This window comes from Ornithorhynchus anatinus, chromosome 2 (genome assembly GCF_004115215.2).
Source record: "Ornithorhynchus anatinus isolate Pmale09 chromosome 2, mOrnAna1.pri.v4, whole genome shotgun sequence".
Classification (NCBI taxonomy): Eukaryota; Metazoa; Chordata; class Mammalia; order Monotremata; family Ornithorhynchidae; genus Ornithorhynchus; species Ornithorhynchus anatinus.
The window spans coordinates 158,982,309-159,054,397 of record NC_041729.1 but is presented as its reverse complement, the minus strand read 5'-3'; the positions used below and the strand labels follow the sequence as shown (position 1 = coordinate 159,054,397).

General features: G+C 44.0%; 2 non-coding genes across 2 annotated transcripts; both read right to left on the bottom strand.

The window, feature by feature from the left end:
• Nucleotides 1-20,164: 20,164 nt before the first annotated feature.
• LOC114809658 lies at nucleotides 20,165-20,302 on the bottom strand. Its single transcript, XR_003757435.1, has one exon. It is a non-coding gene; the product is annotated as a small nucleolar RNA SNORA7 (small nucleolar RNA).
• Nucleotides 20,303-58,057: 37,755 nt separating this feature from the next.
• On the bottom strand, nucleotides 58,058-58,195 carry LOC114809660. Its single transcript, XR_003757437.1, has one exon. It is a non-coding gene; the product is annotated as a small nucleolar RNA SNORA7 (small nucleolar RNA).
• Nucleotides 58,196-72,089: the final 13,894 nt, after the last annotated feature.

Below are 72,089 nucleotides of genomic sequence, written 5' to 3'. Positions count from 1 at the left end.
GTGGGTTCTAGTTCCAGTTGTATCACATATCTGCTTTGTGGCCTTGGGCAAGTCACTTCACTTTTCTGTGCCTCAGTTACCTCATCTGTAAAATGGGGATTAAGACTGTGAGTCTAATGTGGGACAGGGACTGCGTGCAACCTGATCACCTTGTATCTATCACAGAGTTTAGAATAGTGCTTGGCACATAGCAAGCGCTTAATAAATACCACGATTATTATTATTACTATTAATTCTCAAAGGTTTCCTTTGCCAGCTCACGCTGCTTGTACCTCTCTTTCTGAGGGAAAATAATCAAATCATGTGACAGTTCAAGAAAGTGTACTGAGAGCAGAAGATGAAGCACATCAGAAACAAAATACTTTGGTGTCAGAAAAGTAGTGTTCACTCTGGGGTTATAGGGTTTTAGGCTGCAGCTCTACCAGGCTCTTACTTTAATCTACACATGTCTTTTTACTAATCTCCTAGAACCGGCTGCCTGATGTGGAATTTCTAAGAAATTCTTCTGTCCTGTTGCCCAAATTGTTGCCCAAATTGTTGTCCAATTATTGCCCAAAATTGCACTGCGGACCAGTGGCAGGACTGGAATTAGAACTCATATCATCCGACTTCTGGACCCTTGCTTTTTTCACTAGATTACACTGACTCCCCAGCTGAATGAGCACACAAAGATGTCAGAGAGAGAGAGAGAGAGAAATAGAAATGCACAGGTTGTATCTTGATCTTAGTAGTGTGTGCTTCTGGAGTTATATCTTTATTTTGCAAATGGGAAAAGTGCATGAGAACAAAATCATTTCCTTTACATTATGGTGAGAGGGATTTTTAGTCTCAGGCTATGGACTCTGGAATGAGGGAAGTCACTGACCCTTCTTGGAGGAGAGCTGTTGTGTCCTTTTTTAAAGGAGGATTGATAGCTATTTTTTTAAAAAACATTGCCTAATGGAAAGAGCGTGGCACTGGGAGTCAGATGATCCAGGTTCTATGCCCAAGTATGCTGCTCATCTGCTTGTACAAGGGACTCAGCCTCTCTGAGATTCAGATTCCTTATCTGTAAAATGGGGATGATGATCACACTTCTTACTTAGAGAAGGAGTGTGGCCTAGTGAGAGGAGCACGGGCTTGGGAGTCAGAGGACATGGGTTCTAATCTCGGCTCCGCCACTTAACTGCTGTGTGACCTTGGGTGAGTCATTTCGCTTCACTGTGCCTCAGTTACCTCATCTGTAAAACGGGGATTAAGACTGTGAGCCCCACTTGGGGCAAACTGATTGTCTTGTATCTACTCTAATGCTTAGAACAGTGCTTGGCACGTAGTAAGAGTTTAACAAATACTATTATTATTATTATTATTCCAGAGATTGGGTGCTTCTATTTGGTATCTACTCCAGTACTTAGCGTACAATTTGGAACGTAGTGAGCACTTAATAAGTACCATACTGATCATAGTTGTTATGAAATGTGCCACGGGCAGCGTCCGAGCCTAGCAGCTCCATTGTACTCTCCCAAGCGCTTAGTACAGTGCTCTGTTCACAGTAAGGACTTCATAAATACCATTGGTGAAGATGAGGTACCAGTGTTTATAGACTGCTCGTCATCTTTCTTTTAGATCTTTTTTTACCTGGATTGCCACTGAGGAACAGTCCTAATGTTGGGGAGTTTTGCCTGAGAGCGATTCTACCTAAGCCTGATTTACCACCTCCCAGTTTTGGGACAGCTTTGGATCTTGGCCTTCTTCCTGGTAGAGAATTTTAGACAGGTGCTGCCTTCATACAAACCAAAACTTTATCATCTTTCATGAAACTGCAAACTCAATTTTGCTATCAAGATTGCACAAAAGTATTTTTAGACAGTGCAAAGTGAAGCAGCACAGTGTAATAGATAGAGCACGGGCCTGGGATGGGTTCTAATTGCAGCTCCACCACATTATCTGCTCTGTGACCTTGGGCAAGTCACTTCACTTCTCTGGCCTTAGTTACCTCATCTGGGAAATGGGTACTGAGATGAGCCCCCCTGTGGGACAGGGACAGGGACAGCATCCAACATGATTTGCTTTTCTCCACCCACAGTGCCTGGCTCAGAGTATGCGCTTAACAAATACCACAATCATTATTCTTCTTATTATTAATAAATCCATTTTGTTAGAACTTTTGCATAGCATCTTAGAAGTTATTTCTATATTATTAACAATTGTGGTCAATTTAAAGTGCCTGCTATATGTTAAGATATGTGGTAACTATTAAATAATCAGATCATATACACTTTCAGTCTCATCCGGGACTTATAGTCCAAGAGGAACAGTGCACAGTTATCTTAACCCCATTTTACAGGTGTGGGAACTGAGGCACAGACAGGTTGTTCCCCAAAATTGCACTGCAGGCCAGTGGCAGGACTGGGATTAGAACTCATATCGCTTGACTTCCAGACTCTTGTTTTTTTATTAGATTACACTGACTCCTCACCTGAATGAGCACACAAAGTTGGCTGAGAGAGAGAGAGAGAAATAGAAATGCATATCTTGTATCTTGATTTTAGTAGTGTGTGTTTCTGGAACACCATCTTTATCAAGAATTATTGCACTTGTATTCAACGTTTTGCTTAAAGACCATAGAAAACTTTGAAGAGATATTTTTCATTAAGTTGTTAAAATAAGTATTTTAAGAATATTTTGTCCCTGCGCAATGGCTGGGTTGTCCCCTTAAGTGAGCAGCATCCCATGACTGAAGACCTGGCAAAAACCATCAGACATTTTGCACCAAATCAAATTGCTTTCTTGAGTTTCCTCACAAAACTGAATGCTGCCAGATACAGGTTGGAAATAAGTATTCGGTTTTTAAATAATCGGTTCCACCAGTCCACCTTTTAAGTAAGCTTCTCTAAGAAGAGGAATGCACTATCATTTGGCAGGAAGAAAAATTGCATTAGGCATATAAAACTCACAGCATCAGCTAGGATGCATTAATGCCATATCGCCCATTGTACCCATCTTATTCTTATGGGCCTCAGAAATAGGAATAAACCAAATCGAAGTTGGTTTCATTAAGGAGAATATTCTTTCAAGATTAATGCCTGACTCCAATTAGTTTCAGTAGAAGCTAGGCTCATTCAGATCCATTCACACCTTCCAACCGCCGACCTAGAAATAATTATTTTAGCATTTGGGTGATGAGAGAGGATCACTGTTGATGGTGCCCCAGAATACCCATTTTCTAATTTTTTCCTAACGCAAGCCAATATAATAAACCCTCCGTACAGTTGATAATTGTAAATACGGGATAAATAACTTGCTTACACCAGGCATAATCATTTGATTTTAAAATGTGCTTTGCAAAGCTATTGTAAAATAAATTATTTAGTAAATTCATTTAACAATTCATTCTGCACGGCTAGGGCAATGGAAAAGGAAGAAGGTGTAATCAACTTTTTCCTTTAAAAGAGGTAATGTTGAGTAAGCCATCTTAAACGAGAAGATAGCACATTCTTGTTTGACCATTTAAGAGAATAAGAACCCATTTTGTCCGATTCAGTATTCTCTCGGTCACTGGGTTGGAACCATATCACTACTACGCTATTACTTTTATTCACGAATTGCCCAGAGTGTTCAAGCTTTATGCAATATATGGTTATAGCACTGGAGTTTCAACTGAGGAAATTAAATATATATAGTAGTTTAATGGGAGACAGAGGTGTTTAAAAAATGCTAAAATGAGTCTGTTCAAACATGGCTTAGTATAAAATGAAACTGTAGCAGTTTTCAAAATGGGATTCTCACTCTATTAAAATGCAAATAAACAATGTCTTTTTTCCCCTAGACATATCGGCCCTCACAAAAAGTAACTCTAGAAATAGCCTAGGTCTTGTCATCCTGAGGCATGCATCTTTTTGAGTGGAAATTGATGTACAAATTAGGAAAGCCAAACCATTACCTCCTTTACTTTTGCCAGGCAGTTGGCTGGCTATGTCTTTTGAAAGCAAATTCAGTAAAAGTTTAGTGAAGTAGGAAGGAGTGACAGTTAAAGGGACAGCATCAGTAGTGTGAGAGCTATCCCCATGAAGATTAAAATCTAAGAGTAATTTTACTGCGTACCTTTTGGACACATGTGAACATGATAAATCAACCTTTCGAATAGTCATTCTTCTGCATGCCATGGGAATCTGATAACTCTTTTTCAGGTGAATGGCAAATAGTAATAATGATAATAATGTTAGTAATTGTTAAGCGCTTACTATGTGCAGAGCACTGTTCTAAGCGCTGGGGTAGATACAGGGTAATCAGGCTGTCCCACGTGAGGCTCACGGTTAATCTCCATTTTACAGATGAGGTAATTGAGGCCCAGAGACATGAAGTGACTTGCCCAGAGTCACACAGCTGACAAGTGGGAGAGCCGGGAGTCGAACCCATGACCTCCGACTCCGAAGCCCAGGCTCTTTCCACTGAGCCACGCTTCATTTATTTTATAACACAGCAGGGGCCATTCCAGTAAATATATATGCACCCAAATATGTATTTCTAGGGCTGTTGAGTTTTGGTGTTTATATTTGAGTCAGAGGTTCACTTTTTTGTGTGCACAATGAGGCTGGGACATTAGGTCCTGCATGGCCTCCTTTTCAGCCACGTGTGAACTCATAGGTAAACTTCACCTTCAGAGGTATCTTTGACAAAGGAGAACAACTACATATGTGTACATATATGCATGTATGTCATTCACTTAGTCAGTGATCTTTATTGAGTGCACACTATCTGCAGAGCATTATACTAAGCACTTGTGAGAGTATGATACAACAATAAACAGACACAATCTCTGCCCACAAGGAACTTAAAGTCTAGAGGTGCAGACATTAATAGAAATAAATGAATTACAGATATGTATGTAAGAGCTGTCAGCCTGGGACGGGGGGATGAATATGGATTATGGGTGTGTGTTTGTGTGTTTATGTATGCTCATGTGCACCTGTCTATGGTGACAGAGAGAGAGATTACAAATTGTCAGACTTTTGAAAAGAGGCAAAAGTCAATGATATATTAGGAAGGAAAATAATACTTACGTAGAAAAGCATTCAGAGAAAATTTTTGTTAGGGTCTAATTATGTTCACATAGTAACTTACAGGAAGTCAGCGATGGTGTGAGAAAACACTCTATAGTGGACCATACTACTGCTAACTATGCTTTATGCATTTATTCTGATTACTCTGTCTCCCTCATTAGAATGTAAGTTGATTGTGGGCAGGAAATATGGTGTCCTCTCTGCTGCCCTTTCCTGAACACTTCCAACAGTACCCTATTGTCAGTGACCACTCAACAAATACCATTATATCTACCACTTTCAATGTATTAAGTATGTGTCCTTCATATAAAATCTCAATGCGTGATAGCTAAATTCGTCCTCTAGACTGGAAGCGCAATGCGGGCAGGGAACGTGTCTACCAACTCTATTATATTGCACTCTCCCAAGGGCTTAGTTTAGGGCTCTGAACACACAAAGCACTCAATAAATACGGTTGATTGTTTCAGCTGTGCTTTCACACCCTTCTATGTCAGGGCTTCAAAAACCTTTATCTTATCACCTCCCCTCTTCTCCCATCATCCTCGAAGAGTAGGAAGGAGTCAGGAAAGAATGACCCTCCTTTTGCAAGGAACAGATTGACACAGGGACTTTGGGTTATTAAACTCTGGTAATAAAATGTAAGGTCATTAGCCTGGATCAAGACTTCAGTTCAGGACTTTGCACACCTTAAATGATTTCCTGAGTTGTAAGCATTGTGAGCATGTAACCACCCCATTGAGTTATGGTCCGAGGATTTTTTTTAAACGTGGTACTTGTTAAATGCTTACTATGTATAAAGCGGCAATGTTTTTCTGGTCGCCTTAGATTCCTTCCCTCCTTCTTATGTACATTCTTATCTTGTCAGTTTAGCCTTTGCTCCAACATCTACCAAAATTGCTAGCGTAGTGATATCCATCAAGCAAGGGAAATTTCCACATCTAGTAAAATATCTGTTGAGAGTTAAAAGTGGAGCCTATTTGTAGGCTCAGACACACGGAAATTCCAGAAGATTTTCAAGGAAACTCTTTACCATCGCTTTAAACCTCTCTATCACCTAGCCCCTTTCTACCTTACCTCATTGCTTTCCTTTTACAACCCAGCCCACAGATGTCACTCTTCTAGTGCTAACCTACTCACTGTACCTCAGTAACACCTCACTGCCCTCTAGATCGCATCTGGCTTCTGGCCTGGAATGCCTTCCCTCTTCACCTGACAGACAATCACTTCATTCTAAATAATCCTTCATTTCCTCTTTTCCCATTCCTTTCTCCGTCACCATTGAACTTGGATTTTCACACTTTATTCAAGTTCTCCTTCAGTCACATTGTACTTATACATAATTTATTCATTTTACAATAATGTCTGTCCCCCTTCTAGATTGTAAGCTTGTTGTGGGAAAGTGTCTACCAACTCTGTTATCTTGTACTCTCCCAAGCGTTTAGTACAGTGCCCTGCCCACAATAAGCACTCAGCAAATACACTTGATTGATGGTGAACAGCACATCATCTTCCCTTTCTCATAAGCCTGTAAAGTTGGCATTATCCTCAACCCATCTCTGTCATTCAACCCACATATTCAGTGTCTCCCAAACCTGTCAGTTCTATTTTCACAGCATTAATAAAACTGATCAAGATCAAACATGAGATTCTACTAAATATGGAATTAATAATGACTCGATGAATCACTGGTATTTATTTAGCACTTACCATGCGCAGAGCACTGGACTAAGAATTTGGGACAGTATAACACAGTAGAATTAGTAGACATGTTCCCTGCCCATAATGAGTTTGCAGCCCAGAGGGGGAGACAGACATTAATATGAATAATTGAAATACATGTTAATACTTATGAAAGCAAACCCATTCTATTCATAAATGATCTTCAAGTGTCAAAGAAGGTCCGATGCCCTGTTTTATAGATGGTATTAACCTATGAAATAATTTTGGGAGAAAGATTCCATATATCTCCTCGTAAACATCACCTTCCACCGATTTTGTTAATGCAGAGATGTTTTTACCAGGAATCACAACTGCCAGGACACAGGACTGTTCTGAGATAAATCAGTCCTATTTACTGAGTGCTTAAAGTGTTCAGAGCACTGTATTAGACACTTGGGAGAGTAAAATATGACAGATAAAGCTGTACTAAGTAGTTGGGAGAATATATATCTCAATAATACAGATTGAGTGCACTAACTGAATATTATAGAAGGAAAATTTTTTGAAACTCCACTCTTTTGACTGGTTTTAGGTGCATAACTGTGGCTATGTGGGTAGTCTACATAGACCATATTAAATAACCTGAATTATCTTAGACAAAATAGACACTGTCCCTACTTTCACCTTCATCTGAGATGTTAAAATAGCTGTCAAAAATTATTTTTTTTATGGTTCAGGAGGTGGAAGATATGAAGAGAATTATGTCAAAATAGAAATTGGACTTTAAAGATGTTTATTAGATGTGCCAACTTGAAGCCCCAGAATGAGGATATTGGATGAATTGCCAACTCTCTTTTTTTATAATTCTAATCAATACTCTATTAACCACTGCTACCTCTTACTTATTATGTTTGTCAATCAACTTTATTTTGCATTACATTTTCACCTTCATTAACCCATGAATAATGCCGTTTGTACATAAAAACTTCATTCTAAACAATACAGCCGACATAAAATCTTCATTAATCACAAATTTCATTTCAAGAGTTATGAAAACTCATCACGTTAATAGATGGCATAATTTACTGTTTTCAATATCCCTTCTCAGTTCAACAAAATGGGCCAAAGGTTGCATCGTATAGAGTTGAACATTCTTATTTGTTCTCCAAGCAACAAGGCCACATTCAGCGAGATCATAAACCCTGGAAACTGCCCTGGAGCATAAGTTACTGGAATAAAAAAGGAAAAGGCAAGGAACTTGTAATCTAATTTTTCCTCTGGAGGAAATAGCTGGTGCCCTAAGGCCATTTCAATTCACCTCTTTATATCCTCCTCCCTTGTCCTCTTTTCCTGAAATTTCCAGGCAATCAATAAAGACAGAAAACAGATAATCACTTCATGAGTCTGATCAGACTCTCCTAGGACTGGAGAAATCAATTCCCTCTACTGGAGGACTTTGGGCAGGAACTGGGCGGGGCCTGAAAAACATGTGGCTTCTGACTTTGCATCTGACCAAAAATAAATAGATTTATTTTGAAGGAAGTTTTGGAAAGACTTTCGAAGAAGTGGTGCATAGTGTTTCTGTTATGTGTATGTTTTTATTGTTTTCTTCATTGCCTACATTTTTGTAGAGAGCGAGTTCTACAGAGAGGGTGACTTTCTCAGCTGTGAAGTTCTTCCATTTTGCTTTTACAAATGCTTAGACTGCTGGCTTTTTCAACCTCTGCATGCATTAGTGAATCCATCAACTCCCTCCAACTCCTAAATACGTATCCAGATCCAAAACAGATTAGAGCCATGGCCTGTTCATCTGATCGGATTGAAATGTGTATACCCCATCACTTAGTATGGTGATACCAAATGTTAATAAGTATACCAAATGTTTAACAAATACCACACATCATCATCATCGTCGTTATTATTCATTATTAATTATTGCTATGATTCTTATTGTTCTTATCATTATTATTATCATCATGGCCCTTTCCATCTTCTCCCTCACTCACTAGAAGTTGTATACTTTAGAGTTTGAGTAAAGAGGTCATTGCCTCTGAACCACGGATTACCAGGGAGCCACTCACTGATGAGAAATTTGAGCTTTCCTTTCTCGGTGGAAATGATATTAGATATTTTTTCTCCAAAGATGTTTCAAGAGGAGTAATAGAAAACTTTCCTGTGGAATGTTTGGAGTTGCTTTTTCTGCCCTCTGAGCCAAAAAAACACCTTTCTTTTTTATTTCTATTCCCCCGAGACTCTTATTTCCTTTTCAGAAAGGCTGCAGTCTATTTAAATGGTTCCAGGTTATTGTTTTAAGGACTTTTCATCTCAGGAAATTTTCCATTTTCTCCCCAGTCTAGAAAAAATGGTCAAAGAGAATAATTTAATATTCAGTATTACACAGCTGGGGCTCCTAGCGATCTGTTTTCCTTGTTACACATGTCAGATTTCTTTTTCGTAAGGAAATCAAATTTATTATTATTATTTTTGCACTTTAGCCATTCTTCATGTGATTTTTGTGAGGGGAAGTGATAAATATAAAGCATAGGACACACTTATGAAGAGTTATTTTTTCCTTCTTTTGGGGTTCAACTTGACATCCTACCTACCTCACTGGTTTCCCCTCTACAATCCAGGCTGAACAGTTCTTTCGCATAACACTAACTTACTCTCTCTTCTACGATTTCACATATATCTGTCCACAGATCCCAAGCCCATATCCTCCTTCTGGCCTGGAAATCCCTCCCCCTTCAAATACAAGACTCCCACTCTGCCCACCTTCAACTGTACAGAGTTGTAATTTATTTAAATTAATGCTTGTCCCACCCTCTAGATTGTAAACTCCTTGTAGGCAGGGAAGGTGAATGTACAATTCTGTATTGTACTCTCCGAAGTACTTAATCAATCATATTTATAGAGCCCTTACTGTGTTCAGAGCACTGTACTAAGCACTTGGGAGAGTACAATGAAATGGAGCTGGTAGACACATTCCCTGCCCACAGTGAGTTTTAAAGGGGAGACCGATATTAATATAAACCAAGTAATTATAGATATGTTCTTCAGTGTTGTGAGCCTCAGGGAGGGATGAAAAAAGCATGCAAATCAAAATGCAAGGGTGATGCCAAAGGGAGTGGGAGAAGAGGAAATAAGGGCTTAATCAGGGAAGGCCTCTTTGAAGAGATGTGCCTTCAATAAGGCTTTGTAATTTTCCATCAGATAGGAAGAGGGAGGGCATTCCAAGTTAGTGGCAGGATGTGGGCAAGATGTGGACAAGGAGATAGATGAGATCAAGATACAGCAAGTAGGTTGTCATTAGAGGAGCGATGTGTGAGGGCTGGGCTGTAGTAAGAGAGCAGAGAGGTAAGGTAGGAGGGGCGAGGTGACTGAGTTCTTTAAAGTCAATGGTAAGGAGTTTCTTTTTCATGTGGAGGTGGATGGGCAACCACTGGAGGTTATGGAGAGTGTGGAAACATGAACAGAACTTTTTGTAGAAAAATGATCTGGGCAGTAGAATGAAGTATGGGCTGGAGTGGGGAAAGGCAGGAGACAGGGAGTTGAGGCAGATGCAATAATCAAGGCACGATAGGATAACTGCTTGGATTAACATGGCAGCAGTTTGGATGGAGAGAAAATGGTGGATTTTAGTGATGTTGTGGAGGTTGGACCTACAAGATTTAGTAACAGGTTGAATATGTGGGTTGAATGATAGTGATGAGTCAAGGAAAACATCAGCGTTACGAGCTTGTGAGACAGGAAGGATGGTGTTGCTTCCTACACTGATGGGAAAGTTGGGAGGACAGGGTTTGGAGAGGAAGATAATGAGTTCTGCTTTGGACACGTTAATTTTGAGGTGTCAGCACAGGACATCCAAGAACAAATGTTCTGAAGGGAGCAGGAAATGTGAACCTGCAGAGAAAGAAAGATGCCAGGGCAGGAGAGGTAGACTTGGAAATCATCCGTATAGAGATGGTAATTGAAGCCATGGAAGCGAATTAGTTCTTCAAGTGACTAGGTCCAGAGGGAGGATAGAAGGGGACCCAGAACTGAACCTTGAAGGACTCACACAGTTATTGGATGGGAGCCATGAAAGAAACTGAGCATTAGCGGCTGGAAGGATAGGAGACCTAGGAGAGGACAGTGTCAGTGAAGCCAAGGTTGGATAATATTTCCAGAAGAAGGGGGTGGTCGACAGTGTCATAGGCAGCTGAGAGGTTGAGAAGGATTAGGATGGAGTAGAGACCGTTGGATCTGGCAAGAAGATCATGTGTGTGACCTTTGAGAGGGTGGTTTCTGTGGAGTGAAGGGGAGGTGGTCGAGGAGAGAATTAGAGGAGAGGAACTTGAAGCAGTGGGTGTAGACAACTCACTCAGGGAGTTTGGAGAGGAATGGTAGGAGGAACATGGGGTGATAACAGGAAGGAGCGAGTTTGGAGATGAATGGTAGGCGGGAGATAGGGTGATAAGAGGGAGCTGAGGGGTCACGGGAGGGTTTTGGGTTTTTTTAGTTAGGGGAGACATGGGCATGTGTGAAAGCAGTGGGGAAGAAGCTGCTGGAGAGCAAACGGTTCCAGATGGCGGTCAGGGAGGGGTCGAGTGCTTTGTTAAGGTGCAGAGGAATAGAGTCAGATGTGCAGAGGGAGGGGCTGGATTTTGAGAGGCAGCAGATGATCTCCTCTTGAGATACAGCTGGGAAAGTTGGGAGAGTTGAAGAAGGAGCAGAGGTTGGGAGGGAATGGTGAGGAGCAGAGGGATATTACAGTAGTCTACTCAGTACAGTACTCCTCACAAAGAGAGTGCTCAATAAACACCATTGATTGATTCTCTATTGGTTTTCCTCAGGATTGGCATGACTGTGTCCTTCCACTATAATAATAATGTTGGTATTTGTTAAGCACTTACCATGTGCAAAGCACTGTTCTGACTTGCCCACAGTCACACAGCTGACAAGTGGTGGAGCCGGGATTCATTCATTCAATAGTATTTATTGAGCGCTTACTATGTGCAGAGCACTGTACTAAGCGCTTGGGATGAACAAGTCGGCAACAGATAGAGACAGTCCCTGCTGTTTGACGGGCTTACAGTCTAATCGGGGGAGACGGACAGACAAGAACAATGGCACTAAACAGCGTCAAGGGGAAGAACATCTCGTAAAAACAATGGCAACTAAATAGAATCGAGGCGATGTACAATTCATTAACAAAATAAATAGGGTAACGAAAATATATACAGTTGAGCGGACGAGTACAGTGCTGTGGGGATGGGAAGGGAGAGGTGGAGGAGCAGAGGGAAAAGGGGAAAATGAGGCTTTAGCTGCGGAGAGGTAAAGGGGGGATGGCAGAGGGAGTAGAGGGGGAAGAGGAGCTCAGTCTGGGAAGGCCTCTTGGAGGAGGTGATTTTTAAGTAAGGTTTTGAAGAGGGAAAGAGAATCAGTTTGGCGGAGGTGAGGAGGGAGGGCGTTCCAGGACCGCGGGAGGACGTGACCCAGGGGTCGACAGCGGGATAGGCGAGACCGAGGGACGGCGAGGAGGTGGGCGGCGGAGGAGCGGAGCGTGCGGGGTGGGCGGTAGAAAGAGAGAAGGGAGGAGAGGTAGGAAGGGGCAAGGTGATGGAGAGCCTTGAAGCCTAGAGTGAGGAGTTTTTGTTTGGAGCGGAGGTCGATAGGCAACCACTGGAGTTGTTTAAGAACCCATGACCTCTGACTCCAAAGCCCGGGCTCTTTCCACTGAGCCACGCTGATTTTCTGATATTTATACCCATGCCTAGCCCAGTTTTTGGAACTTAGTGAGCGCTTAAACATACCATAACTTTCTTTCAAGAATGTTGACTTTTTCAATGGTATTTATTAAGCACAGACTATGTACCACACATTGTACTCAGCACTGTAGTGGATACAACCAAATTGGGTTGGACATAGTCCTGTTCCATTTGGGGCTCACAGTCTCATTCTCCATTTTACAGATGAGACCACTGAGGCCCAAAGAAGTCATGTGGCTTGCCCAAGGTCATGGTGCAGACATTTGGCAGAGCCAGGATTAGAATCCATGACCTTCAGACTCCCAGGCCTGTGCTTTATCCATTACGCTATGGTGCTTGGCAACTGTGATAGAAAACTTTTAAACTATGTGATTAATGACATTTATTAAGCACTAAGTGCCAGGCACTGTACTGAGCACTGAGGTAGATAAGATATTCAGTTTGGAGACACTCCTTGTCCTACAAGGGGCTTACAGTCTTAACCCCTATTTTTTTAGACAAAATAAATGAGGTTCAGAAAGTGAAGTGGCTTGCTCAAGGTCACACAGCAGCCAAGTGGCAGTCAGGATTTGAACCCAGGCCCTCTGACTCCTAGGCCCATGCTTTTTCCACTAAACTATGCTGGGTTTTCTACACTTCCTTGTTCTTTTCCTCTCCTACCCTTCCTGGGGTCTTTGAGGACCCGGGGTTTTTCCCTAGCTCTCCACCCACTACTGTACCCAGCCTCCAGTCCAGGGGGCCTCTGGCTTCTCCCCCTAATTTGCATCATTATACAAGGGCAGAAGCCCCTCAAATTAGGTCCTAGAAGCAGTATGGAGTAGCAGATAGAGCACGAGCCTTTGAGTCAGAAGGTCATTCATTCATTTATTCATTCAATAGTATTTATTGAGCGCTTACTATGTGCAGAGCACTGTACTAAGCGCTTGGAATATACATATCGGCAACAGATAGAGACAGTCCCTGCCCTGTGACGGGCTTATGGTCTAATCGGGGGAGACGGACAGACGAGAACGATGCCAATAAATAGAGTCAAGGGGAAGAACATCTCATAAAAACAATGGCAACTAAATAGAATCAGGGTGATGTACATCTCATTAAACAAAATAAATAGGGTGAGGAAGAAGTTGAGCAGATGAGTACAGTGCTGAGGGGGTGGGACGGGAGAGGGGGAGGAGGAGAGGGAAAGGGGGGAGAAGAGGGTTTAGCTGAAGAGAGGTGAAGGGGGGCGTAGAGGCAGCAGAGGGAAAAAAGAGGGAAGCTCAGTGTGGGAAGGCCTCTTGGAGGAGGTGAGCTTTAAGTAGGGTTTTGAAGAGGGGAAGAGAATTAGATTGTCGGAGGTGAGGAGGGAGGGCGTTCCGGGACCGCGGGAGGACGTGGCCCATGGTCGACGGCGGGATGGGCAAGAACGGGGGACGGTGAGGAGGTGGGCGGCAGAGGAGCGGAGCGTGCGGGCTGGGCGGTAGAAAGAGAGAAGGGAGGAGAGGTAGGAAGGGGCAAGGGGATGGAGAGCCTTAAAGCCTAGGAGGTCATGGGTTTTAATCCCGGCTCTGCCACTTGGCTGCTGTGTGACCTTGGATAAATCATTTCACTTCTCTGTGCCTCAGTTCCCTCATCTGTAAAATGGGGATTGAAACTTCTGGGACAGGGCCTGTGTCCAATTCAATTTACTTGTATCCACCTCAGTGCTTAGCACAGTGCCTGGTAAGTAGTAAGCACTTAACAAATACTTTTTTTGCACATACTTTGGCCCAAACATTTCCAAGCTGGCACATGGCCACTTCAATGATCAGTGGCATTTATTGAGTGCTTGCTAGTGGTAGGCACAGTTCTAATACTATAATAATAAATGCCATAATAATAATTCTAAGCTGCCAGCCAGGCAACCAGGACTCTTGGGAGGGGTGCAAGCTCATTATGGGCAGGGAACGTGTCTGCTAATTTATATTGTATTGTACTCTCCCAACAGATTAGAACAGTGCTCTTGCCATAGTAAGTGGTCAGTGAATGCCATTAATTAATTGATTGATTGATTAAGCACATACCACTCCCTTAAACCCATTTGCATCCAGAAAAGTAAGGGGGATACACTTTCAGAACCCCTCCCAGCCTTTCTTGGCAGGGATTTGTGTTGGATAATGATCCTGAAAATGCTTTATAAGGCAATTTCATGCTGGCATTCACTTCCCCCATGAGAATTAGTTTTCTATGAAATGTCACTTCACTAGACTACTAGTTTTGTATTAGCAATCACTGTGTGCCCTCTAATGCACCATCCTGAGCTTTAGGGAAGAACTAGGAGCTCCCTCCTCATGGTAAGCTTTCTCTCTAAGTCATTCATTCATTCAATCGTATTTATTTACATATTTTGAGAAGCAATGTGGTCTACCGGAAAGAACACTGACTGGGGAGTCTGAGGGTCTGGGTTCTAATCCCAGCTCGGCCACTTGTCTGCTGTGGGACCTTAGGCAAGTCACTTCATTTCTCTGTGCCTCAGTTACCTCATCTGGAAAATGGGGGTTAAGACTGTGAGCCTCACGTGGGACAACCTGATGACCCTGTATCTACCCCAGCGCTTAGAACAGTGCTCTGCACATAGTAAGCACTTAACAAATACCAACATTATTATTATTCTCTCTGCCCCAGTTCCCTCATTTGGAAACTGGGAGTCTTCTTCCTGCTTAGACCTGGGAGCCCCTGAGGGATAGGGACTGCATCCAACCTGCTTAAAGTATATTTACCCCAGCTCCTAGAGCTCTGCTTGACACATATTAGCGCTCAACACATGCCATCATTATATTATTATTATTATTATTAGCATTATTATCATATCCAGTAAGCATAGGACGTCATTGAATGTACAGTTGTCTAACTTCAGGATGGGCATAAATTTCTGGCGGGTTTGGAAGAATAAGGGTTCTGGAAACCAATCGGGAAGGGCTTGTTGCAAGCACCTCTTATTTCTCTTTTCTGTTTCTCACAAGCTTGTTCTATTACTTTCTCCCAGTTATTCTGCTTTCTGGATCTGTTCATCTCTCTGCCATTAAATCCATGAATGAACACAGCAGACTCACTTCTTGAGAGAACAAAATTCATTAATACTAATATACAGTTCAAATCGATAGGAAAATATATTTGAATCCATTTTAATGAGTGAGACAGTTGTTTCTTCCTTTTAAGACGGCAGCAATGTGTTTCAAGATACTATTCCAACAAAACATCTCTCCACGTTAACAAAATGGGTAGAGATCACAGACCTTGAAATGTAAAATCAGAATAAGGTAAGATAAACAAGATCTTTGTCTTTTTCTCTTCTCTCTTCACCTCCTCTCCCTTCATTTTTTCTTCTTTCTCCTTTTTTTTTCCTCTCACCTGTCTTACTATGTTCTCTCTTTTACTTTCTATTTTTGCACTTTTCTCAGAGGTCAGCGTGGCTTAGTGGAAAGAGCATGGATCCGGGAGTCAGAGGACCTGAGTTCTAATTCCGGCTCCATCACTTGTCTGCTTGGTGACCTTGGGCAAGTCACTTAACTCCGCTGTGACCCAGTTACCTCATCTGTAATATGGGAATTAAGACTGGGAGCCCTTGTGGGACATGGACTGTGTCCAACTTGATTTTCTTGTACCTATCCCAGCACTTGCAAATATCGTTAAAAATTCAGTATTGTAAAATATACCAATGTTTTATCACCCCATATTACCAAATCAAGAACGCCATCACCTGTTCACCCCCTTATCACTCTTTTGTCTTATTTACTCCCACATTTTTCTTTCATTCTCCTTCGCCGGGCTTACCAGCTGAAGAGTGTCCATCATTCAGACCTGATCTTGCAAGGTTTAATTGTAAATTCAAACATGTCTATGGCTGAAAGCCAGGGTCAAAAAATAGAAATCCAGACAAATCTGGGCAAGTGTGATTAGTCTTCATCTAGTATTTTCAATACCAGGTCTTATTTTAATTACCAGAATCAATACCTCTTGATTTAGGTTTGGTGGTCTGAAAGTGGTGACAGGAATTTTCATTTAATCGGATCTGTTCCATCAACACTATTTTAGATTATAGGCATAATTTGTTAACTTCAAGGTTATTTTCTGTATCACTGAAATGCGACTCTATTTTTCCTTCATGTTTCCAAGACATAACAAAGGGGAAAAAGAGGTCCTGGTTTGTGACTCTGCTGTTCTTTTGTAATTTCTTACCTTTGTCTTTATCTTCTCTCAGGTAGATTTGAGCTTCATGTGAGAAAGCGATTCTATTTTATGCGTTGTATATTTATTTATTCAATAGTATTTATTGAGCGCTTACTATATGCAGAGCACTGTACTAAGCACTTGGAATATACAATTCAGCAACAGATAGAGACAATCCCTGCCCAATGACAGGCTCACAGTCTAAACAGGGGAGACAGGCTGCAAAGCAAAACAAAAACAAGACATCATCAAGATAAATAGAATCAAGGAGATATACACCTTATTAACAAAGTAAATAGGGTGATAAATAATATATACAAATGAGCACAGTGCTGAGGGGAGGGGAAGGCGGAAGAGCAGAGGGTGGGGGGAGGGGAGTGGAGGGGGAGCAGAGGGAAAGGGGGGGCTCAGTCTGGGAAGGCCTCCTAGAGGAGGTGAGCTCTCAGTAGGGCTTTGAAGAGGGGAAGAGAGTTAGTTTGGCGGAGGTGAGGAGGGAGGGCATTCCAGCACAGTGGTAGGATGCGGACCAGAGGCCCAAGGCGCGATAGGCGTGAACGGGGGACAGTTGAGGAGGTGAGCGGCAGAGGAGTGGAGTATACGCTGTGGGAAATAGAGAGAAGGGAGGTGAGGTAGGGGGCAACGGGATAGAGAGCTTTGAAACCAAGAGTATATGTGTTCACTCGTTCACTCATTCATCCGATCGTATTTATTGAGTGCTTACTGTATGCAGAACACTGAACTAAGCACTCCTTATTCATTCAATCATATTTATTGACTGCTTACTGTGTACAGAACACCGTCCGTAGCGCTTGGGAACGTACTTTACAACAGTAAACAGATACATTGCCTGACCGCAGTGAGCTTACGGTCTAGAAGGGGGAGATAGACATCAATAGAAATAAATCAATTACGGATAGGTACATAAGATAGGTACCCGGGCAGCGTGGCTCAGTGGAAAGAGCACGGGCTTTGGAGTCAGAGGTCATGGGTTCGAATCCTACCTCGGCCACTTGTCAGCTGTGTGACTTTGGGCAAGTCACTTAACTTCTCGGTGCCTCAGTTCCCTCATCTGTAAAATGGGGATTAAGGCTGGGAGCCCCACGTGGGACAACCTGATTCCCCTGTGTCTACCCCAGCGCTTAGAACAGTGCTCGGCACATAGTAAGCGCTTAACAAATACCAACATTATTATTATTATTATTAAGTGCTGTGGGTCTGGGAGTGGTGGCCGGGGAAAAACAAAGGGGGATGTCAGGGAGAGGGAAAAGAGGAAAGGGAGCGCCTAGTCTGGGAAGACCCCTTGGAAGAGATGTGCCTTCTATTAGGCTTTGAGTGTTTGTCAAATAGTAAACTTCATAAAGTCCCTAAGTAATGAAAGTAGTAGTAATCGAAATTCCCTCTCATTCTATTGCTGATAGTGGTAATTTGTTAAATGTGCTTTGAACTATGGAGGAAGAATTAAAAGAACATGGTTTTAGTTGCGTCTCAGGAGAGCAACCATGAGTTTTTAAAGGAGTGCTGGGTTAGAGTCTGTGTTTGAGAAATGAAACTTCAAGATGAAAAATAAGATGAACAGAAGATAGTGCCAGTCTTCCTTCAAGAGAGGTGTGAAACTAGGGACAACTCGCTCGATGATCTCAGGACCTAACTATGATATTTATAGTATTTGTTCAATACTTACTATGCGGTAAACACTGTACTAAGGACAGGGGTAGATGTAAGTTAATTGGCTCAGATACAGTTTCTGCCCTACTTGGGGCTCACAGTCCAAGTAGGAGGGAGAACAGGTATTGAATCCCCATTTAACATTTGAGAAAACTGAGGTACAGAGAAGTGAAGTGACTTATCCAAGGTCACATAGCAAGCAAGTGGCAGAACTGGGATTAGAACCTAGGTCCTTGAATGAGAAGCAGCATGGCATAGTGGATAGAGCATGGGTCTGGGAGTCAGAGGGTCATGGGTTCTAATCCCAGCTCTGCCGCTTGTCTGTTGTGTGACCTTGGGCAAGTCACTTTACTTCTCCGTGTGTCAGGTCCCTCATCTGTAAAATGGGGGTTAAGAATGGGAGCCATATGTGAGCTCTGCACACAGTAAGCTCTCAATAAATGCGACTGAATGAATGACAGGAACTGTGTCCTATCCAACTATCTTCTATCTACCCCAGAGCTTAGAACAGTGCCTGGCACATAGTAAGTGCTTAACAAATACCATAATAGTAATTATTATTAAGTAAAGAGCAGGGGCCTGGGAGTCAGAGGGACCCAGTCAGAAGGACCTGGGTTCCAGACTGTAAACCCGTCAATGGGCAGGGACTATCTCTATCTGTTGCCGATTTGTACATTCCAAGCACTTAGTACAGTGCTCTGCACATAATAAGCACTCAATAAATACTATTGAATAATCCCAGCTCCACCACATGTCTGCCGTGTGACCTTGGGCAAGTCAGGTCACTTCTCTGGGCCTCAGTTACCTCATCTGAAAAATGGGAATTAAAAGTATGAACCCCATGTAGGACAGGGACTGTGTTCAACCTGATTAATTTGTAGATACCCCAGTGCTTAGAACAGTGCTTGGCACATATTATGGTATTCGTTAAGCACTTACTAATAATTTTTTTTTATTTTATTCCCAGACCCACGCTCTTTCTGGTAGGCCACCTTCCTTCTCTTGTCTCTCCCTGGGGATAATTCCAACTCTCCTTAGCATCCACCATGAACCCTGCAACAAGCTTTGCTCTTCTAATAATACCAAACCAGTCACTGTGCTTCGCTGTCATATCTCCTGCCATCACCCTCTTGCTCACATTCTCTCACACCACTTATGTCCATATCCGTAATTTATTTATTTATGTTGTCTATCTTCCCCTTTAGACTGTAAGCTCATTGTGGGCAAGGAATGTGTCCTTTATATTGTTATACTGTACTCTCTCAAAGGCTCAGTACAACGTTCTACACACACTAAGAGCTCGCTAAATACAGTTGACTGACTTACCTTCCCTCCAGCCTGAAACTTTCTCTTCTCTTTTCATCCCGCAGACCACCACTCTTTCTCTCTTCAAAGCTCTACTACAATCCCAACTCCTTCACCAAACCTTCCCTGACTAATCTCACATCTCCTCAATCTATCTTTCCCTCTACTTCGTCAGCTATGCACTTGAAATTTTTCTTCCTAGGCACTTACACATCCCACGTCCTCCACCTCACCTCGCTTAGGCGTACAATTATCTACTCAGTTGATTTCCCTATTTGTCACATTTTAGCTTGTGTCTCTCCTGCTCAGTCCTGTATTCTGCATAGTTGTTGTTGTCTTACGCTGTCGAGTCGTGTCCGACCCATAGCGACTCCATAGACACATCTCTCCCAGAATGCCCCGTTTTTATCTGCCATCGTTCTGGGAGTGGATCCAGAGAGTTTTCTTGGTAAAAATCCAGAAGTGGTGTACCAATGCATCCTTCCCCGCAATCAACCTGAGTCTCTGCCCTCGATTCTCTCCCCTGCCACTGTTGCCCTGCAAGGGTGAGTTTTGACTTGTAGCAGGTTGTCTTCCACTCACTAGCCACTGCCCAAGCTAGGAATGGAATGGGGAGGCCTCTGCTTGACTCTCCCTCCTGTCGTCATGACTGGTAGAGTACTGGAAACTCTCCAGTTGTGACCCTGACAGGCGTATTCTGCACAGAGTCAGTGCTTATTAATACAACCGATTGATTTCTTATGGTATCTGTTAATTAATTAATTCATTCAATCGTATTTATTGAGCACTTACTATGTGCAGAGCACTGTACTAAGCACTTAGAATGTACAAATCAGTAACAGATAGAGACGTCCCTGCCCTTTGACGGGCTTACAGTTTAATCAGGGGAGACAGACAGACAGGAACAATGGCAATAAATAGAATCAAGGGAAGAACATCTCATTAAAACAATAGCAAATAAATAGAATCAAGGTGATGTACATCTCATTAACAAAATAAATAGGGTATTGAAAATATATACAGTTGAGCGGACGAGTACGGTGCTGAGGGGATGGGACGGGAGACGGGGAGGAGCAGAGGGAAAGTGGGGAGAAGAGGGTTTAGCTGCGGAGAGGTGAAGGGGGGGGGTAGAGGGAGCAGAGGGAAAAAGGGAGCTCAGTCTGGGAAGGCCTTTTGGAGGAGGTGAGCTTTAAGTAGGGTTTTGAAGAGGGGAAGAGAATTGAGTCAAGCACTGTTCTGAGCCCTGGGGTAGATACAAATTAATCAGATCTAATACAGTCCCTGTCCTACATGGGGCTCCCAGTCTAAGGAGCAGGAAGGACAGGAATTGAATCTCCACTTTGCAGCTAAGGAACCTGAGGGATAGAGCAGTTAAATGACTTGCCCAAGGTCACACAGTAGGCGAGTGGAGGAGCTGGGATTTGAACCCCATACCAGTGCCATCCAATTCCATTGACTAATTCAAACACTCATGTCCTTATTCATATATCTGTGTGCACTCATTTATTTTGACCACTCCATCATCAACATTTTAGGGTGTAAGCTCTGTATTGGCAGGAATCATATCACTCTTTATCATTTTTTTATGGTATTTGTTAAGCCCTTACTATGTGCCAAGTACTGTACTGAGCTCTGGGATAGATATTCTGTACTTCCCAAGTGCTGCACCGAGTAGGTATTCAAAATACTACTGTGCTATGTTGTGAGAATCGATCAATCAATGTATTTATTAAGCACTTACTATGTGCAGAGCACTGTACTAAGCAATTGAGAGAGTACAATACAGCTGAGTTGTTCTCTACAGCCCCTGCCCACAAGGAGCTTGTACAGTGCTTGGCATATAGTAAGTGCCTAACAATAATCTACAGATGGGGGAAAAGACAGAGCAGAAGGATATTTTTTATGGTATTTGTTATGTGTACTAAGCGCTGGGATAGTTACAAGCTAATCTGATTGGACACAGTCCATGTCCCATGTGGGACTCCCAGTTTTAATCCCCATTTTACAGCTAAGGAAACTGTGGCACAGAGAAATTAAGGGAATTGTCCAAGTTCACTCAGAAGACAGATGGTGGGGCTGGGATTCGAACCCTATTCCTTTAGATTCGCAGGCCCCCGCTCTAATCACTAGGCCATGATGCTTCTCACTAAGCTATGTTGTGGAGCAGGTATCAGAATACTTAAGGGGTAGGAGATTGGGAAGAAATGTTCAGTGTGTTACAACATGAGTTTTTCTTAGAGGGCTTGGAGAGAATAATAATGTTGGTAATTGTAAAGTGCTTACTATGTGCCAAGCACTGTTCTAAGCGCTGCGGTAGATACAAGGTATTCATTTATTCATTCAATAGTATTTATTGAGCGCTTACTATGTGCAAAGCACTGTACTAAGCGCTTGGAATGTACGAATCGGCAACGGATAGAGACAATCCCTGCCCTTTGACGGGCTTACAGTCTAATCGGGGGAGATGGACAGACAAGAACAATGGCAATAAATAGAGTCCAGGGGAAGAACGTCTCATAAAAACAATGGCAAATAAATAGAATCAGGGTGATGTACATCTCCAAACAAAATAAATAGGGTGATGAAGATATACAAGGTAATCAGGTTGTCCCACGTAGGGCTCACAGTCTTCAGCCCCATTTACAGATGAGGGAACTGAAGCACAGAGAAGTTAAGTGATTTGCCCAAGGTCACACAGCTGACAAGCGGCAGAGCTGGGACTAGAACCCATGACCTCTGACTCCCAAGTCCGTGTTCTTTCCACTAAGTCACGCTGAGAGAATGCCACTGACTGATTGCTTGCAACATACATTTTATGCAGATTTTCCCAAACTGTTCACATTTCAAAACCAAAATCTTTGTAGGGAAGGATTCCAGTTATTTTTAGAAAATTCCCCAAATTCCCCCATTGTCCATGCAATAATAATTTTTTAAAAAAACTAGGAGTCAAAACAAAATTTTAAGGAAGATAGTTTTTTTTTAATATGAACTATTGTTCTTTTGCTGCAGGGTATCAACTCTCCTTTTTTTTCGTGTGTGAAATAGTAAGAAAGTATAGAACAAAAATGTTTTTGCGCAAATAAAAATATTGATTCTGCATATTGTTTTTGCAATTTCCTATTATCTTAAAGTACCACAAAATTTATACTCATCCTTACCGACACTTCGGAGAGCTATAAATTATTTATACTCCAAAAATTAATGAAAAGGAAGAAAAATTTGTATCCCTGTTAGTTGCACCATTTAAAATGTCAGAACAAAAAATGGAAAAATCATACCTAACCTAAAACATCTTGTAGTTGCATTAATTTAAAAAATCTAGTGGTTGTACATACCCGATGTATTTCACTTGAAGGTCAAATTGCTCAATAGTGTTACTTATTTACTTAAACTGACAGCTGGGTAATACATTTCTGGAACAGTTTAAAACTGCAAAACTGATAAAGAACTTTACAAAATTAGTTTCTACGAAGAGTGTGCATTCATTCCCTCATTCAATTGTATTTATTGAGCGTTTACCTAGTGCAAAGCACTGTACAAAGCAGTTGGGAGACTACAATATAACAACAAAGAGGCACATTCCCTGACCGCAACGAGCTCACAGTCTAGAGGGGTAGACAGACATTAATATACATAAAGGAGTAAATAAATTACGGATGTATACAGATTCTATTGATTCTATTTATTGCTATTGTTCTTGTCTGTCCGTCTCCCCCGATTAGACTGTAAGCCCGTCAAAGGTCAGGGACTGTCTCTGTTACCGATTTGTACATTCCAAGCGCTTAGTACAGTGCTCTGCACATAGTAAGCGCTCAATAAATACTGTTGAATGAGTACGTCCTGTGGGGATGGGAGGGAGGTTGAATGAAGGGAGCAATTAAATTGAATCTGTAGTAGAATGAAAAATGCATTTCAGCAATGGTTTATGATTGCAGCACACTTTTTTCAGAGTCTCTGAGTCGTCATCTGCCTTTTAAGAGAAACCAAGTAATTTGTGAAATGTCACTCCTACAATAGAAGCTTTGCACACTGCCTCACCACGAGGGGAATCTTTCATGGTGTTAATGCCATGAATAAATGTCCCACTCTGTGACTTGCTCTCCTTCTTCCCTTGCCTTCCCAGCCTCCCCCTAAGAATTCTCTTTCTCCTAGTCATAATAATGATGTTTTTAGTTGGGTTTACCATGTGCTAAGCCCTGTTCTAAGCGCTGGGGTAGATAATAATGTTAGTATTTGTTAAGCGCTTACTATGTGCCGAGCACTGTTCTAAGTGCTGGGGGAGACACAGGGGAATCAGGTTGTCCCACGTGGGGCTCACAGTCTTAATCCCCATTTTACAGATGAGGGAACTGAGGCACAGAGAAGTGAAGTGACTCGCCCACAGTCACACAGCTGACAAGTGGCAGAGCTGGGATTCGAACTCATGAGCCCTGACTCCAAAGCCCGTGCTCTTTCCACTGTGCCACGCTGCTTCTCTGATACAAGCTAACCAGTTTAGACCCAGGCCCTGTCCCACATGGAGCTCAAAGTCTTAATCCCCGTTTTACAGATGAGGCCCAGAGAAGTGAAATGACTTGCCCAAGGTCACACAGCAGACAAGTGGCAGAGCCACGATTAGAACCCAGGTCTTTCTGACTCCCAGGCCTGTGCTCTATCTACTAGGCCTTGTCCCTCCTCCCTTTCATCTCCATAATCCTGTTTCTCTTTGAATGGACCAAACAAGGCCCGGAGCCTTGATTTCTCTTCCCAACACCAGCTGTCTTGCAACCAGGGCATGTTGTCTCACGTGGGGCGGGGCTGGAGAAGGCAGGTAAGAGTTAGTGTAGCCAGCAGCTCAATAATGGTTTGTAGAAGAGCTTTTACAATCAATCATATTTCTCGAGTGTTTACTGTGGGCCAAGTATTGTACTAAATGCTTAAATGAGTACAGCACAAAAAAGTTGCTAGACATGTGCCCTGCCCACAAGGAGCTTACAGTTGAATTAAAGATCAAAATCCAATGCTATACAATTTCTCCTTCTTCAGCCTCCCAACCAAAAACCAGATTTCACAAGCACATAGTAAGTGGTCAATAAATACCATTGATCGATATGCCCCTCTAGACTGTAAGTAAGTTATATATAGGGAATGTGACTGTTAATTTTATTGTATTGTAGTACTCTTCAAAGCAATTAGTACTGAGCCCTGCACATGGTAAGTCATCAATAAGTACAAATGATTGATTGATTGATTGATATCACCTGGAAATAGTGAACCAACAGAGAAGTTTGGAGTTCAGAGGTGGTCGTTAGAAGTTTAATGTTCTAGAATGTGTGTTTGGTTGTCCTTCATTTACAAAGGTGATGCTACGGATGGTGAAATCAATCAACAAGATATATTGAAAGCTTATGGTGTGGAGTACTCTACTAAGCCCTTGGGAGAGTAGAGTAGAATTATTATACATTCAGTTGTATTTATTGAGCACTAACTCGGTAAATACAGGGCAGAGCACAACAATATACAGACACATACCCTGCCCAAAATGAGCTTACGGGACCCCTGTCTTCCAGGAGCTTATAGTCTAGTGGAGGAGATGGACTACAACTCAGCCAGCACACTTCATTCTTCTAATGCCAACCTTCTCACAGTACCTCGATCTCGTTTATCTCGCCGCCGACCTCTCACCCACATCCTGCCTCTGGCCTGGAATGCCCTCCCTCCTATCAGACAGATAAGTGCTTTCCCCCACTTCAGAGCCTTATTGAAGGCACATCTCCTCCAAGAAGCCTTCCCCTACTAAGTCCTCCTCTCCTTCCATTCTGCCTGAGCTGCTCTTTCTTGCTCCTTCATTCATCCTCCCTCCCATCCCCACAATACGAATGTATATATATGGGCATATATATCTGGAATTTATTTATTTATATTAATGTCTGTCCCTCTAGACTGTGAGAGGAGGGAATGTGTCTGTTTGTTGTTATAGTGTACTCTCCCAAGTGCTTAGTACAGTGCTTTGCACAGAGTAAGAGCTCAATAAATATGATCGAATAAATGAATGAAAGGAAGAAAATGCCCTTTTCTGCCTTTTTGCACATCAAAATAGTTAACTGATGTGCTTATTGGTCTTGAAGGGAAGGCAAGTACATTGTGTGCAGGTATGACGGAAGAGACTAATGTGAAACAGATCCATCCTACACATTGCTTAAACTCTAAGAGAGATCTCTGCCGGGCCTGGGCCTCTCGCTACTCCAGCTTTTGCTGTCGTTGTGGAGGAAAGCCATTCCTCCCCTGGCTTCCCCCCACCTCCACTGGTCAACTGCTGGATTTCTACTGGGCTGAATCCTCTACCAGCTACTGTAGTCTCCCTGCAATTGCTGCTCTGCTGTACTGTAGGGTGCTTTACCTCACTACAGTTTTAAATCTATGCATTTTTATGGTATTTGTAACTAGTTCCTTTAGCCCTGCTGGTCGATCAGCCGAGTTAGCTCAGTTGGTCAGAGCATGTGCTAATTATGCTGAGGTCGCGTGCCCGATCCCCGTAAGGGCCAGTTGTGTGTGGGAAACAGCACGGCGTAGTGGATAGTGCATGGGCCTGGGAGTCAGAAGGTCATGGGTTCTAATCCCGTTCTAATCCTGGCTCTGCCACTAGTTTGCTGTGTGACCGTGAGGAAGTCACTTCACTTCTTTGTGCCTCAGTTTCCTCAACTGTAAAATGGGGATTAAGACTGTGAGGCCCATGTGGGACAACCTGATTACCTTGTATCATCAGTGTTTAGAACAGAGCTTGCCACATAGTGCTTAACAAAAACTACAATAATAATAATAATAATAATCCAGGCTCCACCACATGTCTGCTGTGTGAGCTAGGGCAAGTCACTTCACTTCTCTGGGCCACTTACCTGTAAAATAGGGATTAAGACTATGAGCTCCACGAGGGATAACCTCATTGCCCTGTATCTACCTCAGTGCTTAGAACAGTGCTTGGCAAATAGTAAGCGCTTAACACATACCCTAATAATTATAATAATCATCATCCAGGCTCCACCACTTGTCTGCTGTGTGAGCTAGGGCAATTCACTTCACCTCTCTGGGCCACTTATCTGGAAAATGGAGATTGAGACTATGAGCCCCCCCGTGGGACGGGGACTTTGTCCAACCCGATTTGCTTGTCTCCGCCCCAGTACGTAGCACAGTACCTGGCACATTGTAAGCTCTTAAAAAACACGACAGTTATTATGGGTCCTGTGGGTGACCTCCTTACAATAACTGCTTGGGTATGCTACTCACATGCCCCTTCCAGCTGGAGTTATACAGTAGGTACTCAACAAATAGCATTGATGGACTGGGGATCTGAGATAATAGAGGGGAGAAGCAGAGGCTGAGGCCCGGGCCAGCATGAGAAGACGGGAAAGGATTGCCTGGAGGAGGAAAACAAGGTCTGGAAGCCCAGACAATTATTATTATTATTGTTATATGATTAATAATAATGGTATTTAAGCACATATGTCAAGCACTGTTCTAAGCATTGAGATAGGTACCAGATATAAGCTCCAACTACAACGTGGTTCCACTAATAATAATAATAGTTATTATTATGATAATGATAATATTGTGTGACCTCGGGGATATAGTAATAGTTATAAACTAGTTGGGGATGGAGTTAGACCAGGTAGTTGGATGTAGTTGCAGATGTAGTTGGAGTAGTGTGACCTTGGGCAAGTCCCTTATCTGTGCCTCAGTTACCTCATCTGTAAAATGGGGATTAAGACTGTGAGCCCCATTGGGACAACCTGATTACCATGTATCTACTCCAGCGTTTAGGACAGTACTTGGCACATAGTAAGAGCTTAACACATGCCATTATTACTATTATTATTATAAGATAATCAGGTTGTCCCATGTGAGGCTCACAGGCTTCATCCCCATTTTACAGATGAGGTAACTGTGGCACTGAGAAGTAAAATGGCTTGTCCAAGGTCACACAGCAGACAAGTGGCAGAGCTGGGATTACAAACCATGTTCTCTGACTCCATTCATTCATTCATTCAATAGTATTTATTGAGCGCTTACTATGTGCAGAGCACTGTACTAAGCGCTTGGGATGAACAAGTCGGCAACAGATAGAGACAGTCCCTGCCGTTTGACGGGCTTACAGTCTAATCGGGGGAGACGGACAGACGAGAACAATGGCACTAAACAGCGTCAAGGGGAAGAACATCTCGTAAAAACAATGGCAACTAAATAGAATCGAGGCGATGTACAATTCATTAACAAAATAAATAGGGTAACGAAAATATATACAGTTGAGCGGACGGGTACAGTGCTGTGGGGATGGGAAGGGAGAGGTGGAGGAGCAGAGGGAAAAGGGGAAAATGAGGCTTTAGCTGCGGAGAGGTAAAGGGGGGATGGCAGAGGGAGTAGAGGGGGAAGAGGAGCTCAGTCTGGGAACGCCTCTTGGAGGAGGTGATTTTTAAGTAAGGTTTTGAAGAGGGAAAGAGAATCAGTTTGGCGGAGGTGAGGAGGGAGGGCGTTCCGGGACCGCGGGAGGACGTGACCCAGGGGTCGACGGCGGGATAGGCGAGACCGAGGGACGGCGAGGAGGTGGGCGGCAGAGGAGCGGAGCGTGCGGGGTGGGCGGTAGAAAGAGAGAAGGGAGGAGAGGTAGGAAGGGGCAAGGTGATGGAGAGCCTTGAAGCCTAGAGTGAGGAGTTTTTGTTTGGAGCGGAGGTCGATAGGCAACCACTGGAGTTGTTTAAGAAGGGGAGTGACATGCCCAGATCGTTTCTGCAGGAAGATGAGCCGGGCAGCGGAGTGAAGAATAGACCGGAGCGGGGCGAGAGAGGAGGAAGGGAGGTCAGAGAGAAGGCTGACACGGTAGTCTAGCCGGGATATAACGAGAGCCCGTAATAGTAAGGTAGCCGTTTGGGTGGAGAGGAAAGGGCGGATCTTGGCGATATTGTAGAGGTGAAACCGGCAGGTCTTGGTAACGGATAGGATGTGTGGGGTGAACGAGAGGGACGAGTCAAGGATGACACCGAGATTGCGGGCCTGCGGGACGGGAAGGATGGTCGTGCCATCCACGGTGACGGAGAAGTCTGGGAGCGGACCGGGCTTGGGAGGGAAGATGAGGAGCTCAGTCTTGCTCATGTTGAGTTTTAGGTGGCGGGCCGACATCCAGGTGGAGACGTCCCGGAGGCGGGAGGAGATGCGAGCCTGAAGGGAGGGGGAGAGGACAGGGGCGGAGATGTAGATCTGCGTGTCATCTGCGTAGAGATGGTAGTCAAAGCCGTGAGAGCGGATGAGTTCACCGAGGGAGTGAGTGTAAATGGAGAACAGAAGAGGGCCGAGAACTGACCCTTGAGGAACTCCAACAGTTAAAGGATGGGAGGGGGAGGAGGCTCCGGCGAAGGAGACCGAGAATGACCGGCCAGAGAGGTAAGAGGAGAACCGGGAGAGGACAGAGTCCGTGAAGCCAAGGTGAGATAAGGTATGGAGGAGGAGGGGATGGTCGACAGTGTCAAAGGCAGCAGAGAGGTCAAGGAGGATCAGAATGGAGTAGGAGCCATTGGATTTGGCAAGAAGGAGGTCACGGGTGACCTTAGAGAGAGCAGTCTCGGTAGAGTGGAGGGGACGGAAGCCAGATTGGAGGGGGTCTAGCAGAGAATGGGAGTTAAGGAATTCTAGGCATCCATTGTAGACGACTCGTTCTAAGATTTTGGAAAGGAAGGGTAGTAGGGAGATAGGACGATAACTGGAGGGGGAAGTGGGGTCGAGAGCGGGTTTTTTTAGGATGGGGGAGACGTGGGCGTGTTTGAAGGCAGAGGGGAAGGAGCCCTTGGAGATTGAGTGGTTAAAAATAGAAGTTAAGGAAGGGAGGAGGGCAGGGGCGATGGTTTTAAGAAGGTGAGAGGGAATGGGGTCCGAGGCGCAGGTGGAGGGGGTGGCACTTGCGAGGAGGGAGGAGATCTCCTCTGAGGATACTGCAGGGAACGATGGGAAAGTAGGGGAGGGGGTTGTTGGGGGGGAGAGGAGAGGCGGAGGGGTGACTTTGGGGAGCTCAGACCTGATCGTGTTGATTTTCGTGAGGAAATAGGTGGCCAGATCATTAGGGGTGAGAGATGGGGGAGGGGGAGGAACAGGGGGCCTAAGGAGAGAGTTAAAGGTCCGGAACAATCGGCGGGGGTGACGGGCATGGGTGTCGATGAGGGAGGAGAAGAAGCTTTGCCTGGCGGAGGAGAGGGCAGAGTTAAGGCAGGAAAGGATAAATTTGAAGTGTGTGAGGTCGGCTTGGTGCTTGGACTTTCGCCAGCAGCGCTCAGCAGCGCTCAGCAGCTCGAGCATAGGAGCATAGGAGCATAGGAGCATAGGACTCCCAATCCCCAGTGGCTTTCCACTAAGCCACGCTGCTTCTCTCATAACAATGATAATGGTATTTAGTAAGAATTCACTATGTCCCAAGCACTGTACTAAGCACTAGAGTAGATACAAGATATTCAGGTTGGACACAGTCCCTGGCCCACGTGGGGCTCCCAGTCTAAGAAGGCTGGGAATCAGGACTCCATAGACAGGTGGGCAGGATGGCAAAAACTGAGGAATATTGAGGAGCTGGCAAGTGGCTGGGGCAATCAACCCTCATGTTAGATGTGTGTGTATGGTATTTGTTAAGCGCTTACTATGTGCCAGGCACTATGCTAAGCGCTGGGGTAGAGACAGGCTAATCGGGTTGAACGCAGTCTGTAAGTGCCCTGGCGGCTCATAGTCTGAATCCCCATTTTACATGAGGGAACCGAGGCCCAGAGCACTGAAGTCCAAGATCACATAGCAGACAAGTGGAAGAGCCAGGATTAGAACCCAAGTCCTTTTTATTCCCAGGCCCGTGCTCTGGACACTAGGCCACGCTGCTTAGATGGACGCAACAGCGGAAGGAAGTGGCAATAAGGTAGAGATTTGAGAGGTTAGGAAGGAAAGACTTCCTGGAGGAGATACGATTTTAATAGGACTTTGAAGATGGGAAGGGTGGTGGTCTGTCCGATATGATGAGAGAGGGCGGTACAGACAGAGGGAGGATTTGAACAAGGGGTCAAATATAAGACTGATGAGATCATGGCTCAGAGAGTAGGTTGTTTTAGAGGAATAAAGTGTGGAGGCCGGGGTTTGGTGGGAGTAGAGTACAGATAAGGAGGACAGGGACAGCTGATTGAAAGTCCCACTTTTCCTCATCTCCCACTCCCTTCTGCATCACCCTGACTTGCTCCCTTTGCTCTTTCCAGCCCCCCTGCACTTCTGTACATAACTGTCATTTTATTTATCCCTTTCCTCTTCCCGTTTCAGCCCCGAAGCACTTACAGACACACTGGTAATTTTATTTATTTGTATTGATGTCTGTCTCCCCCACTATAGACTGTGAGCTCATTGTGGGCCCCAAATATCACCGTTTATTGTCGTACTGTACTCTTCCAAGCACTTAGGATAGTGCTGTGCACACAGTAAGTGCTCAATAAATACAATTGAGTGAATTGAATGAACGAATGAATAAATGCCTTCAATGGAAATGGGGAGTTTCTGCATAATGTACTGTTTGATTGGAGGCTTTTGAGGAGTGGGAAGAAATGCACAGAATGATATTTCAGAAAAAGATTGATTAATTTTAGAGAAAGGAGTACCTCTTTTTGAATAAAAGATGGGCAGATTTCATGTCTAACAACTCTATTGTATTATAAAATTGTATTGTACCCACTAAGCCATGCGGCAGTGGTATTTTTTGAGCACTAACTCTGTGCAGAACACTGCACTAAGTTCTTGGGAGAGTACAATACAACAGAGTTGGTAGACATATTCCCTGTCTTCAGGAAGCTTACAGTCCCGTGGCAAATGTGATTCATTTTTGAACCAAGCTCAATTTGGGCAAAAGTTTTTTCTTAAATTCAATTTCTTAAAGGATCTTCATATGTAAAGCTCCTGAAAAATAACTGAACATCAATGCTACCATTGTGAAATTGCTCCTGGGATCAGTTGCCATCTGTTTATTCAATGATACATCAACTAAAAAACTTTCACACAGTTGACCAGGGTGATTTTGTTTTGGTGCACTGAGCCTATAAACTGTGTTTTGAAATACCTTCTCTAGCTGTAACATAATGTACCGTATCACCTCTGGAGCAATTGTTATGGTCAATTGGGTCAATAATTCATGTTTTAAAGAGTCATTTAATAAGTATTTATATGGGAGACAGTAATAGTGCCCTTGGACTCATTACTTGTTGAGTCAATAATTCATATTTTAAAACTACTCTAAATCCATATTTTTACAACAGATCATTAGGGTTTCTTGTACATGGTCAATCTACTGTGAAAATGATTTATAACATTAGGAATTTTCAAATAATTCAGCAGTCCTTTATGTCAATCAAGTGTCATAGCATAAATGTCAATGAATACCACAGGGCATCTTAAAATCTTCAACTGGGAAATTTAATCTGAATCCCCAATTGAACTCCTAAGCCCTGCCCTCTTTCTGACTTCCCTATCACTGTGGATGGTACGACCATCCTCAGTGATCTCTCAAGCCCGCAACCTCGGTGTCATCCTTGGCTGGGCTCTCTCGTTCACCCCACACATCCGATCCGTCATCAAAACCTGCCGGTCTCACCTTTATAATATCGCCAAGATCCGCCCTTTCCTCTCCACCCAAATGACTACCTTACTGCTACGGGCTCTCGTAAATCCCGGCTAGACTACTGTGTCAGCCTTCTCTCTGATCTCCCTTCCTCCTCTCTCTCCCCGCTCCAGTCTATTCTTCATTCTGCTGCCCGGTTCATCTTCCTGCAACAACTCTCTGAGCTTGTCACTCCCCTTCTTAAAAACCTCCAGTGGTTGCCTATTGACCTCTGCACGAAACAAAAACTTCTCACTCTAGGCTTCAAGGCTCTCCATCACCTTGCCCCCTCCTACCTCTCCTCCCTTCTCTCTTTCTACTGCCCACCCCACATGCTCCGCTCCTCTGCCGCTCACCTCCTCACCGTCCCCCGTTCACGCCTTTCCCGCCGTCGACCACTGGCGCAAGTCCTCCCGCTGTCCTGGAATGCCCTCCCTCCTCACCTCTGCCAAACTAATTCTCTTCCCCTCTTCAAAGCCCTACTGAGAGCTCACCTCCTCCGAGAGGCCTTCCCACACTGAGCGTCCCCTTTTCCCTCTGCTCCCTCTGCTGTTTCTCTGCCCCCCTCTTCACCTCCGCTCAGCTAAGCCCCCTTTCCCCCCTTTCCCTCTGCCTCCCCTTCTCCCTTCTCCTCCCCTCGGCACTGTGCTTGTCTGCTCATTTGCATGTATTTTTTACCCTATTTAGTTTGTTAATGAGATGTACATCCCCTTGATTCTATTTATTGCTATTGTTTTTGTCTGTCTCCCCCACTTAGACTGTAAGCCCATCGGTTGGACAGGGATTGGCTCTATCTGTTGCCGAATTGTACATTCCAAGCTCTTGGTAGAGTGCTCTGCACATAGTAAGCGCTCAATAAATACTACTGATTGAATGAATGAACTGGGAAATTGAGCAAAATAACACCTTAACTAGTAGCTAAATACCCCTCCTTAAGGTCACAGTTGGAGAGTTTCCAGTAATCTACCTGTCTCGACAATGGGAGGGAGAGTCAAGCAGAGGCAATGCCATTCCGTTCCTAGCTTGGCCAGTGGCTAGCCAGTGGAAGGCAATCTGCTATAAGTCAAAACTCACCTGTTCTGGGCAGCAGCGTCGGGGGAGATAGTCGAGGGCGGAGACTCAGGTTTACAGCGTGGAATGCAGCAATTGTAAACTACTTCCGGATTTTTACCAAGAAAACTCTTTGGATCCACTACCAGAACGATGGCAGATGGAGGTGACGCGTTCTGGGAGAGATGTGTCCGTGGCGTCTCTACGGGCCAGAGACCACTTAACGGCATAAGACTAGTGGCTAAATAACGTGGAAATTAATAATAATTTTCTGAACTTTTCAAGATCTGATATACACATTATAATTGCACAACTCATTTAGCTTCTTTGTGCCTCAGTTTCCTCAATCAATCCAATAAATAGGATTGATTGGTTGATCTGTACTTTGTGGATTAAATTATTTTTCTCCCTCATCCTTATAATAATGTTGGTATTTGCTAAGCGCTTACTATGTGCAGAGCACTGTTCTAAGTACTGGGGTAGATACAGGGTAATCAGGTTATCCCACGTGAGGCTCACAGTTAATCCCCATTTTACAGATGAGGTAACTGAGGCACAGAGAAGTGAAGTGACTTGCCCACAATCACACAGCTGCCAAGTGGCAGAGCCGGGATTAGAACCCATGACCTCTGACTCCCAAGCCCGGGCTCTTTCCACTGACCCACTCTGCTTATGGCACAGGACTGTGAATTAGGAAAAGTGAGTTCTAAGAACAACTCTGCCACTTGCTGCAGTGTAACCTTGGGCAAATCACCGGACTTCTCTATGCCTCAATTTCATCACCTGAAAGTTGAGGATAGGATTCCTGTTTTCCCTTCTCCTTAAACCATTAACCCTAAGTGGAACAGGTCTGCGTTAGATCTGATTATCAGTCAATCATTTGTATTTTTTGAGTGCTTACGGTGTGCAGAGCAATGAATCAACCACTCGGGTGAGTACTTTTTACTTTATATTAATTCAATCATATTGCATTCATTCAATCATATTTATTGAGTGCTTACCGTTTGCAGAGCACTGTACTAAGCTCTTGGAAGAGTACAATAAAACAATAAACAGAAGCATTCTCTGCCCACAATTAATGTCTGTCTCCCCCTCTAGACTGTAAACTCATTGTGGGCAGGGAATGTATCCATTTATTTTTGCGTTGTACTCTCAGGTGCTTAGTACAGTGTTCTTCACGCAATAAGCCCTCAATAAACATGATGGAATGAATGAATACTTTTTCATCTGCTCCAGCATTTAGAAGTTTGGCACTTAGTAAATTATTATCATTATTACTGTCATTATTATTATATTATCACTCAGATGAAACATTGATTCCGATGATCAAAACTAACGGCATTATTGTATTCTCTTTATGTGCTTAAAGACAGCAGGAAGCCCAAACAGCTGCTCTAATGGAAAGCTTAAATTGGAAAAGTGAAAGCAAGGAGGGCAGAGGTGTTTTAAGGACACGGCTAAACAGAGCGGCGAACAATGCTACGTCCTAGCTGAAAATTAGGGGGTCAGTTGCTGAGGGTAGACCTGTGTGGTACCTTGTCATCAGGGTGGTGAGAAGCTCTGAGCTAAATTTCCAGATGGACCAAGAGGCTAAAGAGGAAATAGCAACAGGTGCAACAAACATTAACTGGAACAACACAATAAGATACAAACTCTTTGTGTGCCCAGTGTGACTGAGACTGAGGATCCCACACTGGCCCTTTCAATAATAATTATATTTAAGCACTTACTGAAGTCCTGGCGTACTTATAAGCAAATGGGGTTGGACACAGTCCCTGTCCCATGTGGGTCTCAAAGTCTGAATCTCCATTTTACAGATGAGGTACCTGAGGCCCGTAGAAGTGAATAATAATGATAATGATAGTATTTCTTAAGCACTTACTATGTGCCAAGCAATGTTCTAAGCACTGGGGTAGATACAAGGTGATCAGGTTGTCCCACGTGGACACAGTCTTAATCCCCATTCTACAGAGGAGATAACTGAGACACAGAGAAGTTAAGTGACTTCCCCAAAGCCACACAGCTGATAAATGGCAGAGCCGGCATTACAACCCGCGACCTCTGACTCCCAAGCCAGGGCTTTTTCCACTAAGCCATGCTACTTTGCTCAAGTCACTCACGAACTTATATGTGACTTTCTCCACCACTGTCATCTTATTCTAATACATAGGACAGGTATATCTCTGCTTATTATTTGAGCAAGCAATTACATCCCATAAATACTGAATAAGAATGTCACTGAAAAGGATATGTGTTAGACTTCTGAAGTAGGATTCTTCATTCATTCAATTCAATTGTATTTATTGAGCGCTTACTGTGTGCAGAGCACTGTACACAGCGCTTGATTCTTGCACTTCCATCCCCTGACATGTGGGTCCCCCAGCCTGGATCTCCTTCCCTCCCAACATCAGGCAAACAACAGCTCTCCCCATATCCGTGCCCCCCTAAAATACTCTCTCCAAGAAGCCTTCCCTGATTTATTTATGATATTTATAAAGCACTTACAAGCTACCAGGCACTGTACTAAGTGCTGGGGTAGATATAATCATGGTGGACACAGTCTCTGTCCCACGTGGGGCTCACAGTCTTCATTCCCATTTTAGAGAAGAGGTAACCGTGGCCCAGAGAAGTTAAGTGACTTGTCCAAGATCACACGGCAGATATTCGATCGTATTTATTGGAGGCTTAATGTGCAGAGCACTGTACTAAGTACTTGGGAGTGTACAATACAACAACAAACTGGCACATTCCCTTCCCACCAGGTATGTGTTGAAGGCAGGATTAGAACCCAGGTCCTCTGACTCCCAGGTCTGTGCGCTTTCCACTAGACTCTGCTGCTTCTCTATTTTCCCAGCACCTTGAGCCATGAAATTCCACTGGCCAAATCTGGCACTTGTAAACTTTTTATCCACATCGTCCTCGGCACTCGTGTGTACTCGATTTGTTTCGTTCACTCTAGTTGCAAACACCTCATGTTTGTCTCCCCTGTTAAAGTGTAAAGTCCTCGAGGGCAGGAATCATGTATTTTCTTGTGAGCTTCCTAAGTGCTGCCTCAAGTCCTAACAACTAATGTGTTGACGTATAAGAAGAGATGTTGTGGACACTGGATACAGTAAGAACAGATTACGTGAGGTTTCCCTAATGTGGGGTCTTACAAGAATGCAACTGATTATTTGAAAATACATTTTAATTATGTTTTTCTTGACTTGTTCAGAACTTAAACCCCATGTTTTTGTCCTTAAGAATTCTGAAAATAATTTTTTGAAATTCTCAGTAGCAAAATCCATACGGGGGGTAATAATAATGTTGGTATTAGCTAAGCGCTTACTATGTGTCGAACACTGTTCTAAGCGCTGGGGTAGATACAGGGTAATCAGGTTATCCCACATGAGACTCACAGTCTTAATCCCTATTTTACAGATGAGGTAACTGAGACACTGAGAAGTTAAGTGACTTGCCCAAAGTCACACAGCTGACAGGTGGTGGAATTGGGATTAGAACCCATGACCTCTGACTCCCAAGCCCGGGCTCTTTCCACTGTGCCACACTGCTTTTCTAGATCCAGCCCACATTGGGATGGAATGTTGCTGAGCAGGTGTGGGGCAGAGGACACAAAGCCGGATGCAGGGGAAAAAGGAGGGGCAAAGGACACACTGAAGGGGGCAGAGGGCAAAGGTCAAGGGAAAAGGCCAGGGGGCAGAAGGCAGGGGAAAGGAGCAGGAGTCAGGAAACAGGAAGGTAGAGGACAAAGGGCAGGAATAATAATCATGGTATTTATTAAGTGCTTACTATGTGCCAAGCACTGTTCTTAGCATTGGGGGAAGAGCTAACATGTCCAAAACTGAGCTCCTTATCTTCCATCCCAAGCCCTGTCCTCTTCCTGACTTCCCTATCACTGTGGACGGTACGACCATCCTTCCCGTCTCTCAGGCCCGCAACCTCGGTGTCATCCTTGAGTCGGCTCTCTCATTCACCCCACACATCCAATCTGTCACCGAGACCTGCCGGTGTCACCTTTATATCGCCAAGATCCGCCCTTTCCTCTCCACCCAAACGGCTATCTTACTGCTACGGGCTCTCATAATATCCCGGCTGGATTATTGTGTCAGCCTTCCCTCTGATCTCCCATCCTCCTGTCTCTCCCCGCTCCAGTCTATTCTTCATTCCGCTGCCCGGATCATCTTCCTGCAGAAACGCTCTGGGCATGTCACTCCCCTTCCTAAAAACCTCCAGTGGTTGCCTATCGACCTCCGCACGAACCAAAAACTCCTCACTCTAGGCTTCAAGGCTCTCCATCACCTCGCCCCTTCCTACCTCTCCTCCCTTCTCTCTTTCTACTGCCCACCCCGCACGCTCCGCTCCTCTGCCGCCCACCTCCTCACTGTCCCCCATTCTCGCCTATCCCGCCGTCGACTCCTGGGCCACATTTTACCACTTGTCCTGGAATGCCCTCCCTCCTTACCTCCGCCTAATTAACTCTCTTCCAAACTAATTCTCTTCCCCTCTTCAAAACCCTCCTGAGAGTTCACCTCCTCCAAGAGGCCTTCCCAGACTGAGCTTCCCCTTTTCCCTCTGCTCCCTCTGCTGCCTCTCTGTCCCCCCTCTTTACCTCCCCTCAGCTAAGCCCCCTTGCCCCCCTTCCCTCTGCTCCTCCCCCTCTCCCTTCCCCTCCCCTCAGCACTGTGCTCGTCTGCTCATTTGTATACTTATTACCTTATTTATTTTGTTAATGAGCTGTACATCCCCTCGATTCCATTTATTGCTATTGTTTTTGTCTGCCTGTCTCCCCTGATTAGACTGTAAGCCCATCAGTGGGCAGCGATTGTCTCTATGTGTTGCTGAATTGTACATTCCAAGCGCTTAGTACAGCGCTCTGCACTTAGTAAGCGCTCAATAAATACGATTGAATGAATACTAGGTCATCAAATTGCCCCTCGACCCCATTTTACAGTTGAGGTAACTGAGGCCAGAGGAGTGAAGTGACTTGCCCAAAGTCACACAGCTGACAAGTGGCAGATCTGGAATTAGAACCCATGACCTTTGCCTCTCAAGCTTGGGCTCTTTCCACTAGGCCACGCTGCTAATGTTAGAATGTTAATATTGGAATGCCAACACCTGGAGGGTAGGCTCCATATTTTGCTGGTTCCTTTTCATTCAGTCATATTTATTAAGCACTTTCTGTGTGCAGAGCACTGTACTAACTGCTTGGGAGAGTACTATCGAATGGGTAGTGTAGCGAAGCGACAGAGAGCCAGGATAGGAGCCGGAGGATCCGGGTTCAAATCCAAGCTGTCCTGTTAGCCTGCCATGTGACCGTGGGCGAGTCACTTACCTTCCCTGTACCTCAGTTTCCCTATCTGTAAAATGCAGATAGTAATGATAATTATGGTATTTGTTAAGCGCCTACTATATGCTGAGCAATGTTCTAAGCGCTGGGGTAGATACAGGGTAATCAGATTGTCCCACGTGGGGCTCACATTTTTTAATCCCCATTTTTACAGTTGAGGTAAATGAGGCCCAGAGAAGTTAAGTGATTAGCCCAAGGTCACACAGCAGACAAGTGGCGGAGCCGGGATTAGAACCCACGACCTCTGACTCCCAAGGTAGTGCTCTTTCGACTAAGCCATGCTGCGTATCTCCCTACCTCACAGGGTTGTTGTGAGGCTTGAAATTAACTAATTAATGTGAGAGCGCTCCCGTAATAAAAGCTCTATAGCAAACTAAGAAATGAAGCAGCAGCACAGTGAAGTGGATTGAAGTGGATAGAGCATGGGCCTGCAAGTCAGAAGGTCATGGGTTCTAATCCAGACTCCACCACATGCCCGTTGGTGGGCCTTGGACAAGTCACTTCAGTTCTCTGGGCCTCAGTTACATCATCTGGAAAATAGGGATTGAGACTGTGAGCCCCATGTGGGACAAGGATGGTGTCCAGCCTCATTTACTTGTTTCCATCCCAGTGCTTAGTACAGTCCCTGGCACATAGTAAGGGCTTAACAAATACCATAATTATTAATAATGATAATTATGGTATATGTTAAGCCCTTACTATGTGCAGAGCACTGTTCTAAGCGCTGCGGTAGATACAGGGTAATCAGATTGTCCCACGTGGGGCTCACGTTTTTTAATCCCCATTTTTACAGATGAGGTAACTGAGGCACAGAGAAGTGAAGCGACCTGTCCAAGGTCACACAGCAGACAAGCGGCAGAGCTGGGATTAGAACCCCCAACCTCTGACTCCCAAGCCCAGGCTCTTTCTGCTAAGCCACGCTGCTTCTCCCCTACTACTACTACTAGTAGTATTACTACTATACTAATTAGTACCACCAGTATTATTAGTACTACTACTACTATTATTATTATTGCTACTATTATTATTAGTAGTAGTTGTAGTATTAAAGGCTGTTCTTACCTCCAGCTCAAATTCCTGCAGGGAGGGGCTGTTCTCCCATCTCCCCTAGATGCCCCCCTCTCCTGCATTCATTCAATCGATTTATTGAGCGCTTACTATGTCCTGCATCCCCTGGATGGCCCAGGCTGCTTGGAGATTCCAATTTGAGCGAGTCACTTAGTTTCCTTCTGACTCCGTTTGTGTAAAAAGGGGGTAAAATGCCTGTTTAGATTCCCTTGTAGACTCTGCTTCTTGGTGGGACAGGGACTGTCTGATCCGACTGTACTGTATTCACCCCGGTGCTTCACATGTCGTGAAGGCTTCACAGATACAATTATTGTCATCATCGTTATTATTAGTTATTATTAGAGAAGCAGCGTGGCTCACTGGAAAGAGCACGGGCTTTGGAGTCAGAGGTCATGGGTTCGAACCCCGGCTCTACCACTTGTCAGCTGTGTGACTTTGGGCAAGTCACTTCACTTCTCGGTGCCTCAGTTACCTCATCTGTAAAATGGGGATGAAGCCTGTGAGCCCCACGTGGGACAACCTGATTCCCCTGTGTCTACCCCAGCGCTTAGAACAGTGCTCGGCACATAGTGAGCGCTTAACAAATACCAACATTATTATTATTATTATTAGTTTTTCATTGTCATCAACAATTTCAGCCACATTTGCATCTACAGGGTCAAATTCACTTTCATCTTAGAATAGGAAAAATGTGTGTGTGTGTGTGTGTGTGTGTACGCGTGCGTGTGTGTGTGTGTATTAGAGGGCACATGTATATCAGTGATGCAATAAACCAGGGATATAATAGGAATTGGAATCTACCGACAATTCCTTAGCCTTAATCCCTCAGTTGACTTCCCCCTTTTTCCCTACAGGCTTACTAAAGTCTCCCCCTCCCCTTTTCTTTAAAAGATTGTTCTGTGCACGTCTTCCCACTCCTCAAAAATCTCCAGTGGTTGCCCCTTCCTCTCCATATCAAACAGAAACTCCTGACTATTCGCTTTAAGGCACTTATCAGCTTTTTTGCCTCCATTTACCCTCACCCTTCTCTCATACCTCGCAGTTTGCAAGATTTCATCCTCTCAGACATTGGACTTGCTGCACTTGATTCTCCTATCTTTCGCCGCTCACCTCTGCTCCCCCTTCACATCCGACAGACCCCAGCTCTCCCAATCTTTACGGTCCTTCTGAAATGGAATCTCCTCCGGGAGGCTTTCCATGATTTATTTCTCATTATCCCCTCCAGACTGTAAGATGTCTGTCGATGGGGATCATATAATAATGTTGGTATTTGTTAAGCGCTTACTATGTGCAGAGTACTGTTCTAAGCACTGGGGTAGATACAGGGTGATCAGGTTGTCTCATGTGAGGCTCACAGTCTTAATCCCCATTTTACAGATGAGGTCACTGAGGCACAGGGAAGTTAAGTGACTTGCCCACTGTCACACAGCTGACTAGTGGCAGAGCCGGGATTCGAACCCATGACCCCTGACTCCAAAGACCAGGCTTTCCCCTAAGCCTCTTCTCATCTACCCACTAAGTATTGTCGTACTCTCCCAAGCATTTAGTAGAGATCTCTGCGCACTCTAAGTGCTCAGTAAATACTGTGGGTTTATTAATTGACTGATTCTTTGTGACTAATTGATTTCCAATGTACATCTCCCCTCCTACTGCCCCTTAGGCATCTCCAAAGCCTTTGGAGTCTCTCTCCCTGCACACCCCCACTCTAGCATTTTAATAAATAATAATAATGGTACTTGTTAAGTGGTTACTATGTGCCAAGCACTGTTCTGAGCACTGGGATAGATACAAGTTAATCAGGTTGGACACAGTCCCCTTCCCACAAGGGCTTACACTCTTGATCCCAATTTTACAGATGAGGTGACTGAGGCCACAGAGGAGTGAAGTGACTTGCCCAAGGTCACGCAGCAGGCATGTGAGGACTCAGGATTAGATCGATTAGACTGTGAGCCCATCACTGGGCAGGGATTGTCTCTATCTGTTGCCGAATTGTACATTCCAAGCGCTTAGTACAGTGCTCACTTAGTAAGCGCTCAATAAATACTCTTGAATGAATCCAGGTCTTTCTGACTCTGAGACCCATGCTCTATCCACTAAGCCACCCTGCTTCTCTTCTGTTTGTATTCTATTTCTTCCTCTTACTCATAATCTATTTTAGCGTGTCTTCCCCCGCTAGAGCTCCTCAGGGTAGGGATCATGTCTACTAATTCTTTTGTCCTCTCCCAAGTGTTTGGTACGGTGCTCTTTACACGCCGATCAGTCAATAAATACTTCAGATTGCTTGATTTAATTCCCTTCCTTTTCCTACTGTCCAGAGCTCTGAAACTGTCATGGAGAAATAGTGAGAAGTAAGAACGTTGATTTATGCGCACACTTCAAGTTGTCGGGATCTTAATATATGAGAAGTTCCTGCCTTTAACTGATAGAGATGTTTCTGAATGTTGTGCTCTCTGGGAACTTTTGCACTGCATGATCTGATTGGTCTTGACGTCGGCTTGCATCTCTTCAGCTGGAAATGCAGTATGATAAATAAAATGACAGTTTGGATTCATCATAAAAGGGTTCGTCTCCCATTAACTCTGCTCTTGCCTTTGGTGATCGGAATATCTTTAGTGCATTCTGCTTCAGTGACGGTATGAACGATTAGTCATGAATATTTGGATTTTACTGGCTGATTCCCCAGTTGCAGAACTATCGATTAATTATAATGTTGGTATTTAATAATGTTGGTATTTGTTAAGCGCTTATTATGTGCAGAGCACTGTTCTAAGTGCTGGGGTAGATACAAGGTAATCAGGTTGTCCCACTTGAGGCTCACAGTCTTAATCCCTATTTTACAGATGAGGTAACTGAGGCCCAGAGAAGTGAAGTGACTTGCCCACAGTCACACAGCTGACAAGTGGCAGAGCCGAGATTTGAACACATGACCTCTGACTCCCAAGACCAGGCTCTTTCCACTGAGCCACGCTGCATCCACACTGTATTATAATGATGATGGTGTTTGTTAAGCGTTTACTATGTGTCAGAAGATCAGTGTTCTAATTCCGGCTCAGTCACTTGCCTGCTAGTGGACTTATCTTCCCTGCCAAACCCTGTCCTCTCCCTGACTGCCCCATCACTGTGGACGGCACGACCGTCCTTCCCGTCTCACAGGCCCGCGACCTCGGTGTCATCCTTGACTCTGCTCTTTCACCCCACGTGTCCAATCCAAAACCTGTCGATCTCACCTGTCATCCCCAAGATCTGCCCTTTCCTCTCCATCCAAACCGCTACCTTGTTGGTACAATCTCTCACCGTATCTCAACTGGATGACTGCATCAGCCTCCTCTCTGATCTCCCATTTTCCTGTCTCTCCCCGCTTCAGTCTATACTTCACTCTGCTGCCCAGATTATCTTTCTACAGAAACGTATCCCCTTGATTCTATAGCTCCTTGATTCTATTTATTGCCATTGTTCTTGTCTGTCCGTCTTCCCCGATTAGACTGTAAGCCCGTCAAAGGGCAGGGACCGTCTCTATCTGTTGCCGATTTGTACATTCCAAGCGCTTAGTACAGTGCTGTGCGCATAGTAAGTGCTCAATAAATACTATTGAACGAATGAATGTGTCGAGCACTGTTCTACGTGCTGGGGTAGATATGAGGTAATCAGGTTAGACACAATCCCTTTTCCACAGAGCGCTCAGAGTTTTAAATCCCATTTTACAGCTGAGGGCACTGAAGCCCAGGGAAGTGAAGTAATAATAATAGTACTTGTTAAGCGCTTAATATGTGCCCAGTACTCTTCTAAGCACTGAGGCAGATACAAGTTAATCAAGTTGGACATAGTTCCGGCCCCCTTACACACTTAATCCCCATTTACAGATGAGGTAACTGAGGCCCAGAGAAGGGAAGTGAGTTGCCCAAGGTCACACAGCAGACATGTGGCAGATCCGGGATTAGATCCCAGGTCCTTCTGACTTCCAGGCCCTCACTCTATCCACTAAGTCATGGTGGAAGTGACTTGCCCGAGGTCACAGAGCAGACAAGTGGCAGAGCCGGGATTAGAACCCAGGTCTTTCTGACTTCCTGGCCCGGGCTCTATCCACTAGGCCAAGCTGCTGCTCATGCTTTTTAATTATTATCAGATTATAACCAAAGCAGGATGACCGGAATGTGAGTAATGAGATTATCCTAAGAACAAACAAAACATGATATCTAACATTTAGCTGGTTAATTATTTTTTTGCCATCAAGTGGTCTAATCATTCGTGTTCAAAGGAACACTGTTGAGGAAATAGACAGTGTTCTGACATGGCCTCCATATTTTTACGTAGAACAATATGCGATATCAGAAAAAAGGAGTTTACATAATAATAATGTTGGTATTTGTTAAGCGCTTACTATGTGCAGAGCACTGTTCTAAGCGCTGGGGTGGATACAGGGTCATCAGGTTGTCCCACGTGAGGCTCACAGTTAATCCCCATTTTACAGATGAGGAAACTGAGGCCCAGAGAAGTGAAGTGACTTGCCCACAGTCACACAGCTGACAAGTAGCAGAACTGGGATTCGAACCCATGACCTCCGACTCCCAAGCCCAGACTCTTTTATTTAGGCGAGGGTAATTATTTTCTTAATTTTTCCACTTCTGTAACGAGGGGTGGAGTCCTAGGAAGATGGAGGGAGTAACCCAGGATTCTGATGATGAGAGATATGAGGAGGTCAGAGAAGAGGGAGGTGACAGGCACTTTTTTTTTTATGGTATTTGTTAGGCACTTACTACATACAGGCATTGTTCTAAGCGCTGGGGTAGATATTTCTGCCGAGAAGCAGCTTGGCCTAGTGAATAAAGCACGGGCCTGGGACTCAGAAGGTCATAGGTTCTAATCCCGGCTCTGTCACGAGTCTGCTGTGGTACCAAACGGGGCCTTCCTGGACTGGGGTAGCCTCAGTGACACCTAGTAGAGTTCAGACCACACCTCTGACCACCAAGGTTACTGTGGAAAGGTTTTTTATTTAGTCTTACCAACGTGCAAGGGAGTGACACACACACTCACTCACTCCACTCCACCAAGGGTCCAATACCAGTCTGTGGTCGAAGGAGCCCGTTCTGCCGATGCTTCTTTCTGCTTCCAGGTGCTCCCGTGACTCAGTGGAAAGAGCACGGGCTTTGGAGTCGGAGGTCATGGGTTCAAATCCCGGCTCGGCCATTTGTCGGCTGTGTGACTTTGGGCAAGTCACTTAACTTCTCGGTGCCTCAGTTACCTCATCTGTAAAATGGGGATTAAGACTGTGAGCTTCTCGTGGGACAACCTGATTCCCTCGTGTCTACCCCAGCGTTTAGAACAGTGCTCGGCACATAGTAAGCGCTTAACAAATACCAACATTATTAAGTGCTCCTGCCCTCTGCTTCTCCACATGCCTCCATGCTGCCTCCAGGTGCCTCCTCGCAATTCATAATTTATGCCTTAGGCATCGTAGCTGCGTCCCTATGTAGCAGTCACTGTTCCCCCGATTAGACCGTAAGCCCGTCAAACGGCAGGGACCGTCTCTATCTGTTGCCGACTTGTTCATCCCAAGCGCTTAGTACAGTGCTCTGCACATAGTAAGCTCTCAATAAATACTATTGAATGAATGAATGAATGAATGAATGATCCAGGCCGATTCCCCGGTAGAACAGCGAGAGAAGGTCACATCTCCCTCCATCCTCCACCCCCACAGGCCAGCAATCATCTGGCCCAGGTAGAGCCCCTCAGTGCCTTTTCCATTCTCTTCCTTGTTGGTTACGGGATCCCAGACAGTCTCTACCAAGGCAGATTGTTGTGGGCTCACCATAACCTTGGACAAGTCACTTCACTTCTCTGGGTCTCGGTTACCTCAGCCGTAAAATGGGGATTGAGACTGTGAGCCCCATGTGGGACAGGGATTGCGTCCAACCCGATTTGCTTGAATCCAACCCAGCTCTTAGTATTGTGCCTGGCTAGTAAGTGCTTAACAAATATTATAATCATTAGTATTATTATACAAGATATATATATATATATATATATCATTATAGAGAATCAGCGCGTCTCAGTAAAAAAAACACGGGCTTGGGAGTCAGAGGTCACGGGTTTGAATCCCAGCTCTGCCACTCGTCAGCTGTGTGACTGTGGGCAAGTCACTTCACTTCTCTGTGCCTCGGTTCCCTCATCTGTAAAATGGAGATTAAGACTGTGAAACCCAAGTGGGACAACCTGTATCTGTATCTACGTGTACCCTGTCTCTACCCCAGCACTTAGAACAGTGCTCTGCACATAGTAAGCGCTTAACAAATACCAACATTATTATACAAAATAATCAGATTGGACACAGTCCATGTCCCACATAGGGCTCACAGTCTTAAACCCTATTTTACAGGTGCAATGGGCACATAGTAAGCATCGAATCATTATGATGAGGGTACATGTCAGCTAATTCCACTGAATTCTACTCTCTCCCAAGCGCTTAGTACAGTGCTCTTCACATTGTAAATATTCGATAAATACCAATGATTGATTGATTAATATCACAAATATTCTCCTTATTCCATCTCTCTAATAGATGGTAAACGCTTTCGAAGCTGAAGAGGAAAATGCTTACGATACTGACATATTTTTAATGAACTTTCTAGTTGACCTTAGGAGAACTGATTAGGCAGCAAATTTCTCGTTTCTGTATGACTTTCCCTAGTAAGAGTTTTTATGAAAGGGAAATTGAAACTGTATTACTAGTTCAGAAGCCCAGCGGATATGTAATTGATGATCATCAAGTCTGGGGTTAGTACATTTGGAAACAAAGTGCCTTTCCTCTGGCAAGGCGGTTTGTAACAGCCTTGCTGAACTATTCTCTCCCTTGCTATTGGCTCCCAAGAATTAGACAACCAAGTCATGAAAGTGCTAAAGCTAGGAGAACCATATCATGTCTGTGACCTAGACAAGCTCAGAAATGAAATAATGACAAGGAAAATAGTACGTCGAAACAAGAAAACTTCCATCTCTTGCTTTCATATTTCCGAACGAGGAATGGGAAAAGATTTGATAGCATTGTTTTTCTGCCAGTCGCCGTTATTTTGATCATTGAAATTTTTGTGTGATTAAGACTGCATGCTGAGGCAAATGAGTCATTTGCAAGAAACCTGTCTTGATGATGAATTACCCATTATTTCAAACAGAATGCATGAGATCTAAGCAGTACTAATACACACTTGATTGGGGAAACCATTTTAGGATGTTCTTAGAAGTACAGGAAAAAAGAAACACAAGAAACCAAGCAGCAATATTCCAGTTTGGGTATTTGGGGCTTTTCTATACTAGCAAAGCAAGATTTCCAATTACAGGGTGATCCAGTGAATCTGGGGACATTCATGTATGTAGATAATTCTTCCAAATGACAGATATACTTTGTTTAAATAAATTGGATTAGTGGGAGTAGAAGTAATAACATTTACTTAGTGTATCCTGTGAGCAGTCACTGTACTAAGTGCTGGGAGAGAATACCCAGGTAGGATTTATTCATTCTGTAAACCTGTCAAAGGGCAGGGACTGTCTCTGTTACCGATTTATACATTCCAAGTACTTAGTACAGTGCTCTGCGCATAGTAAGCGTTCAGTAAATACTATTGAATGAATGAATTTATTGAGTGCTTATTGTGAGCCCGTTGTTGGATAGAAATTGTCTCTATCTGTGGATGAATTGTACTTTCCAAGCGTTCAGTACAGTGCTCTTCACACAGTAAGCGCTCAATAAATACGATTGAATAAAGGAATGCAAAACACCGTACTAAGCACTTGGAAGAGTACAATATAATAATAAAGAGATACATTCTCTGCCCACAATAAGCTTGCAGCCTAGAGGATTTAATACGTGGTCCCTGTCTCTCTGGAGGCCTACCATCTGAGAACTTGGGAGATCATCCCTAAATCATCCAATAAGTTCACCGGACAACATTCACATTGTTTGTGTGTCTGTTCCCGGACTAGCTAGGGTGGAATGAATTCCAGTTGCCAGGCTAAAAGTCGCACAGGACTTTCTGTCTCAGTTTTGGGGTGAGATCTTTATCGGCAGCACCGGATCCCATTGGCTAGACAGCACGCTTGTTCAGCACATGTCGCCAGACAGAAATTAGAAAATTGAATGAAGAATCACAATTCAATCGACTCAACTGAATCTTCCTTTGGAAGACTGTCCGAATGAGGCAGCGGCGTGACCGTGTTGGTCGTCCGTAGAATGTCGCCGTGCTGTTCGGCTTCCACTTTGAGAGCGTATGGCCTAGTGGAAAGTGCATGGGTCTGGGAGTCGGGGGATCTGGATTCAAATTCTGGCTCTTCTGCCTGCCTGCTGTGTAACCTTAGGCAAGTCACTTCACTTCTCTGTGCCTCAAGATCCTTATCTGGAAATAGAATTCAATATCTATTTTTTTTAACCGCATTTGTTAAAGCACTGATTACGTGCCAGGTGCTGTACCAGGCGCTGGGGTACATACAAGCCAATCAGGATGGATACAGTCCATGTGTGCACAGTGCTTGGCACGTAGTAAGCCCTCACTAAATATCATGCTTGTTGTGAGCAGGGAATGTACCGGTTTGTTGTTATATTGTACTTAGTACAGTGCTCTGCACACAGTAAATACTCAATAAATATGATTAAATGAATGCATGAATGAATGAGAGAAACATCATGGATTAATGGAATAGAACGCTGGACTGGGAGTCTGGGAACCTGTGTTCTTTTCCAGCTTCTGCTATTTCCCTAGTGTGATACCTTGGGCAAGTAAATGTATAGCTATCTATCTATCATCTATCTATCTATCAATCTATCTATCCATCTATCCATCTATCCATCTATCCATCTATCCATCCATCCATCCATCCATCCATCCATCCATCCATCCATCCATCCATCCATCTATCTATCTATCTATCTATCTATCTATCTATCTATCTATCTATCTATCTATCTGTATCTATCTATCTGTATCTATCTATATCTATCTATCTATCTATCTATCTATCTATCTATCTATCTATCTATCTATCTATCTATCTATCTATATCTATCTATCTATCTATCTATCTATCTATCTATCTATCTATCTATCTATCTATCTATCTATCTATCTATCTATCTCTATCCATCCACCCATCCACCCATCCATCCATCCATCCATTCTTCCATCCATCCATCCATCCATCCATCCATCCATCCATCCATCCATCCATCCATCCATCTTTCTATCTGTATATTCATTCATTCAATAGTATTTATTGAATGCTTACTGTGTGCAGAGCACTGTACTAAGCACTTGGAATGTACAATTCGGCAACAGTTAGAAAAAATCCCTTCCCAATGGTGGGTTCACAGTCTAAATGTATAGACTGAGAATATATAAGAGAAGCATGTATATAGGAGAAGCAGCATGGTGTAGTGGTTAGAGCATGGGCCTGGCAGTCAGAAAGTTATAGTTTCTAATCCTGGCTCTGCTACTTCTCTGTTGTGTAACCTTGGGCAAGTCACTTCACTTCTCTGGGCCCCAGTTACCTCATCTGTAAAATGGGGATTGAGACTGTGAGCCCCATATGGGACAACCTGACTACCTTGTATCTACCCCAGCGTTTAGAACAGTGATTGGCACATAGTAAGCACTTAACAAATACTAGAATTATTATTATCATTATTATTATTTCTCCCCCAAACAACTATCATAGGCAAAACTCACCAACAATGATGTCCTCTTCAAATAAGATTGACTAGTGGGATATTATTTCTGTTCTTTGAAACAGTGTCCCCACAACCTGATTCTTAAAAGGGAAAAGGGCAGGGAATAAAATTTTTTTTTTTGCTTTTTTTGGTGTTTTGTTTCTTTTGTTTTACTTCTGCTGTATTCTTCTAACCACCAATGCTCTCTGCATTTTAGATACTCAAAATACTCCATTAATTGATTGATAGCTGCCCTTTTGAAGGCAATAATGTAAGTTCTGTTGCAGGACTTTCCTTTTGTACGTGTGTCCTGGAGGGCTGCGGCTCAGGCCAGCAATCCATTCTCCACTGGATGGATGCATAGTTAGCACCCTACTGGGTTACTACATTTTCTTCTTTCAGCACCTGTTGCTATTAGCAAATCTCTTTCTCCCCTTCAACTTGAAGCTCTGCTCAAGAAGGGTAACCCCTCTTCCAAATTCCGGCCAACAGGCTGGTCTGTTTACTGCCATTATATAGAGTTGATTTGTCAATACACCCCTGGCACCACATCAATCAATGTGTCAGTCCCGCAATTGTGACACAGAATATTTATTCCAAAGACGAACCAAGCCTGGAGAACTGAACTTTCCAGGACCTGAGAAGTGCCCTGACATTTTTCAGGAAAATATCAATCAATCAGTGGTGATTATTGAGAGCATTATAATAATAATGATAATAATAATCGTACTTGTTAAGTGCTTACTATGTCCCGAGCATTGTTCTAAGCACTGGGGCAAATACAAGTTCATCAGGTTGGACATAGTCCCTGTCCACCTGGGGCTGAGACTCTTATCCCCATTTTACAAATGAGATAACTGAGGCATAGAGAAGTGAAGTGACTAGCCCAAGGTCACACAGCAGACATGTGGTGGAGCCGTGTTAGAACTCAGGTCCTTTCGACTCCTAGCCCTGTGCTCTATCCCCTGAGCCACACCGCTTCAGTTCTGCTAATTGTGTGCAGAACCCTGTACTAAGCACTTGGGAGATTTTAGTACAGAAGAATTGGTAGACCTACCCCCTTACAGTCTAGCGGGGAAGACAGATATTACATGAAATTATAGAAAGAGGAAGTGACAGATTATAAGGACATATACATAAGTCCTGTGGGGGTGTGAAACAGACAAGAGCAAGGTACAGAAAGAAGATGGGTGTAGAGAGGCAAATCTTACAAGATGAGTTGTCATAGGAGATGAGCGATCTCAGGTAGGCGGGAGAGAGCTAATTGAGTGTCTTAGACATTATAAAATAATGATTTACATTAATGTCTGCTCCCCATTATATTGTAAACTCCCTGATGGTAATGGTAAGGAGTCAGGATATCAGTGGAAAGAACCAAATCAACTTAATAGAGCCCCTAGAAGAGAATTCTACACCCATTAACAGCCTAACATAATCAATGGGGTGTGTGTGTGTGTGTGTGTGTGTGTGTGTGTGTGTGTGATTGCACATTTGGCTAAACAAAGCCCTTCAGAAAAATGACCTGAGGGGACCGGTGAAGCTCTAAAAGACTGCTCAGAAATTTAAGACAGCCTGATGAACAGAGATGCATTTCTATGAATTTCCAGGTTTCTGCATCCACCATTTACTTTGGAAGTTTTTTTTCATTTTGCTATCCCTTGCTTTGCAAATGAAAAGATGAATGAGAGCAGCATGATCTGGAAGCCAGAGGACCTGAGTTCTAATCCTGACTCTGCCCCTTGTCCGCTGCATGACCTTGGGCAAGTCATTTCACTTGTCTCTGTCTCATTTACCTCATTTTTAAAATAGAGGTTATGTCTGTAAGCCCTTTGTGGGTCAGGGACTGGGTTCAACCTGATTTTTGTGCATCTACCTCACCGCTTAGAACAGTACCTGGTACATAGTAGGTGCTCAACAAATGACATTTAAAAAAAGCCTTATGTATCCTTTCGTGTGGATATTTACAAACTTTTATATAGATCTTTTACTAGGTTGATTCACTATCAGGAATTGATTTTAATATCTGTTTCCCCTAACAGATTGTAAGCTTTTTGAGGCCAGGAATCATGTCGACTATCTCTCCTACTATCTCAAGTCGTTAGGGCAAATGTCTGCTCAAAGTAGGTGCTCAAAATTGATTGATTGAACACAGTTCCTATTTATACTGTCGTCCACACTGTCATAAATGATTCAACTTAATTCTAGAGCAATAAGTGATCGCAGAAAGTGATGGTGTGCCCCTCAGGGAAATGCATTGAAAATAGTGCTATGTATTTAGCTCTTATTGCAGGCGGAACACTGAGCTTAAATGCCGGAAAAGAATACCCAGGTGGAAAATAGATCCAGACCACTGTCATCTCTGTTTCAGCCTCTCTTCGAAATTTGAAAACCAGGAAACCACTGGCTGATGCAGCCCTCTCTTTCTGAAAGGTTGAAAAGAGGTTTTCTGCAGAGTGTACAGTTTTTAAATGAGAGTTTCCCACTCATCTCTCTCCTTTTCTCCCCATTGATTTTCAATGTGACAGAGGTTTCTCAAACTCCTGCCAGAGAGTGCGTTTCTTTCACAAGCCGCAAGATCTTCCAACAACACAACACACACAGCCAAGATTGGGTCCTGTCCTAACAAATATCTACTTTTAAAGGCCATAGGTAGCTACTTTGCGGCTGAACACCGTCTTTGCTGGGCGATGTTCTTGTCTTCAAATATTTTAATGAGCAATAAGATGAACCTGAAAACACGATTCAACACAGACACAGCAAAAGTAGGACAGTAGTAATGCTAATAGTAATTCTGCTATGGCTTTTCAGTGAAGCTGAAACGGATCAGCCTGTGACAAACAGTAGCCATCTTCTTTTCTTCTTCTTAAGGACTGTTCTAAGCACTGGAGTGAATACAAAGCAAACTGGGTTGGACACGGTCCCTGTGCCCGTATGGAGCTCACAATCTTAATCCCCATTTTACAGATGAAGTACTGAGGCACAAAGTGAAGTGACTTGCCCAAGGTCACATAGCAGACACGTGATGGAGCTGGGATTAGAACCCAGGTCCTTCTGACTCACAGGCCCATGATTTATCCACTAGGCCATGCTGCTTCTCACTCCATATAAATACACAATCACATGTAGTCTACTGTGTATACTGTATCTATCCCAGCACTTAGTGCAGTGTTTATTACATAGTATGCACTTAACAAGTACCACTTGTAGGCAGTGGCTTACTATTTTTATCATCGTTATTATTATTGTTATTATCACTATTATTATTAGTGTTCTGAGGACAGGCAGAGCTAGTAATAATGATAATAATAATAATTGGGATATTTGAAGCATGCATTATGGGTTTATACATGTACTCTGGACTAAACCCTGGGGTAGATATAAGATAATCAGATTGGGTGCCCAAAAAGGGCTCCCAATCTAATGCAGAGAGCAGCGTGGCCTAGTGGATAGAGCACGGGCCTAAGAGTCAGAAAGGCCTGGGTTCTAATCCAGGCTCTGCCACTTGTCTCCGGCGTGACCTTGGACAAGTCATTTAATTTCTCTGTGCCTCAGTTACCTCATCTGTAAAATGGGGATGAAGACTGTAAATCCTATCTTTTGTGTCTACATAAGTGCTTAGTTGAGAAGCAGCATGGCCTATTATTATCATTGTAATATTGCTCATTCTGTTAACAATTGGTGTCTGCTTGTTTCCTCCTTTTCAAAATTTGACTTTTTAATAGTATTTGTTAAGTGCTTACCAGTTGTGAGGTACTCTACTCAGTACTGGGGTAGATATACAAGATAATTATGTTAGATACAGTCCCTGTCCCACACAGGGTTCGTAATCTTAATCCCCATTTTAGAGATGACATAACCGAGGCACAGAGAAGTTAAGTGACCAGCTCAAGATCTATGCTCTTTCCATTAGGCCACACTTCTCCTCTGGATTGAATGCTTCTTGAGTTCAGGAATTGGGGCTTTTACTTTGTTTGTAATAGTGGCAGCAAGAACACTTACTATGTACAAAGCACTGTACTAAGCACTGGGAAAGAAGCTGTACTCTAACAGACAGCCTGCTTCAATTTACCCAATATTCCTTGCTCAGTCAATTTCCAATTATTTCCTGGATGAAAGGAAGACAACTATTGGGGTAGAGGGGAAAGGGTCACATTTAGGAAGGCAAAAAAAGATTTAAACTGGACCTGGTTCCACACAAATAAATTATCCAATGAGAATGATAATGATATCATTTATTAAGCGCTTACTCTATTCTAAGCACTGGGGAAGGCACAAGCCAATCAGGTTGGACACTTATTTCAATGCTGAAATATATTTTATACTTAATAATAATAATAATGTTGGTATTTGTTAAGCGCTTACTATGTGCAAAGCACTGTTCTAAGCGCTGGGGTAGATACAAGGTAATCAGGTTGTCCCACATAGGGCTCACAGTCTTCACCCCCATTTTCCAAATGAGGGAACTGAGGCACAGAGAAGTGAAGTGACTTGCCCAAAGTCACACAGTTGACTGGCGGCAGAGCCGGAATCAGAACCCATGACTTCTGACTCCCAAGCCCGGGCTCTTGCCACTAAGCCATGCTGCATCTCTTAATTATTATCCTTAATTATCCAGCTAGTTCAATTCTACCACCTGAAAGTCTGGGTAACCTGGGGGCAAGGTGTGCTGAAAGCGAATGAATTATATTGATAATTTGCTTGTGCTTTAGACTATCACATTATCTAAAGACAACCTATAATAACTTTGTCCAGATGTCACTGGACCAGGTTATAAAAACTGTGCTATTCTTCTCTTTCCTATTTAATGCTTCCTAAACTAACACGATATCATCTGACCCTCTGCCATTTAAACTGAAACGTTCATTTCAAGATAATTTGGCATTTTCCCCCCATTAAGTTCTTATGTACAGTATACACAATCTGTGAGTTTTATAACTTGAAAAACAGCATTGAAAATAAACTGAGCAAATGCTTAGTAAGCAAATGCTCCGGAGGGTAACAGTTAAGGATCGGACTTAATCTCTTTATTTAACACTAGGAATATTAGTCGAGGACTACTTATTGGGGCGAAATGAAAGGAAGCCTAATAGCTTTAAACAATATGCAGTTTTATCTTCTAGGATTTTTTCCAGTGAACTGTGTCCCTCACCTCAAAGCTTAGAAGATTGAAAACCTGTAGTTGGAGCGTTGACTTATAAATAATAGGAAATGGAAAGATAAATCACAAGATTAAAAAAAGGAATTGAGATATATCCTCAGCTCAAATGAAATAGAGATGGAAAATGCATGTAATAAAAACAGAAAACTCCCGAGTTTAGACCCTCTAAATCAGGAATCTTTTTTGTTTGTTTTTAATGATATTTGTAACCAGGTTGGACACAGTCCATGTTCCACACAGGGCTCACAATCTTAATCCCCATTTTACAGATGAGGTAACTGAGGCACAGAGAAGTTAAGTGAGTTGCCCAAGGCCACACAGCCAACAAGTGGTGGGACCAAGAGTAGAATCCAGGTCCTTGACTCCCTGGCTCATGCTCTTTCGATTAGACCACACTGCTTCTCTCTTTTTTTTTAATAGTATTTGTTATGCACTTACAATGTGCCAGGTACTGTACTAAGCACTAAGCACTAGATACTAGATAATCAAGTGGGACAGAGTCCCTGTCCCACATAGGACTCACCATCTCAATCCCCATTTACAGATGAGGTAACTGAGGCACAGAGAAGTTAAGTAACTTGCCCAAAGAAGTTCTTTTCTCTTGAAAATAGCACATTATTTTCAAAATCTTTTGTAATTTTGTGAACCAGATTCTTCAGATGCAAAAGTTATTTTTGGCAGCATATTGGGCATATTGGGAATGTGCATTCATCAACTTTGTCCAGCTACCAAAGAACTGTTCTGAGCAGTTGCGTTTTTGTTAGTGAACCACACTGGTTCAGAGTTCAGATATGGGTGTCATTCCAAATTCACGCAAATGTGCACATCGGCATGGTGAAATATGTAGGACTGCATTTGGCTTGGAGGCCTCATAGCTGTCTGGAGCACTGCCATCTTTGATTTTGTTGGGTAACCCTGGCCATGATGCCAAAGGGAGGGCATAGCTGCACCCCAATCAATCAATCATATTTATTGAGCGCTTGTTGTGCGCAGTAGATTCTAAGCCCATTGTGGGCAGGGATTATATCTATTTTAATATTATATTGTACTCTCCCAAGCACTTAGTACAGTGCTTTGAACAGAGTAAGCCCTCAATCCCCTCTCAGGGTCACACCTGGAGAGTTTCCAAGACTCTACCAGTCATAACTACAGGAGGGAGAGTCAAACAGAGGCCTGTCCATTCTATTCTTAGCTTGGGCAGTGGCTAGCAAGTGGAAGGCCATCTGCTACAAGTCAAAACTCTCCTGTGCTGGGCAACAGCGGCATGGGAGAAGTCGAGGGCAGAGACTCGTTTACTCTGTGGAAGAAGGCAATGATAAACCACTTCTGTATTTTAACCAAGGAAACTCTATGCATATGCTACCAGAACGATTGCATATGGAAGTGGGACATTCTGAGAGAGATGGGTCTATGGAGTCACTATGAGTCAGACATGACTCTACAGCATAAAACAACAACAACGGGCGCTCAGTAAATACGACTGAATGAATGAATGAATGCAGAGCACTATACTAAGAGCTTGGGACAGTCCAGCACTTAGAACAGTGCTTGGTACATAGTAAGCACTTAACAAATGCCATCTTTATTATCACTATTATTATTACAGTCTAGCAATATAATAGACCCATTTCTTTCCCACAGTGATTCATTCATTTATTTTCATATTTCTTGAGTGCTACTATGTGCAAAGCACTGTGTTAAGCACTCGGGAGGGTACAATACAGCAATAAACAGTCACATTCCCTACCCACAACAGGCTTACAGTCTGGAATGGGCTCTGACATCTGAGCTCTTGACCCAGAACGTCCAGACAACCTCCGGAAGCTCTCTCCAGGGCACTGGCCTGCCGGTGCCCACTTCTGGGGAAACCCTGATTTAGTTCATTCGAATGTAGGTGTAATCTTCCCAACCCATTTAAAGTGGTGCACTGAGCACTTTTCCAGTTGCTTTATTCCACATTGATGGTCCAGCCTGATAACTGCATCCCTAAAAGTCCAACTCAGGAGCAGAACCTCCCATCTGGGTTGTCAATGTGGTTCAAATCCACGATAATTACTGCATCCTCCACTTAGGTGTGCAGAAACAGCAATGAATCTATACAATACAAGCAACTTGGAGCAGCTCCCGATAGTTTGAAAAATTCGGGGCAGCTTTAAAAGGAGCTGAAGATAACCAGAGAGGCAGATGGCCAGTCATCCTGCATTTAAACCAGTTTTCAGCTGGTCTATTCAATAATTTTAATTTTGTTTATTCGTACGGATGTCTGTTTCCCCTGCTCTCGACTGTGAGTTCATTGTGGGCAGGGTTTGTCACTGTTTATTGTTGTATTGTTCTTTCTCAAGCACTTAGTACAGTGCTCTGCACAGAGTAAGCACTTAATAAATACAATTGAATTAACGAATGAATAACCAGTTCTCTATGGTACCGGACACTTGTATGGCCTTTTCAAAATTTCCTGCCTCAGCTTCTACCACTTGGTTCCACATTTCAATCTTAGTGACAGAATTAATTATTGTGATATTTGATAATCGCTCACTATGTGCCAGGCACTATACTAATGGGATGGATATAAGCAAATCGGGTTGAACACGATCAGTGTCCCAGTTGGGCCTCACAGTCTTGATCCCTATTTTCAAGATGAGGTAACTGAGGCACGGAAAAGTGCAGTGACTTGCTCACAGTCACACAGCAGAACAGGGATTAGAACCCATGACCTTCTGACTCCCAGGCCCGGGCCTGGGAGTCAGAATTCATACAGACCTGGGAAAGGGACAGTAAGGCTCAGGAGCAAGTAATAAATGAATTAATCAGTGGCATTTATTGAGTGCTTAATTCATTGAATCTCATTTATTAGGCGCTTACTGGGTGCAGAGCACTGTACTAAGCCTTTAGAAGAGTATAGTGTAACAGAGTTGATAGACATGCTACCATTCTCCCAAGAAGCTTATAGCCTAGAAGGGAAGACAGACATTAAAATAAATTACTGATATGTACATAACTGCTTTGGGATAATAAATAATAATAATAATGTTGGTATTTGTTAAGTGCTTACTATGTGCAGAGCACTGTTCTAAGAGCTGGGGTAGATACAGGGTCATCATGTTGTCCCACGTGAGGCTCAGATGCGGTAACTGAGGCACAGAGAAGTGAAGTGACTTGCCCACAGTCACACGGCTGACAAGTGGCAGAGCCATAAATGTCTCCCCATAAAGAGATACTCTTAAGATAGTGTGAAACTATGCCTTACTATCTGTCAAACCTTATTCTAAGCACTGGGGACTGGGCTAATGCTGTCGAGTCATCTCTGATCCATTGCGTCTCCATGTACACATGTCTCCCAGAACGCGCCACTCTCCCTCTGCAATCGTTCTGGTAGTGTAGCCACAGGATTTTCTTGGTAAAAATCCGGAAGTGGTTTACCATTGTCTCTTCCTCTCAGGAAACTTGAGTCTCCACCCTCGACTCTCTCCCATGCCACTGTTACCCAGCACGGGTGAGTTTTGATTCGTAGCAGATGGCCTTCCACTCGCTAGCCACAGCCCAAGCTAGGAATGGAATGGCTAGGCCACTGCTTGACTCTCCCTCTCATACCCGAGACTGGTAGAGTATTGGAAACTCTCCAGTTGTGATCCTGAGAGGAGAAACGCTGAAGTAAATAGAAGTCAGTCATATGGGGGACAGTCATTGTCCCACAAAGGGCTCACAGTCCAAGTGGTAGGAAGAACAGGTAGTCAATCCCCATTTTACAGATGAGGCCACTGAGGCACACAGAGGAGTCAAGTGACTGCCCAACATCACATAGCAGGCAAGTGGAGGAGCTGGGATTTTATTTATTTATTTATTTTTGGTGTTTGCTAAACAGTTACTATGTGTCAGGCACTGTACTAAACCCTGGGGTAGATACAAATTATTCAGATTGGACATAGTCCATGTCCCACATGGGACTCACTGTCTTATGCTCCATTTTACAGATGAGGTAACCGAGCCACATAGAAGTGAAGTGAATTGCCCAAGGTCACACAGCAGACAAGTGATAGGGCTGAGGGATTAGAAATCAGGCCGTTCTGAATTCCGGGCTTGTGCTCTGTCCACTAGGCCAAATTATCCATTAGGGATTAGAACCCAGGTTCTCTGAATCCCAGACCCATGCTCTATCCACTAGGCAACACTGCTTCCCATATTTGTTAAATATTTACAATACATCAGACCCGGTGCTCAGGGCTGAGGTAGATACAATCCTTCAGTTACTTCAGATCTGTCATAGTCCCTGTCCCACATGGGGCTCACAATCAAAAAAGGAGGGAAAATAATCAATCAATGGTATTTTCTGAGAGTTTACTAGGAGGAGAGCTCTGTACTAAACCCTTGGGAGAATACAACAGACCTGGTAGACATGTGTCCGTTCCTCAACGAGCTTACCCTCTTGAGAAAATAGGTATTAAACCCCATTTATAGAGAAGGAAACCGAAGAACTTTCCCAAAATGTCATAGCAGGCAAGTAATCGGGCCAGAATTTGAAGCCAGACCTCTTGACTCTCAGGGCTGGGCTCCTTCTGTTAGGCCACAATACTTCTCTGGTCTTTCTTGTTCCAGCTGGAGCCTGCCTAGTTTATATTTTATTAGGACCCCAAGACATTCATACTAGCAGTTCCAGAATGCCCAAGGCTTCTAAACTCACCATTGCTCCTGGAATTTTTCTTTGTTGGTCTACAGAACATTTTTTTCCTTTTGTTTATGGTACTCCTACTCTGCCGTGTAAAGGGTTTCTCAGTGTGGGTTTGTACATTACCTTGGTTCTATAAGGCTCACTGTCAATCCGTATGACTGTGGGAGTGCTTCAGAGTGATTCATAATCCTTGGAATGTCTTTCTTTAGATGTGCCTCAAGAGCATAATTATCAGGACACAGAAGTTCGAGAATTGGCCTCTCAAAGGTGTTGATGGATTGGAAGAGTTACCTGGTGGATCAGAAGCACATTCTGATCCAAACTCTCTAGATTCTGTATTTAACCCTCAAACACCTCAGCATAGACTCGACTGAATAGGATTTATCTACCAGCCAGTCTGCTGTATAACGACGGTGCCGGATAAAAGTTCCAACATGGCAGACCACAGTATTGTAGTAGCCTAAGGTCATGGTGAATTTCCATGGGTAAGTAAATTTGTTTAGCAATCAGCAGACTTCTGGTCTGTTGATGAGATTTAATATTTTTTTCAAAGTCAATGAAAAAGTGAAGAGGTTTTGGTTTTGCTTCCTGAGCTATTCTTGTATGGGGCGTACTGCAAAGATTCTATTTGCTGGGTTGCTATTTGGTCTGAGGCCACGTAGAGATTTGGGTGATCCACTGGTGATGAAGTTCTTCAGACATCTGTCTAGCTAGAATCTTCTCGAGCATGGAAAGCATCTATAAGCCCCGGTAATATAACTGTGGTATCTGTTAAGCACTTACTGTATACCAGACACTCTACTAAGCGCTGGGGCGGATACAAGCAATTCGGGTTGGACCCAGTTCCTGTCCCATGTGGGACTCCCATCCAGTCACTCTTCTTCTTTTGAAGATGGTGATTATAAATGGCATCTGTGCCATCCAGCGATATTTCTTGAGGGTTTAATTGTTGAAGATGAGCATATGTGAAGATCAGAGTATGTCCCCTCACCATGACTGCCTTCCCCAACACCATCACCACCACCACTACCTACCATCAACACCACCACCACCATCTCCACCAGCACCAGCTTCACCACCTTCTCCTCCAGCACCATCACCAGTCCCACCAGCATCTTCGCAACACCACCACTCTCTCCTCCAGAACCACCACCAGTCCCACCATCAGTCCCACCAGCAGCAGCAGCAGCACCACCAGTCCCACCACCATCTCCACCAGCCCCATCACCAGTTCCACCAGCTTCTTCACCAACACCACCACTGTCTCCTCCAGAACCACCATCAGTCCCACCAGCATCACCACCTGGCATTTGCTGAGCACTTACTATGTTGACTGTTTTAAGTGCTTAGGAGAGTACAGTACAACAGAGTTGGCAAACATCTTCCCTACCCACAAGTTTACCATCTAGAGGGAGAGACAGACACTAATGTAAATAAATAATTTAGAATATATAATTTCAATATACAGACATAAGTGCTGGGGGGTTGAGGCTGGAGAGAATGTCAAATGCTCCAAAGTCACAGATCCAAGCGTAGCGTCTAGACAACACAGAAGGGAGAGGGTGATGGGGAAAAGAGGGCTCATGTGGGGAAAACATTTTGCAGGAGATGTGATGCTAATAATCCTTTGAAGGTGGGGAGAGCGATAGTCTAGCATATATGGAGGAGGAGGGAGTTCCAGGGAAGGGGGAGGATATGGGAAAGAGTGCGGGATTGAAATAGATGAAAACGGGGCACAGGGAGTAAGCTGGCACTATAGGAGCAAAGTGTGAGAGCTGGGTTATAATAGGAGATCAGCAAGGTGATGTAAGACGGGGAAAGGTGATTGAGAGCTTTAAAGCCAATGGGAAGACGTTTCCTTTTGATGCGGAGGAAGATGGGAAACCACTGAAGGTTCTCCAGGAATGGGCAGACATGGACTGAACCTATTTTTTTAGAAAAGTGGTCCATTCACTAGAGTGAAGTATGGGCTGGAGTGGAGAGAGGCAGGAGGCGGGGAGGTCAGCAAGGAGGCAGATGGCATAGTCGATAGCGCACGGGCCTGGAAGTCAGAGGGCCATGGCTTCTAATCCCGGCTCTGCCACTTGTCTGCTGTGTGACCTTGAGCAAGTCACTTACTTTCTCTGCACCTCAGTTCCCTCACCTGTCAAATGGGGATTGAGACTGTGAGTCCCACCAGGGACAGGGACTGTACCCAACCCGATTTGCTTGTAGCCACCCCAGTGCTTAGTATAGTGCCTGGTACATAGTAAGCTCTTACAAATATGATTATTACTATTATTATTATTATTAGTCAAGGCAGGATAGGAGAAGTGCTTGGATCGGCATGGTAGTAGGGTGGATGGAGAGGAAAGGGCAGATTTTAACAATGTCGTGAAGATAGACCCAAAAGGATTTGGTGACAGTACCATCGTTCATTCATTCGGATTCATTGAGCGCTTACTGTGTGCAGAGCACCACCAGGACCACCCCCATCCTCACCATCAATGTCACCACTATCACCGACAACCACCAACCGAAATGTCATCATCATGAGACGTCTGGTTGGGGTTAGGGGTGCAACTGGTAGACGTAAAATAGAATCTCTCTCTGACACAACCAACAACAAACTCACTGCTTCCCATAACAACCAGAGGATTTTTTATTTTGTTTTGTTTTATTTACTAAGAAGATGTCTCAATAAAGGCTATTTAGTTGGACATGTAAGCCCTCGGACATAAAATGCCCTTTAGGTGCTAGAAGGATGCTTGCTGAAAGAAATCTAAAATATTTTTGAAAGAGTAAAAGGTGATGGATAAGGAGGAAGAACAACAAAACGGGCAAAAGAAAAACAGATAGAGCCCTGAAAAATCCATAGCCCAAGCACCAAAGCTGAAAGTCCCCGTGGCACAAACCTTTACTTCCTTATTGAAAAGTCAACACAGATGGAAAAAATAAATCAATAACAACTAGATAAACGGATAAATACGAAAGGATGCTGAAGAGGCTGAAGGGATGGCATGACCAGAATAGTAAAGGATTAATTATGAGGGAGGTGGCTTTTAGAGAGAGATTTGGTTTAGCAAAGCAGAGAGGAGAAGGTAACCCAGGCAGATCGGATGGTGGGAGCAACAGGATGGAAGGAGGAGAATTGAAAGCAAAGAGTGATAACTCAGAGGTAGGGGGATAAAAGGAGAGAAAAGTGAGAGTCACCAACCTGGAGGAGATCCTTGATGGTCAAGGACTGTATTTGATAAGCAGTGAAGAGCTTTTGGAGATTTTTGGAGGAAGGAAATGGTTCTTTCCAGTTGGAATTTGAGGAGGCTGAGGCAGGCAGGATTTCAGAGCATAAAGAGGGTTGAGGTTAAAGAGTGATGAGATTGGAAGCAGGAAATAAAGATGGAATGTTTGAAGTCCAGATGGAAAATGACGTATCAGGGTATTTTTGCAAGGTGGAGAGGGAGGGATGAATCTGAAAAACAATGTAGAGGAAGAAGCTGTGGCTGTGGGATGACCTCTGCTGGGTCACTGCAGGGAGTTAGGGATGATCGGGGGAGAGTCCCAGGTGTGAATGTGGCATGTAAATCAGAGAGAAAGGTCATATTACATGTTAGGGAATGAAAGGTTTTAACGTCAAGTTCCCCCTGGGGGAAGAAGTCTGGATAATAATAATTCTGGTAATAATAATGTTGGTATTTCTTAAGTGCTTACTATGTGCAGAGCACTGTTCTAAGTGCTGCGGGGTGGATACAGGGTCATCAGGTTGTCCCACGTGAGGCTCACAGTCTTCATCCCCTTTTTACAGATGAGGGAACTGAGGCACAGAGAAGTTAAGTGACTTGCCCACAGTCACACAGCTGACAAGTAGCAGAGCTGGGATTCAAACCCATAACCTCTGACTCCCAAGCCTGGGCTCTTTCCACTGAGCCACGCTGCTTCTGGTATTGGTTAAGTGCTTACTATAGGCCAAGTGCAGTTCAAGCAGTGGGGTAGATACGGGTTAATCAGGTGGGACACGGTTCCTGACCCACATGGGGCTCACAGTCTTACTCCCCATTTTTCAGATGAGATAACTGAGGCACAGAGAAGTGAAGTGACTTGCCCAAGATCACACAGCACAAAAGTGGTGGAGCCGGGATTAGAACCCACATCTTGTGACTCCCAAGCCCTTGCCACTAGGCCATGCTGCTTCTCTAGGAAGATTGTGTGTAAAGGGCTAAGGAGACCTCCAGATGGTGGAGAGAGAGAGAGAGAGAGAGATTTGCTGGTGAGAATTAGAAATTAAACAAGAACCTCCCCCTGCAATGTAGATGGAATGGACCACCTGCAGGCTGGGCACGTCACCCACCTCTTCAAAAAATCTCCCATGGTTGCCTATCAACCTCCGTATCAAGAAAAAACTCCTCCCTAATGGCTTCAAAGCTCTCCATCACCTTGCCCCCTCCTACCACACCTCCCTTCTATCATTCTCTAGCTTAGCCCGCACCCTCCGCTCCTCTTCTGCCGCTAACCTCCTCACTGTGTCTTGTTCTCGCCTGTCCCGCCGTCAATCCCTGGTCCATGTTCTACCTCTGGCCTGGAATGCGCTCCCTCCTCACATCCACCAATCACAATTTCCCCCTTCAAAGCCCTACTAAGCCTCTCTTTTCTTCAGCTCCCCCTCCCTATTGCCCCGACTCACTCCCTTTGCTCTATCCCCATCCCACTCACTCCCTTGCTCTACCCCCATCCTCACCCCAAAGCACTTTTGTATATATGCACATATCTATAATTCTATTCATTCATTCAGTAGTATTTATTGAGTGCTCACTATGTGCAGAGCACTGTACTAAGCGCTTGGAATGTACAAATCGGTAACGGATAGAGACAGTCCCTGGCCTTTGATGGGCTTACATTCTAATCGGGGGAGACGGACAGACAAGAACAATATCAATAACAATAACACTTCTATTTATTTATATTCATGCTGTTGATGCCTGCTTACTTGTTTTGATGTCTGTCACCCCCTTCTAGACTGTGATCCCATAGTGGGGAGGAGTTGTTTTTATTTATTGCTGAATTGTACTTTCCAAGTGCTTAGTGCCATGATTCATTCAATAGTATTTACTGAGCACTTACTATGTGCAGAGTACTGTACTAAGCGCTTGGAATGTACAATTTGGCAACAGATAGAGACAATCCCTGCCCAATGACGGGCTCACAGTCTAATCTGCACACAGTAAGCACTCAATAAATACGAATGAATGAATGAATGAATGAATGAAGATGAGCGGTGTCAAACATGATGAGTTTTATGTAGCAAGGGGCTAATTTGAAAGATGGAACACATCTTTCCATCACATGGAACACATAAGCACACATTTATCCCTTGTAATAAAAATCGTGATAATTATGGTATTTGTTAAGTGCTTACTATGTTCCAGGCACTGTACAAATCGCTGATTGGGGTGGCGGGGGGATACAAGCAAATCAGGTTGGACACAGTCCCTGTCCCACATTGGACTCGCAGTCTTCATCCCCATTTTACAGATGAGGTAACTGAGGCACAGAGAAGTGATATGACTTGCCTAAGGTCACACAGCAGACAAGTGGTGCTAAGGGACAGTTTGAAAAGACCAACAGACAAGTGGCAAGCCAGGATTACAACCCATGACCTTCTGACTCCTAGGCCTGGGCTCTAGCCACTAGGCCATGTGGAGTAGTCTGTGTGGGTGGGAAAGTAACCACCATCATTCTACTGTGTGGGCAACACTCCTTTCATTCATTCATTCATTCAATAGTATTTATTGAGCGCTTACTATGTGCAGAGCACTGTACTAAGCGCTTGGGATGAACAAGTCGGCAACAGATAGAGACGGTCCCTGCCGTTTGACGGGCTTATGGTCTAATCGGGGGAGACGGACAGACGAGAACAATGGCGATAAACAGCGTCGAGGGGAAGAACATCTCGTAAAAACTGATGGCAACTAAATAGAATCGAGGCGATGTACAATTCATTAACAAAATAAATAGGGTAACGAAAATATATACAGTCGAGCGGACGAGTACAGTGCTGCGGGGATGGGAAGGGAGAGGTGGAGGAGCAGAGGGAAAAGGGGAAAATGAGGCTTTAGCTGCGGAGAGGTAAAGGGGGGATGGCAGAGGGAGTAGAGGGGGAAGAGGAGCTCAGTCTGGGAACGCCTCTTGGAGGAGGTGATTTTTAAGTAGGGTTTTGAAGAGGGAAAGAGAATCAGTTTGGCGGAGGTGAGGAGGGAGGGCGTTCCAGGACCGCGGGAGGACGTGACCCGGGGGTCGACGGCGGGATAGGCGAGACCGAGGGACGGCGAGGAGGTGGGCGGCGGAGGAGCGGAGCGTGCGGGGTGGGCGGTAGAAAGAGAGAAGGGAGGAGAGGTAGGAAGGGGCAAGGTGATGGAGAGCCTTGAAGCCTAGAGTGAGGAGTTTTTGTTTGGAGCGGAGGTCGATAGGCAACCACTGGAGTTGTTTAAGAAGGGGAGTGACATGCCCAGATCGTTTCTGCAGGAAGATGAGCCGGGCAGCGGAGTGAAGAATAGACCGGAGCGGGGCGAGAGAGGAGGAAGGGAGGTCAGAGAGGAGGCTGACACGGTAGTCTAGCCGGGATATAACGAGAGCCCGTAATAGTAAGGTAGCCGTTTGGGTGGAGAGGAAAGGGTGGATCTTGGCGATATTGTAGAGGTGAAACCGGCAGGTCTTGGTAACGGATAGGATGTGTGGGGTGAACGAGAGGGACGAGTCAAGGATGACACCGAGATTGCGGGCCTGAGAGACGGGAAGGATGGTCGTGCCATCCACGGTGATAGAGAAGTCTGGGAGAGGACCGGGTTTGGGAGGGAAGATGAGGAGCTCAGTCTCGCTCATGTTGAGTTTTAGGTGGCGGGCCGACATCCAGGTGGAGACGTCCCGGAGGCGGGAGGAGATGCGAGCCCGAAGGGAGAGGGAGAGGACAGGGGCGGAGATGTAGATCTGCGTGTCATCTGCGTAGAGATGGTAGTCAAAGCCGTGAGAGCGGATGAGTTCACCGAGGGAGTGAGTGTAAATGGAGAACAGAAGAGGGCCAAGAACTGACCCTTGAGGAACTCCAACAGTTAAAGGATGGGAGGGGGAGGAGGCTCCGGCGAAGGAGACCGAGAATGATTGGCCAGAGAGGTAAGAGGAGAACCGGGAGAGGACAGAGTCCGTGAAGCCAAGGTGAGATAAGGTATGGAGGAGGAGGGGATGGTCGACCGTGTCAAAGGCAGCAGAGAGGTCAAGGAGGATCAGAATGGAGTAGGAGCCATTGGATTTGGCAAGAAGGAGGTCACGGGTGACCTTAGAGAGAGCAGTCTCGGTAGAGTGGAGGGGACGGAAGCCAGATCGGAGGGGGTCTAGGAGAGAATGGGAGTTAAGGAATTCTAGGCATCGATTGTAGACGACTCGTTCTAGGATTTTGGAAAGGAAGGGTAGTAGGGAGATAGGACGATAAGTGGAGGGGGAAGTGGGGTCAAGAGCGGGTTTTTTTAGGATAGGGAGACGTGGGCATGTTTGAAGGCAGAGGGGAAGGAGCCCTTGGAGATTGAGTGGTTAAAAATAGAAGCACTCCTGCTAACCGTAGGTAATAAAATGTGAGCCTAGGTGTGGGATGAGGTTCTTGGAAGCACAGAAAAGATAAATGACTTGCCCAAGATCATAGAGCAAAGAAATGGTGGAACCAAAATTAGAACTCAAGTCCTGTATCTCCCAGAAATTCTCTATCAGAAGAACATCCGCTAAGACCGATCCATCACCACCTCCATCTCGATCATCATCATTTATTGAGCACCTACCTGCGCAGAGAACTGTACTATGTGCTTGAGAATATCTTCTATAATTCTATTTATTTATACTGATGCTATTGATGCCTGTTTACTTGTTTTGATGTCTGCCTCTCCCCTTCTAGACTGTAAGACCGTTGTGGGCAGCAGTTGTCTCTCTTTATTGCTGAATTGTACTTTTCAAGCGCTTAGTACAGTGCTCTGCACACAGTAAGCTGTCAATAAATATGATTGAATGAATGAATAAATAAAAGAATTAAAAGACATGATCTATTCCCTCAATGAGCTTAAAGTCTAATGCGGGGAAACAGACACTAGTGTTGTGGCTTTAACTGTGGTGATGACTTTGTCAAACTTAGGAGCAAAGATCAACCATAATAAAACTTCCTTTGAAAAGATCTCATGTATTTGATGAGCAAAATGGAAGGATCTGGAACGAGGGATTCTCATCTATTAATTATGCTGGAATTTTCTTTATTTGGTTCTGTGTGAAACTCCCGTTTTGTATTTTTACTTTGGACATTCTCATGCATCATATGCTTCATATTTTACAAAAGTCATCTTAAAATACACATCCTTATTTTTAAAAATCGAATGAAAAAGTGGTAAATCACTCAGAAATGGGTGAAATTTGCGTAATTAATCCTCGAAGTTTTAATTAACCTCTCCAGTGGCCCAATTAAGGTTCAGTAGATGATTCTGAAGATATTCTTAAAGTGATACTAAAATTAGTATAAATTGAATTTCAGTTTACTCCACGGAGCAATTAGTTTCCTTCCAGGTTTGACAACTTAAATTAGAAATAACAAATAGGAGAAAAATGTAAACAAAGTGTGCTAAATGCTTGTTTGGATGGTTGAAAATGTGGACGTTTTCCTCATTCTAAATTGACATCCAATCGGCTGTTGCGAAGTATCTGTGGAGTACTTTGGTAAACAAGGAGTACTTCTGAGACACGTGAACACTTGCAGGTGTACAATACAGCATCTAATCCACCCGAATAATTCATTAAATTTGGGGGTCTTTTGTAATCTTGACTCTTTTAGAGGCTTTTCCTCTAGACTGTAAACTTGTTATGGTCAGGGAACATGGCCTCTACCTCTGCTGCACTGCACTCCCTAAATGCTTAGTACAGTGCTCTTCACATAGTAAGGGCTCAATAAATGACATTGATCGATTAATTGACCCTCCTCCGCCTCCAGTAACTTTGTGTGGGTGTCCTTCACGGCCCAGGTCTGAATCATCTTGGATTTTCCATCTACATGCGCTGCTGTGAGGTGCCTATCCATTCTCACTGCTTCAGCTACTGAATGTGAACAGAAGAATATGGTTACATGTCAGATTGGCACATGAGAAGCAGAATGGCCTGATAATAATAATAATTATTAATATTCAGAGCCCCATGAGGGACAACCCGATTACCTTGTATCTACCCCACCATTTAGAACCGAGCTTGGCACGTAATACGCACTTAACAAATACCATTATTATCATGATTCTATAAATGTTATGATATAATAAAATCATAATATGCTAAAATATTATAATATAAATAAATATTATTATATGATAAAATATTATCATGTGATAATGTAATAATTACTATAATAATAATAATAATGGTATTTGTTAAGTGCGTACTATGTGCCAAGCTCCATTCTAAATGCTGGGGTAGATACAAGGTAATTAGGTTGTCCCATGTGGGGCTCAGAATCTTAATTCCCATTTTACAGATGAGGTAACTGAGGCACAGAGGAATGAAGAGGCTTGCCCAGGGTCACACAGCAGATGAGTGGCAGAGCCGAGATTAGAACCGGCGTCCTCTGACTCCCAAGCCCTGGCTCTTTCCACTAAGCCACACTAGTGGATAGAGCATAGGCCTCAGAGTCAGAAGGACCTGGGTCCTACTCCTGGCTCCGCCACTTGTCTCCTGTGTGACCTAGGTCAAGTAATTTCACTTTTCTGGGCCTCATGTCTCTCATCTGTAAAAAGGGGGTTAAGACTGTGAATCCCATGTGGGATACAGACTGTGTCCAACCTGATTAACGTGTATGTAGCCCAGCGCTTACTACAGTGCCTGGCGCATAGGAAATGCTTAACGAGTAACGCTGTCATCTCAAGCTTAACAGATCCAAATTGAACTCCTCATCTTCCTTCTTAAGCCCTCTCCTGCTCCTAACTAACCCATCACTTTTACAATACCTTTAATACTACTACTACTAATATTGATAATTAATCATTTTCATTTTTCTTAAGTGCTTACTATGTGCCAGGCACTGTACTAAGTCCTGGAGTGTCACAAGATGATCAGGTTGGACACAGGCTCTGTCCCACATGCGCTGTGACTCTCAAGGCCACAACCTTTTTGAGCCCACTGTTGGGCAGGGAATGTTTCTATCTGTTGCCAAATTGTACATTCCAATCGCTTAGTACAGTGCTTTGAACACAGTAAGCGCTCAATAAATATGATTGAATGAATGAACCTTGGCATTTTCCTTGTCTCCTATCTCTCTTTTTACATCTCCAGCCCTGATCTCTCTCCCTCCCTCGAGTGTCACATCTCCTCCTGTCTTCAAGACATCTCTACTTGGTGATCTCCCATCAACTCATGCTGAACACGTCAAAAATAGGACTCCTCATCTTCCCACTCAAACCCTGTCCTCCCACTGATTTTCCCATCACTGTAGACGGCACCACCATCCTTTCTGTCTCACAAGCCCATTACCTTGACATTATCCTTGACTCCTCTCTGTCATTCAAGCCACATATTCAATCCATCACTAAATCCTGTCTCTCCCCCTTTCACAACATCACTAAAATACACCCTTCCCTCTCCATCCGAACTGCTGCCATGTTAAACCAATCACTCATCCTGTCCCTCCTGGATTATAGCCTCCTTGCTCTCCTCCCAACCTCCCCGATCCAGTCCATACTTCACTCCGCTGCCCGCATCATTTTTCTACGAAAACGTTCAGAATATGTCACTCTGCTCTGCAAAACATTCCAGTGGTTGCCCATCCACCTTTGCATCAAGAAAAAACTCCTCACTATTGACTTTAAAGCACTCAATCACCTCACCCCCTCGTACCTCACCTAGCTTCTCTCCTTCTACAACCCAGCTCACCCAGTTCACTCCCCTAACGCTAACCTTCTCACTGTGACTTGATCTCACCCGTCTTGCTGCTGACCCCTGGCCCACGTCCTGCCTCTGGCCCAAAACGACCTGCATCCTCAAATTCGACAGACAATTACTCTCCCCCGCTTTAAAGCTTTATTGAAGTCACATCTCCTCCAAGAGGCCTTTCCTAAGCGCCCCCCTTCCCTCTTCTCCCACTCTCATCTGCATCACTCTCACTTTGCTCCCTTTCTTCTTCCCCCTTTCCATCCCCATAGCACTACCTGTAATTTATTCATTTATATTAATGTCTGTCTCACCTCCACCCCCCAAACTGTAAACTTGTTTAGGGGAGGGAATGTGAATGTGTCTGTTCATTGTTATATTGTACTCTCTCAATAGCTTAGTATAGTCCTCTGCACACAGTAAGTGCTTAATTAATAAGATTGAATGAATGAATGCACCTAAGTATAATTATTATTATTATTATTTGCATTATTTATTCATTGCTTCCTTTGTGCACAACACTGTACTGATAGTACAATTGGTAGATACAGGCCCAGCCATCAAGGAGCTTACAGTTGAACAGAAAAAAAGGTAATCAGGTTGGACACGGACTCTGTCCCACATGGGCTCACAGTCTAATTAGGAGGGAACACAGGAATTAGATTTCTATTTTCCAGACCGTAAATTAATCTAGATTGTAAAACATCTCTTGGATTGTACTCTCCCAAGTGCTTCATAGAGCGCTGTGCACACAGTGAGTGCTAAGTAACTATTAACTGATTGATTAAGCAGGAATCTGAGTCCCAGAATGGCCCAAGGTCATACAGTGGGAAAGTGGCAGAGTCAGGATTAGAACTCAGGTCTGCATACATTCCCCTATGACACACTGGTTTTCTCTGACTGGAATATAAGCTCCTTGACATTCCTTCTCCATCCTTACAGAATCCAATGTCCAATGACCTTGTCAGGTCATTCAGATGTTTAACTCCCTCTTCAAGCCCCATTCTCCCTCCACCTCCATCTCTTGCCCCTAATGACCTGACCACATACTTTATTCATAAAAATGGAAATCATGAGGCCTGATCTCCCTAAAATTCAGTGCTCTGCACATAATGTGCTCAATAAATATCATTGATTGATTGATTTATCTCCCCTGCACCTCTCCAGTCCCTCCTTCTCCCTGACCTTTCTTCAACGATCCCATCTTTCACAGCAGTATCTCATGAGATTTTCCACCTCCTCTCAAAATCAACCCCCTCCACCTGTGCCTCTGATCACACCATTCATATACCTTATCAAAACACTTATCCTCTCTCTCCTTCCCTCCTTGAACCACTATCTTCAACTGTTCACTCTCCAAGGACTTCTTCCCCATTGCTTTTGAAACCTGTTCATGGATCCCTTATCCCCCCACAAAAGATCCTCCCTTGGGCCCATGGCTCCCTCCATTTATGGACCCACCTCCCTCTTACCATTCCTCTCTAAACTTCCTGATCAAGTTGTCTGCACCCACTGCCTCCACTTCCTCTTTTCCCATTCTCTCTTTGACCCCTCCATTCTGGCTTCTGCCCACTTCTGCTCACAGAAACTGCCCTTTCTAAAGTCACAAAGGTTCTCTTTCTTGCCAAATCCAAAAGTCATCCTAATCTTCCTTGACATCTCTTCTGTCTTCGATTCTGCGGACCACCCACTTCTCCTGGAAACATTATCTAACCTTGGCTTCACTGACATTGTCCTCTCCTGGTCCTCCTCCTATCTCTCTCACAGTTCATTCTCATTCTCTTTCATGGGTTGACTCTGCTTCTAGACTGCAAACTCTGTGGGCAGGGAAAGCGTGTACCAACTCTGTTATATTACGCTTAGTATAGTGCTCTGCACATAGTAGGTACTCAATAAATAAGTTTGATTAATTGATTGAGGGCAGTGGTAGCATCCACTGACTCTATAGTGCTTAGTACAGT